We start from the raw sequence: 70683 nt of genomic DNA on the forward strand, positions 1-70683 counted from the left end.
ATCACTCCTCTTTCTAGTGAGAGTCAGTTGATTCTTACAGTCTCTTTTATCCTTTGCTTCTCTGATGATGGCAAAGATATCAGTTAACATCAAAGCAACTGATCTTATGATGACTCTAGTCTATTAAAAGTTAGATTATTTTCATGGGAGGCATGACAACTTATATTAGGCTGGATTTGAGCTGGGGCCCTAAAGGCTTGAATCAAGTTGCCAAATTGATATAGTGTCGTGCGTGCATTTCACTGTCTCCACGCTTGGCATTAAGTGCATGCCAGAGGAAAATAAAGCTGTATTACCTTCCATACCTCTTTCTCCTGACTGCTGTAGAATTACAAGGAACTGGAATTACTAAGAAGAGTTTACTACGGTGGGGTGCAACACGAGATTCGAAAGGAAGTATGGCCGTTCTTGTTAGGTCACTATAAATTCGGCATGGCCAAAAAGGAAATGGAGCAGGTAAGAACCGCTTTCTGGGGAGCTGAGTTCCATCTGCAGAACAGGTTTTGTTTTCTGAATAGCAAGTGTTAGTCTTTATTATTGTTTAATATTCCTAAGGGGAAAATGCTACTGGAAACGAGTGACACATGTTAGTAGAGGGATTATGATACCATGTTATCATGTCTGAAAATCACTAAAAGGGAGTTCTTTATTGAAGGCAGGAAGCCTGTGACATGCGCTTGCCCTGAGCAAGTCCCGTTTTCACAGATTTGTCACTTACAAAATAGAGAGACATTGACATTTGGATAGTAATTTGAGTCATGGTCTGTTAGCTGAGTTATACTTCAAAATGCTCTTTGAAATAACTCCTTTGTCTCTGTGATACCACATCTGCATGTGTGGACTTCTACTGGAGCTGTGAACAGCCCAGAAGTACCTTCTGAAGTGCACTTGGAGTTTCTGTCTAGAGGCTAAAAATACCCAGAGGAAGGTTCAGTTTGTAAGTTCATTATGCTTTTGCTAGACTTAAATAAGATGTGCCTATGTAAAACACAGGGTGCAATTTCAAGTGAGACATTATTCCTCTTAATATATCCCATGCTGCTGCTAACATTGATCAGTGAATAATTGCCTGGGTTATGTCACAGCCTTACTTCGCAGTCTGAAACTTGGCATTAAGTATATAGTTTCCATTAATGAAACCACAGTTTGCCCATCTCTTATACTATCTCCCTTTGCTAATCTCTTTATAGCAATACCAACTTTTGACTTCGCTGAGTGCTTTCATTTGTTGTGATTACCAGGCAAGGGCTTGATAATAAACCAGGCTGGAAACAAACAGATAGAGCCAAGCAAAATGGCAGAGGGTTGTTCCTTCCCTCAGCTCCGCTTCCTGAACAGAAACTGGAGGTGCCCTAAGCCAGAGTGCTGAGAAGAACAAAATGCTTCAAACTGGGTCGCAATCCAGATTTTTCACCCTGAATCCAGTCATCTTTGTAGGCATTTATATTTAGTTTTTCCACTAGAGTGTGTACATCGAGAATGTTCTGCTGAGCACTGCTGAGGCAAATTCCTGCCCTCCCATGACATCAGCATCAGAAGAAGACGAAGAACCTCACAAGCCACCAAGGGCAGTAAGTCCTGGCTGCCTTATCTCCCGAAGGCCAGGCAAACTGCCCCTGAAGAGAAGCAAATCCTGATATCCAGCCAGGCTGGCACATTGCCGTGTCCTGCTGGAAAGTACGTCTGTTCTACAAGGGACTTGTTCAATCATCCCTTTTTCGCATACAGCACAAGTTTAAGAGAGAAGCAGCAAGTGGACTGGGTCCTTAACTCCTATTGTCTTTGTGAAAAAGGGAGGGTCCTTCCAAACGCTTCCATGAGTTTGGTGCAGAGCTTCAGCAGCAGAGACCTGGCTAAATTGCAGCACTTCTGCATGCACTGTGAATTTATTACATTTGCATTTAGTGCTCCATTCATTATTCTCTTTTCTTTTTGCCCTCAAATTTTCAAGAAATACAGGATATTGGAGGTTTCTTGCATAGACCGCATTTTGCTGTCTCTGTTCTCCACAGGTATACAAACCATCAGATTTATGATCCATGTATAGAAATAGAAGGTATGTCTGGAACTGAAAAAAGCACCCAGATACTTAGTTTTTAAGAGTGGTAGATCTGGAGCCACATCTCTTGGATTCCAGCCCCAGCTTCAAAGGGCATGTGCTTGTATACAGCTAGAACATAAGAGATTTGGCAAGAAGAGATAAATACTTGAGTCCATTTGTATGATAGGAATTACAGTAAATTCATAAAGATACGTTGCACAGTATGCAGACTCCTATGGGAACTTTTTTTTTCCCTGAGTTTGTACCGTACTGACACAGGGGTGCTCCAAACCTTATCTGGAATTCTAATGAGCTACTCAACACCAGTAGTAAATAACAGTAGTAACTGACTCCTCAAAGAAACGTGCTGTTGGGGTTAAAAGCTTCCCATTGAATGCAGGAGTCTATTAAATCAATGACATGAAAACAGCCGTAACATTTGCACGTATAGGAAACTTATCCTGTCCCTAACTGAAGTCATTGCGGGTGATTTATCATCTTTGCCTTCTGATGGTATTTTTGCAGTCATCCATCAGTATCGGGGGCACTCCCAAACATGGCTGTCCTCCAGCCTCCCTCTAACTGTTGTATTTTATGATTTATGACTCGACAGCTACCTCGAGTGACAAACAGCCTGCAGCTCTTAGCATGACTGCTCTGGTCGCAGCTCCAGCCAGCAGAGTCCAGAGCCTGCAGCCAACTCACAATTGCGGTTTCTCTTCAGCGCTTGACAAGTGACAGAGTAGTAAAATTATTACATGTCCCTTAATAGCCCAGGGCGGGTGTCTGCGTCTGTCTGTCACCAGAGGCAGCCAGCAGTGCAAAATTCTGGTTTATTCCTACAGCCATGCCCAGTGCAGCCACAGGACTGGGCTCTGTGAGCTGGGATTTCTGCTGCCCGGGAGGCTCTTCCAGCATCCAGCTCTGCACAGGCTGCTGGCTATAAACCTGTCACCTGGAATTCATTGCAAGGGCTATGTTAGAATTGGACTAGAGAAGGAATTGGGAAGGAGGTGTAATGGAATTAGGAACAATCCCATTAGAGGCAGCAGTTGCTCCAGCAGATTGTATCTGACTTCACGTGAAAGCCAGTGACATCTTTTGTTCTTCCCTGAACAGTGTCAAAGTGCTGTTGATAGTGTATAGACATGCTTAGATGAATCTTTTCTGGCCTCTACAGTGATAGTTTATTCCCTGCAGTAAATACACAATATCTCACTGCTCCAGTTGCAGTGATGTGTGCTCTGGCAAGAGGGCTTCAGGAGCCGTCAGGCTTTCGGTTTGAGACATTACACTTGCTTTAGACCTCCCCCTCCTGACTTCTGCTCATTTTAATGCTCTCTTTCAAGGAGGACGATTGTTTCAGGATCTGTCTGTCTGTCTGCAGGTGGATGAAGACATTGCTCTCCGGTACCAGAAGGTCATGGCCGAATGGAAAGCCTGCGAGGTCATTGTAAAGCAGCGTGAGAAGGAATCACATTCTGCCACGCTGGCAAAGTTCTCGTCGGGCAGCAGCATTGACAGCCACGTCCAGCGACTGATCCACAGGGACTCCACCATCAGCAACGATGTAGGTACTCCCGGCAGCATGGGATGCCTGGCATCTGCAGAGGGACAGCCCATTTGAAGCTGTGGTGCCTCAATAGTAGAGCTAAGAGTGGGGCTGTGTTAGAGTAGCTTGTAGCTGTTCTTGAGCAGGAACTGCCTAAGGGGCTTTAAGTTTCACCTACTTAGAGAAGATCCTTTTCTCCATAGAGGAATAGCTTTCTAGATCTTTTACTTGTGGGTCCTTTATTCAAATACAGCATAGAGCAAAAGATCGCTACTATTAAAACATATTTTGGATTCTGTCATGTCCCTGATTGACGGGCTGGGTGTGATTTTATTTTGGGAGAGGGGATATTTGTCAGTCTAAGGTAAGATGCGAAGCAGTAGGAAGGCAGACTGAATTAACCCCTCTGTAACTTGAATAGCCAAGAAAGGGGTTTCTTTTCACATTGTTGGACAGGAGAGATGGCAGTTGTGTGCCCAAAGTGTCTCTGGGCATCTGTTACTTATGCAGGCTTCTAAGAGTTAGCTAACTGATTTCCATAAGAGAAGAGAGAATAAAACTTAAAATAGTTCAACAAGGAGGCTTTTAGCAAGAGAAGAGGTAAAGGGGCTGCATGATGAAAGAATCTGAAGGCCAGTCTTGACTTCAAACAGCAGTAGCTGAACTGGATTGTTGGAGGCCTGAGGTACGTTGGTCTCTGGTCATTGCAATATATCTTTGATGTTTTTAGTGTTGGTGTTGTAGGCAGGGAAGCTTCACTGCTTTCCAAGGCATTGCTAATTGAAGATTATGAAAAAGGGAGACATCGTCATAGGAGACAGATATGAGATCATAAACTGCTATTATTTTTAGACTTGCAGTCTCAGTATAAAGACTGAGTGAGGAGCTCTCAACTATTTGCTTGCAGGGAAGCTCTATTAATCAGTGATGATGTTCACTGAAGTAACGTATCCCTGTCTTGTGGCTGGAGGTTTGTTTGCTACCTGAACGTTTCTTGCTTCTCTGTTCTCCCTTGCTTTACCTGACTCTTCTCTCCTCTGCCCACCCCCAGGTCTTCATATCCGTAGATGAAACGGACTCAGCAGAGCGGGACCCCAAAGGTCAGGACAACCCCCCTTTCACGGTGGTGTCTGCAGACGTGCCAGCAGCCATCGCTGCCGTGGAGCCACAGTCCGTGGAGTTTGACTCCCCTGACTCCGGGCTGCCGTCCTCGAGGAACTACTCTGTGGCCTCGGGCATCCTGTCCAGTATCGATGACGGACAGAGCGTCTCCTTCGAGGATGGGGCTGAGGAAGAAGCCAGCGCTGACTCGGAAAGGACTGATCCAGACACGCCACGTCTGCAGAAAGCCAAGTCAGTCGTGCTGCAGTCTCAGGATTCCATGTCAGAGGAGCAGCTGTGTTCCCAGGGGGATTATTTAATGGATGTTGCCTCTGTCTGCGCTGCGTCCTACACAGTAGGTCACAACATAAGTATTGTCATCTCTCTGCACAGCGTTGCTTCTCTAGCAAAGACTTGTTCTTTTTCAGGTAGAATTTAATAAGACAATCCCTAACTAGAACCACAGGTGCTGGGATGGTAACTGAGGATTTCTGCATCCAAATCTTTTCACCTGGATTTTGAGCTGGATTGGAAATAAGACAGCAAGAAAAAATTTGGGTCTCTTTCAGTGGAAGGGCAAGGAAAAGAATGTGGTACAGTTCTAGCAGCTAAAAATTTCCGGGGCTTGGGGGGAGGTGTGGGATGTGGACGACACACCACTTGTAAGATTTCAGTGTCATTTAATTCAAGCTAAAACACACATTTAATGAAACTGAACCACAGCCTAAACCTAGATTCAGGGCTCCACCATCTCTCTCAGTGTTGCTGTCAACAGATCAGTAGCTCAGTTTTTGCCTCTCTCTCTGCTCAAGTTGTTCAACTAGAAATAACCCTTTGGAAGTAGGACAGGCTTGGAACGTTTACCAGTGAAAGTGTATGCATTTCACCTGGGATTTTTGACAGTAATCGAGTATTTCAATGCTCTCATATGCCCAAAGTATAACTCTACTACTTCTGGTTTGTTGATTCTCAGAGAAAATCTGCACCAAGTCCTGGGAATGCTCTAAACTCAGCAGATCTAACTAAAACTTTTCTCTTCTAGATAGAGTTATTGGACACTGTTGCCTTAAATTTGCACAGAATTGATAAAGATGTCCAGAGATGTGATCGGAATTACTGGTATTTTACTGCCGATAACCTGGAAAAACTCCGAAATGTCATGTGCAGGTAATACGGCTTGTAAACTGAACTACTTCTCACGTTTCTGTCATAATCCATAAACTACAATATTGTGAAAATAGTAGTCTGTATAAAAAAATATCACTAATGAACTTAAAAAAACTTGTAAGAAGGAGTCACAGGTAGGTTAGAGAGCGTGGGTATGACAGGCCATCCAAGTTTGGAACACAGGCTTGAGAAGATTCTGTTTCCACCTCAAGAAACTGACCCTACCAGCCCCTTTCAACTATTCTCCACGTGTACTATTAGCTTTGGTTTCCCTCTCACAGGGATATTGTATCTGTGCTTCAAGGGCGTGCTGTAAAGATGACAGGAATTGTGAGGGGCCCAGATAGAGAGTTGAGGGACATCTACTAAGTAGGCAGAAAGACTATGTCTTCAAACCAAACCAGCATCTTTGGCCACAGAGACCAGCTGGAATCGACAGAGAGCTTTTGCTTTTAGGAACGCAAATTGCCATGAAGGCTATTAAACTAAACACACTTAAAAGCAGAAAGTGTCATAGTCTTTAACACTCAAAAAAGATCCCAAGATTCCACTTGGGGGGGGGGGGGAAGCAAAAAAAAAAAAGGCAAAAAAAACTCCAGGTACCTTTGAAAAATCTGTGCTTTTTTCCATAGACTACTATGCTTTGGGGAGCTGTTTTGGGTAGCTTTTACCCTTTCACGACACATGAAGAGCCTACAGCAAGAGTCCTATTACAAGAGAGATCTCTGTCTCACACACTGCTCTGTCCCCATCGTGGATTTTTCATAGGGCCTTTAGGAATTACCCTGTAAAAAAACCAGCAGAAATACTCATCTTTTTATACCAGTGTGTTGGAAGATTTGAATTGTTTTAGTTCTCTGCACTTCTAGCTTTACCTTTTACAGCACTCTAGAATAAGACAATTAAAAGCTGCCAAAAGGGCTTGTGTTTTAGGTGCAAGACAGATTTTTGAGGCCACCATGCAGCAAGAGGATTTTTAATCCTATTATCTCTTGTGTGTTCTTCTTTCTGCAGTTATGTGTGGGAGCACCTAGAAGTTGGTTATGTTCAAGGCATGTGTGACCTCCTGGCTCCTTTGATGGTTATACTTGACAATGGTAGGAAGGGTTTTCTTTTGGAACACGGTGGTATCTTTAGGGAGGTCTTTCTTTAGAAATGCTGTTTGAGAAGTTGTTTGCGTTAAGCAGGGCGAGCTCACCAGGAAAGCCAAACCTGCAGCTCGATTCGTATTTTCTCTATGTGTGGCTGTTGTTGAAATGGCTGCCATTAGTATCTCAGGGATTCCTTGTTCACTCACCGACTTTGACATCAAATTTCACTAAATTTTCAAAGCAGCTGTGTTCCAGCAGTTGCTGAACCTGAAACTCAACTGCAAGCTGGGTTCTTTTGAAACATAACTAGTAAAAACGGGCCAGAGTCAGGGACTGTCTGTCCTGTGTTTCACCTAAATACTGGTGATGGGGTTAGGGAACAACAAAGGGGAAAGCCCTGTTTTTCCCTCGTCCTGCAGTGGTTATTTTGGTTGAAGGAAGTCACACAAATAGCAGCATTGAGCGTTCTGCATTATGTCTGCAGATCAACTGGCCTACAGCTGCTTCACCCACCTGATGAAGAGGATGAGCCAGAACTTCCCCAACGGAGGTGCTATGGACACACACTTTGCCAACATGCGGTCCCTGATCCAAGTGAGTCTTTTTTTAATCTTCTTTGAAAGCAGATGAGGCTGTGGCAGAGGCTCGGAACAGGCTTGATGCCATGGTGAAGGGCAGGACTCCAGTGGCTGGGGTTCCTAGTCATCTGGTGCTTCAGAGCCAGGGAGGATAAGAATTGTTCTATGCAGCCCCAAACCGATTTCCTGCTTCTCAGGGGACAGCATTTGCTGTGACAATGAAGAGTGTGTATTAGAGCAGGTCAGTTCCTCTCAACTTGACAAACAAAACAAACCCCCCTCCAACTTCTGCTGCACAGTGTAACGACTCCCATTTATGGCTCCCTCCAGATCCAACTGAAATCCAGGAGATACAGCGGTAAGATCCAGTCTTCACTGCTTTTTTGGAAGAGAAAACACTGATATTTGTGGCACAAACTTAATTTCTTACAGGTTTAAATAGACCGTAGCTGTATTTGTATTCCCATAGGACACTTGCTGAAGGGTTTTATGGGGGATAGATTTAAGGCCTAGACATTGCACTCCAGAAAGCAGCAGGTACCTGAGCAAGATTAGCGTAAAGAAGGGCGAAGACTATCAGAATAAGCTGTTATTTGGTTTCATAGGTGGCATATTAAAAAGTAATGAAAATAGAGGTCAGTTAAAAAAGATGGCCAGCATTTCCGAACACATGGCTGCAGCGTTTCTGCTGAGCAGCAAGACTGCCGGAGGATGCCACCCTGCTCTTCCACCAGCCCTTGGGACGGCATCCGTGAGGAATGACTACAGAGGTCCTTACGCATTTAAGACATCTATCAGACGTTGGGCAAGTGGTTGGTCAGTTCAGTTCCGGAGATGTTGCAGAGTGGAACTGTGCCACTGCCCATCAGAACTATGAAACTGCGATGGAAGAGTCTCCCTTGGTTCTTTTCCCCCAGTAAATGGATTTCAGTCTTTGCACCCCAGCTCCTGTGTTACAGCCTAAGAGTAGAGTTGGGTGGGAAGACGAAAATTTGCCACTTGGTGAAAATCAGTAGGGTCTGTAACTCGCTGCTGGGGTCTTTAAAATCACAGTTGAAGGTGGACTGTTGTCACCTCGTACCTGCACAGCAGTAACTCTGCACCTCATCGGTCGGTGCCAGGGCACCCACGTCACAGCCGGTACCAGGCTGTCTCTGTGCTCAGCAGCTGCCCGGACTGACCATGGGATGGGGCGATAAAGGGCAGCATGGAATTCTTACCCAGACTCCAGCACCTTTGATCTTGGCTACTGTCAGACAAGATACTGACAGCTGATGTTTTGCATTTTAGATTCTAGACTCAGAGCTTTTTGAATTGATGCACCAGAACGGAGATTACACTCACTTTTACTTCTGCTATCGCTGGTTCCTGCTTGACTTCAAAAGAGGTAATAATGTTTTATGCCTATAGCTTAGAGTTGTGCAAGTGCCTGTTTGCTCAAGAAGGTGATCCCAAGTTGATCACGCTGCTTTGTAAGCTTTGCTGCCTCCTTTCTAATCCATTTGGTAACGAGGAGCAGCTCAGCAATAGCTCAAGAGCTGTTGTACTTTGCTGAGTGAGGTACTTTGTACGCTGTGGGAGCACTCCAGGATCCCTGCGCATCCCACCCACCCCCACTCTAACAGAAGCAGTTGCTGATATCGAGACCCATCTTGCTATCGAGGAAGTCAGTAGCTCCTTTGAGTTACAGATTGATCTGCAAGAGTGAGAAGAAGACATCCCTCTCAAACACGCCAAAGCACAAAGGTGATAGGGGGAGATGATACACATCCATCAGCTATTTATTATGAGCAGCCACCTGACAGTGAGGGGGGAGGAACTGTGACTCTTAGCAGTAAACCCCCTCCTTCATGGAGAGTTGCCTTTAACCCCAGTTCTGTTGCCACATTTGCACAAGTGGCAGGGGTTGGCTGGGGGGAGAAGCAGAGGAGAAGTCATCAAGTACTAGTAGTGTCTGTGTAAGGCCTGTAAGACGTTAGTTAGAGAGGGGGAAACCGTCAATTTGAATAATCAGATGCTCTTGTAATGTTTATTCCCATTCAGAATTGTTGTACGAGGATGTATTTACAGTGTGGGAAGTTATTTGGGCAGCAAAGCACATCTCTTCAGAACATTTTGTCCTTTTCATTGCCTTAGCACTTGTGGAAGTTTATCGAGAGATTATCCGTGATAACAACATGGACTTCACTGATATCATCAAGTTTTTTAATGGTAAGAGACTTATTTTAATAGAGCCATTTTGATAAAAAGCAAGTAATAAGAGTTTGCTGCATCACCTGTACCTCAGACTGTCTGCACTTGTGTTCTTGCTGTCGTGACAAGCCCCTGGTCATTTTAGGCTCTGAACCCCTTACTTTTCACGTAAATGAAGAGCCCAGATTTGCACTCACTTCCTGAAGAGCTGACTTGTCACACACAAACAAGAGTGTTTTAAGAGCTCCATGGACGATAGAGGACAGTGGCTTTTTCACTGTCAGTGGTAATTTTGACCACAAAGCAAGTTCCACATTTTCTCTTTAAAAAGATTTGCCACGGTGACTCTTTGCCCTGGGTTTAATGGGAAGTGCTAAAATGTTGCTTAATCTTTTGTGAAAGTCTCTCACAGGTTTTAAAGTTGCCAGAGTAATTTTTGCTTATAGGGCTCGACCCTGCCGAGGCTGAACCATGTAAGCAACTGTTCATGCAAAACATCCCAAAACCCTTCCATGGTTGATTGCTCACCGAAGTGGTCTGTAGATGCTGCCGGAGCAGAATGTATTCTGCCAAAGCAAGGCTGGTCTCCTCCTGGCTGCAGAACGCAGGTCAGGGTGCTGCCTGCAGAATGCTCCCTGGTGGGATAGTTTAAGAAGTTTGGAAACAATTTTGTGTAATCACAGTAATTTAACTAAGTTACCAATGCTGTGGCTTTCAGCCCTCTGTTGCAGAAGCCCCAAATTTGGTTTTGTTTTTGCCTCAGCCATTCTTATTCCAAACCTGTACCTTAATGCTTCCCTCAAAAAAAAATCCACCAAAAAAAATCCACCACCACCCTAAAATAAAAACCCAAACAACCAAACAAAAAACCTCAGCACTTGCCTAAGCTGAATGAAATGTTCGTTGTGGAACTGAGGATTCGGACTGACAGCAGAAGGATTAGATCTTGATGCCAGGACCTGCAGCACTAAGGGATTCACCCACTTATTCCACCTTTAATTCTACAAACCTGACCCCCTGCAGAGCTTTTGGATTGCTGCTCCCATTACACACATTAATAATGCTAATGCTACACTAATATCAATGCGAGGGCAGAAAGTTCCTGCTGCTGACAGTGAAGGATGTTTGTCTGTGTCTTTTAGAAATGGCAGAGCATCACAATGCGGAGGAAATTCTGCGGATAGCAAGAGACCTTGTCTACAAAGTGCAGACACTGATTGAAAATAAGTGATAACGAGCAGACTGTTGTTGTGGGCCTTGTCGTGAGCTGTCGGCTGGAGCATTCCTTGCACTGTAACTTCAAAATGGTGTTTTAATTGCATCTTCCATGTAATGTACTAAATATCAAAGAGATTTGTAACAGACTTTTAAAACCAGGACTTTTCCTTCACCAGATAAGGTTTGTGTTTGATAGTCCTTGTTACACTCACTTTGTATTTCTAGACAAGATCTTTTTGCATTCTCTTACTTCCCTCTCTAGAAGACCGTCTATCGACATACTTGAGATATTAAAAAGGGGGAATTTGACATACAAGAACATTTGTATTTTGACTTACCGCACCTTTAAAGCCTGGATGCAGGTTGTGGGCTCTGCCAGAGCCTTCCATGGAGGTGAGGCTGGATCCGAAACTCACTCCAGCATTGCAGCATCAACCGGTTCCTTGGAGGAGCGCCTTGGACTCACGTCTGTGTCCTGAGTGTGGAAGAGAATGCGTCTGAGCGCCTGTTGCTAAAACACTGGCATTTGTATTTAGCAGCAATTAAAGTAAATAAGGTTACCAGCTGGGAGAATGGCCTTAAACTAAAGAACATGGTTAATAGGAGCAGTGAAGATCTGGCTTCATCCCATCAGTCGGCCTTTGCTGACTCGCTCACGCTGTGGAGTCTCACGGCCCGCACACACCACAGACTTGCCTGCCTTTTACTTTGCAGACTTACCCTGCAGACCTTCCCAGATGACAAGATCCTCCTCGTGTGGTTCAGGTTAACCAGTTTAGCACAGAGGAACAGCTTCCCTGCGCATGCTGGCAGCTCCCACGCTCTTTGCATCCGTGCAGTGCCACAAAGTTCAGCTCCCACCCTCCAGAGCAGACACAGCAGAGCTTCGCCGCCTCCCCGTTACTGCTCGCCTCCCCGCCAGCTCCCGCGCTGCAGAGCCCTCCGGGAGGACTTTCCTTGGGATCCAGCACTAACTGGGCACTCCTCTGCTGAAGCAGTGCCAGCACTCCCCCGGGTGAAGCAGGTGAAGTGGTCGCAGGGGGTCCGATGCTTTGTGCTGGTTTGCAGAGCCGTCCCTACGCCCCGTGGAAGTTCTCTGCCATTTTTCCCGCTTGGCCGCGCGCTTTCAGTAGCAGCATCTGTTCCCCCAATCCTGCAGAGAGAGCAGAGGTGATGCGATGGAGGGTCAGCCGGGCTCCTGCAGCTCCGCTGCTGTCCTGGCACTGCCCCGCGCTGGTGAAGTCACCACGTCTGCCCGTCCCACCCCCCCAGTGAGTGCCTCGATTGTGAGTAAAAGCCTGTCTCTGTCAGGGGCAGGGAGCGGGAGCAGGTCTTTGCTCATGGCTTCGCTGCAGATTTCATGGATGCTCCTGACAGGCGCTCCTAGAAAACCTTGGGGCTTATTTTAAGCACTTCAAGTATTCCAAAGCATTCCATCCTTTGCCGTTAGCATCCTTGCTGCCCGGGGCCCTCACCAGCTGAGTGGCACTTGCACAAGGAAAAGGTAGATTTGGTTCTAGAAGCACCATCTGTGCTTAGATCTTTCTTTGTCATTGCAGTAAACTAAAAAAATGGTAAATGATAGTCCAAAAAGGGAAAAAAAGGCACACCAAGTGCTTCTTATCTCAATAGCCGAGTCCTCCTTTAAACTGTGCTCCAGAAATTTGAGGGGAGGGTAAAATAAACCCAAACCAGAAGTCCCCCGTGGCTGGTGTGGGCAGATGCTGTTGAGCAGGAGCGTGGTGTTCTCCAGGCTCACGAGCACCACGGTCACGAAGCAGAAGTGAGAAGAGAGGAGCCCACTCAGTTCCGAGGAAGGCGCTGGGGAAGGAAACCCCCTTTCTGTGCGTGACACTGCTAAAATAACAGTGGTGGGAGTCGCAGCAGGACAGGGCTCCGCTGCCGCCCCCCTGAGCTGGGGGTGCTGGGGCCGAGGGGGCTGAGAGCATCCGGATTTACAGCTCTGGCCCCGGGGCCAGGGCCGGGCTGCGGGAAGGGCTCAGAGGCGCCTCGGTTGGGGGGGCCTGTTTGCTCACTCAAAAAGCAAAATAGTATTTTTTAAAAAATCGACGAGAACGAGAAAACCCTCCAACCCCCAGAGTCTGCAGAAGTGATGTAAAAAATAAAACTGCACTATTTTTCTTTGGTATGTTGGGAATGTACTATACAATGCTGTTTAAAAAAAAAAATCTACAAAAAAGCAAACCTCTAAGAACTTTGTTGTATTTGTTATAACATTCTGTCTAATTGTATTTTATTAACATTGTGCATTGACTTATTTATTTTTGTTGGGAGCAGACTACTCTCTTTATTGCTCAATTATTTATGTTTAAATGTAACATATGAATAAATACTTATCGTCAAGGCAATCCATGCAGCTCTTTGGCGGTGATTTCTCTCCCCCCAAGGTAATTTCGGAGACGGAACAGGGAGTCCCGAGGACAGGGCTGCCTGGGAAGAGAGTGTGAGATGTAATTAATGCTGCTCTGACGAGCAGGGGCTGTTTTACTGAACGGTATTTGTAAAGTAGGTCATCACCAAACAGACGGCCAGCGTCCCTTGGCTGATTTTAAAGGTAGATTGAAGTCCCAGGCAGCATGTGCCCACGGCCACCCCTCGTCACAGCCTGAGCCCGGTGCCAGCGCAGCCCTGGGGAGGGGGTGGGAGCAGGAACAGGCCCGTGACAAATGTTAAAAAAAAAAAAAAAAAGTTTCATCCTGCAATTTTAGGGCTGATCGTGCCGCAGCCAGGATTACATCATTACATCTAGCCTGGCTTTCCAGGAGAGATCCTCCTCCGTCGCTCCCCGCCCCCCCTTCAAACCTCTCAAAAATCCTCTGGCTGCTTCTCTCCCCCTCCAGCAGAGCTCCCCGTCTCACCCCACGCCTGCTCTGCTGCTGGTGGTTTTTGCACCGATGGCTTTGCCAGGTTTTTAGGGTGGAAAGCTCTGCCTGGGGGGTAACGGAGCGTTTCCCCGTTCCACTGACTGTAAAACCACCCAATAAATGGCTCTCTGTAGGGGGGGTGCATGCAGCCCCCCCCTCAGCCACTGCTGCTGCCCGTTACAGCTGTTAATCGTGTATTTACCCTTATAAAAGGGGATAACCCCTTTATGAAGCGTATCCAGTGACTCGTGGCCTTAAATCGTCTCCCAGCACCACGGTGTCCTCTGCCTTTGTCTTGCTTGAGTGGTGGGACCGGGGGTGGCGGGCGCTACGGATGGGACTGCACGCGCACGTCCTTTGCTATAGGACCCTCTGTCTTACTACACCACACACAGACACACAGAGACACACACACAGAGACACACACAGAGACACCCCCTCAGCATTCTCTGCAAATTCTCAGAAACTTCTAAAGCAGCTCTCTAGGCAGTTATTCCCCCAAAGCTGCAGAGCCCCCACAGAAACAGGCGTTTATTTCAGCAAGATGCAGCATCCCAATGACGTTTCATCGCCGTGAAAGTCTCTCTGCTGCCCACCGCCCGGAGAAAACCCAACCCAACCCAATCTCCCCCGTTTCCTGCCCCTTTCCCGTGACCCGGAGCCAGCGCCGGCCGCCCGGCTGCTTTCTCTGCCTTCTCCACAAACACAGCAGCTTTGGCCCGTGCAGTTCAGCGCCACTTGTACAGTATCCTATCAATTAGCCCAAGATCTGCTTTCCATGCTCGGAAGCTCACCTAGAAATGCTTTTCTGTTTCCCAAATAATAAAAAAAACCAACCCAAAAAGCCAACCCCGCAGCCGCACGCGAGCAGCGCAGGGTTTGGAAGGACACGCTTCACCCCCCCACCCCCCGAGGTTTCCCAAACCCCCACCCCTGTGGGGCCAGCTCCTGCCTGACGTTTTTCCTCACCCTCCGGGCTGGGCATTCGCTCCCGGGGCAGCATCACTCCAGCATCCCCGGACATCCACCCTGGACCCGGCCACCCATCGCTGCGGGGCCTGGGCCAGGGGACACCCTGTGCTGGCAGCCCGGGGGGTGGGGGTGGGGGTGGGGAACGGGTGCTTCCCCCCAACCTCTGGGTGCATGAAGGAGTTTCCCCCACCCCCCCTCCCCAGAAACAGGTCAAACGAGCCGCTGAGCAGGCTGACATTTTGGGGGTGGCGGGACAGTCAAGGGCGTCAGGGTGATTTCTGCCTGACGAAGCTCTGAACTCCGACTGCCCCCCCCCCCCCCCCCCCCGGGACGAGGGCCTGAGCTGGCTCCCAGGAGCAGCCCGGCCCGAGCAAATCAGCAGAAACACACGGGGAAATGCTGAACCCCCCCAGCCAAAGCCAAGCACATTCGTAGGAAACATTTCCCTGACACATTTTTTTTCTTTTTTGATGCTTCTGGACACCAGCGAACCAGCCGCCAGCCCTGCAGGGCCCGGGTGTTTCCCTTCCAACAGGCTGGAACACACACCCTCTGGGTGCTATTTTTTTTTTTGGGGGGTGGGATATTTTTCCCCCTGTGCTCGGGCCAACATTTGCTGCAGTTCAGATACTTTTAACACCTTCACCAAACCCGCCCCCGGGAACAATTAATGGGGTTTTCTGCTCCTGTCGAGACCCAGGTTCTGCCACTTTGCGACTAAAAGCTCCTCGCCGAGCCCCAGCGTTAACCTGGGCACTGGGGGAAGCCAGACACCCCCGGATCCCCCCCTCTCCCGGCGGCCGCTGAGCCCCCCCGAGCCCCTCTGACCCCCTCTGCGGCCGGGGACCCGCACCCTGCGGCCGGCGGGGACCAGCCGCCCCCCCATCCTCCCCCCTCGCCCCCCCCGCCGGCTCCCAGCGCCGCGGAGCGGACCCGACCGGCCCCGGGCAGCCCCGCTCCAAAGCCCTTCCCAGCCCCGGGCCGGTCTCCGCGGGCCGCCCCAGCCCCCTCCCCCGGGAGACCCCCGGGAGCCCCCCCCCCCGGCCCCGCACAGACGTCCTGCTGCCACCGAGCCTGCCCGAGAGGTTGGACGCGCCCGCGCTCCGCCTCACCGGGCCCCGCGTCCCGGCGGCGACGAGCGGGGAAACGCCGGGGCTGCGGCGGCGCCTGCGGGAGGGAGCGGCGTCAGGGGAAGGAGGTGCCGCCAGAACCGGGCCCCCAAACCCCCGCCCCGGGCACACCCGCCCCCGAGGACGGACGGACGGACGGACGCCCCGACGCGGGTCCCGCTGCGGCTCCTCACCTGCGGGCCGGGACCCCCGGCGGAGGCGGCCGCGGTTCGGGGGGCTCCGCGGGTGGGGTGGGGGGGGGCGGCCGAATCCTGGGCACCGTTTCCCAAGTTGTCCCAAATTCTGGGGATTGGAGCAAAGTCTTCGCTTTTCCCCGACGTGGCATCACCGGATCCGGGCTGGGGCAGGGACAGCCCCGCTCATCAGTGACACACACCTGGGGGTGATGATCAATGGCACACCCCCGGGGGGGATCAGAGACACACCTGGGGGCAGCCGTGGCCGGGCGTGGGGAGAAAGCCTTGCTCTTCTCACTGGGAGATGACCCGTGAAGTGAAGCAGCTGCAGGCAAAGCACAAGGAGGAAAAGGCAGAGCCCCGTTTCAGATTTCAGTGCATGTTTATTTCAGTTTTATATTTATTTCAGGCAAGTGCTTATTACATGGATATTATTCATGTTGGATACCTAATTTCTGGAGCATGAAGAGCCGCTATAGTACAGCTGAATAGTAAAAATACAATATGTACAAAATTAGTTGTTTTTTTCACATAGCAGATGTATCCAAACACATAAAAATCTTTACAGTCTAGGTTTTTCAATATTTAGTATTTCAATAAATTGGTAACACAGTGACACGTCCTCACTGTAAACAGACTGCATTTGCCCAGCGTGAGTGCGTGCCGAGGCGGGGGCTTTCCTGTGATGTGCGGGGGGGGGGGGGGGCAAAGGGGTCTCCAGGGCTTTGACTGGGGCCTTGGCACCGATTCTGCGCTTACAATCAGTATTTTCATTGACACATTCCTAATGCAAAGAGCGCAGGGAGGGGAAAGGCAAATGCTTTTAGCCGGGAGGGGGTGGGTACGGGGGGTGCGAGACGCGGGGGGGGACCCTGGCAGCGGGGATGGGAGGTCCCCGCTCCCACCACGGCCCCTCGCCCAGCAATGCCCAGGCTGGCGCTCGACCAGATGCAAATAAACGGTTGCGATTACGCCTCGATTTCCCACTGTCAGGAAACACTCTTTTGGCTCGGATCGTTAAGGCAAATCCGTAAGGCATTCGTACCAGGATTTCTCCTCTGGAGTGGGGGGGGGGGGGCTCGGGATGGGACTGGAGTGTTTCCCTGGGACCGGAGCAGACAGAGCCCAACCTCCACCCCCCGGGAGCCATGGGGGGCCCTGTGTCCCACCACCACCGCTCCTCACACTCAGACGCATTTTCACAGCACAAAGAAGGGTGTGAATTAAAGGGCCCGATCCTGACGGCGAGCAGAGCCGTGGAATCCCACCGAGGGAGGAAAGGGCACCCCACGGTCGGCAAGAATATAAATCCCCAGCACAGAAGAGCACCCACCCCCGCGCTGGCCCTGCAGAGCGGGGACTAAACCTTCGTGTTGGCTGCACCCCGTTACCCCGCTCCGGACGGGAGGGATCCCGGCGACTCGGCGTGGAAAGAGCCAAACACAGCGTTGGCCGGGGCTGGAGCCGCCCCACGCTGAGCTCCCGCCAGCATTTCCATGATTCAAATTCTGGATTTTTATTTTTAAGCTCTACAGAACAGGAAGAGAACGATGCCGTGACTGACCCTACCCACAACCTATTCCCCTTAACGCCAAACATCTGTCCCTAACAACCCACGTTTGACTAAGGAAGAAAATAATCTAAAAATAGTGACATAACCAATTTTGAACTGTTCAAAATGCTAGCAAGGGAGGGAAAACAGGCCAGAAGTTTGAGAGTTTTCTTTTCCTCATTCCAATATATTTTAGAATTAAAATAAGACTGAAATGAACAACTCAAGACAAAACACAGATGCGGAGTCTAAGAGGAGCCTCACCTGGGAGGGGCTCAGCTTCTGCCCCCCCAATGCCACCCCTGGCAGCCGGGCCCCTGTGGCTAATTAAGCTTAATCAAGTGCCTAAAGGTCAAGGGGCCGAGCCAGCGTGTGCTCAGGTGAGCGGGGCCAAGGGGGGGCCCCCTGCAGGGGACACTTCCATACACATCACAGAAAGCAACGGGGCCAAAAAGCACCGACCGCATCCTCACACCGGGCAAATGCCGTCTCCTCCCCCCGCCCCCCCCCGCCCACCCAGCCCACGGCCATTCGCACACCTTATTTTTTTTTTTTTTTTTTTTTTTTTTTTTTAAATGCAAAATATTCACTCAGGATGCAAACCAGTCTGAAGGAGACACAGGCTACGTACAAAACTCGGAGACACGATAAAGTCTTGCATTGAATGTCTATACGGATACAGAGGCGTGCATACAGACAACCACACCGACACCGACACGAGCAGCAATACTCTCACCTCCACCTACACCACTCAAAGGCATTTTACGCTTGTTTTTGTTTGTTTTTTTTTTTTTTTTTGTTTCTTTTAGTCTTTTGTTACAGAAGGCCACTTTTAATTAAAAGGAAAAGAGACAAGCAGTCCAACAGCAGCAGGCGGTGGCCCGGCCGGTCGCTGGCCCGCACGGCAATACGCCGGATGCCAATTAGTTGGTGGTGTGATTCCTACCCGGGTAAATTGCGTAAGATTTTAAAGAGCCCCCGCGGGAGGGACACTGCCCCGTCACCTCTCTCTGCCCAAGGAAACTGGCCCTGACGCTGCCGGGGGGTGCTCCCAGATGAGCCCTCCCTGCCTGGGACACCCGGCGTCAGGGATGGACACGCACCCCGGGCAGGAGGAGAGGTCCAACAGCAGCAGTTGGGGTTCAGCCCCGTTTTCCCGGGAGGTGGGTCACGGGCTGGTCCCCCGTGCCCCCGGCAGAGCCCGGTCCTGCAGAGCTGTGCTGGCACCCCGGGACCAGCCCGCGAGCCACCGATCCCAGCAATGCCATGGGAACACCCCCCCTGACGGCCACCATCCTGCTCCCCTCTGACTGAGGAACAGTCCGGGAGGGGTGAAGGGGGTGCCCCCCCCTCGCCAGCAGCCCCCGCTCATCCCAGCTGACCCCCCCCACTGCTCAGCCCCCCCTCATGGCACCGCTGCTGCGCACAGTCCACAGCCAAAGCACGCAATTCCTTCTCTGCAGGTCACCAACACACAAGAAAAAATGCACAGGAAAGGTTTTTGGTCAAAACCCAGCTCTCGACCCCCTGCGAATTGTTTGGTGCCGGGGCTGGAACACGCTGCGCCTCCATCCCCTCTCGCTTCACAAACCAAACCCCAGCAGAACAGTGGGCTGAAGGCAATGGTCTTAGACTCAAATAAAACAGATTTGTGTTGCAGAATGAAGCAGTTTGTGTGACATTTTCAGCTCTGGGAGCTGGGGGGGGGGCACGTGAGGCACCGCAGGGCCCCTGCTCTGCCGGCAGCATCCTCAAGTCTCTCCTCAGTCTTTCCTGAGATCAGCGGGGTTTGGCCTGAGAAAGGTCTGAGCCAAGACCCGGGGACGTGGCCCTCGGCTGCTGGAGGTGCCGGAGCCCCAGGGAAAGCTGCTGCGAGAGCCTGGCTGTCACCGGGTCTGGGCACGAGCCACCGCGTCCCCAGCAGCCCCCACCACTGAGACCAGATACTCCCCAGAACCCCGAGGGTTCTCCAGCCAAGGCCATCCCTCACCCCGCACTGGGACAGGAGCGTAACACAGCCCAGGAATTGGGAATTCAAAAATTTCTACCACTTGTCCACCTGATACCATGCAAAAGATGGTGATAATTACTTTTGGTAATTGGTCTGCTTTTTTTAAACTCTTCCCTTGACCTCCCCACCTGTTTTGATCGGTTTCAAAAATCCTGAGCGATCAGGGGATGAGCAAAGCACAGCGGTGGCTCCAGCCAGGGCCAGCACCAGGCAGCAAGAGGCAGCCACCGGAGGAGTTGGGAGCAGAGCCCGGCACACGCCGTGTTTCGGGAGAGGGAAGGACACGGAGGCACCACCGACACACACCGACACACACGGGCTCGGGGACGCCCAACCCGCTGCCTCGCAGACCCCGCTGCGGAGAACCTGGGAAATTGGGTCATTTCCCTTCCTGAACTACAGGGTTTGGCTAAGCTTCATTGGTGAGGTCAGGAATACATTCCCCTCTCTAAAGTGTCAGCTCTAACAACTCTTTTTGGGGTAATTTTAAAGTAGCAGTTTGGGTTTGTTCCTCTCTGCCCGCGCTTGGCAGGTGAGAAGGAATTGGCCCCAAGCACGACAGCGAAGGTGCCCGGCCACCAGCCCGCTCCTCCCGGCAGCCGGCCCGGCTCGGGGCAGCCGCGGGGCTCCCTGGGGCAGGCTGGGCCCCCAGGAGCAAACCCCTCGTCTGTGGGGCCAGCGCAGCCCCGGGCGAGCTGTGAAACGAGAGCGTTTTTGGGTGTCCCTGCAGCCGTCCGAGGGGTTTTGCTCCCACAGACCGGCCAGTGGCCACTTCCAACACACACGACTGCCCTGGCTGAAGTTTTAAGCACAGAACAAGCTTTTGAGCATGTTTTTGCTGTGGGTTGCATGACATGAACCGTGGGGAGCACGAGCTGGGGGGTCGGGAAGCACCGCGGGTGACGGACCCAGAGCCCGCCCTCAGTGGGAGCATCTCCACTGACCTACGGGCTGCGAGCCGGGCTTGGCGGGACAGAAAAGTCTTCTCAAAACTACTACGTAGAAAACCCATTTGCTATTTTTTTCTGTGGTATGGTTACCAGTAACTAATATTATTCAACAACAGAAGAGATTTCTTGTAAACTTCATATTTATTGATTATTTTTTTTTGGGACAAATTAGATCTTCTGAATCCCAAAGTGTACATATATATATATATTTATATATAGCTTTCTCCATAGGGAAAACACATATATCAAAGGAGGAGAGACATTTCTAAAGTGCCCCTTGTTATACAGTACTGAAAATAATTTCTAAGAGCATTAGCATAAATCCGAAGTTTCTGAGCAGGAATGAGGGACGTGGGGAAAGAAGGGCTGTGGTTTGCTCTTTTCCCCACGAAACAGAAAGAAGTTTGCCGACTTTAAAAAAACAAACAGGAAAACCCCAAAGAAACGTTTCTGGCAGCCTCGGAACAGGCAGATGAGAACGGGGAGGACCCAAGACATCCGGACCGGCCGAGCGGGACAAGCTGTTCCTCGGGTGGGGGGTGACAGCGGTGAAGGGGTCGGGTGTGCGGGCGCCGCACCGGGGAGAAAAAAAACGGCAAAGATGGGGGATGCAAGTGGGGCAGTGACACTGTTGCCCTTAAACCACAGGGGAGTGAAAGATGAGGTCAGCAGCATCACCCCTCCCGGCGGGAAAGGCCATCAAACATTCCAGCAGAAAGCTCAGGAAATCAGGAACTCCCCATCCCGAACACGCTCCCACTGTGGGGAATGCCAGCAGCTGGATGCCTGGGGCTCTGCGGGTACCGGTCTCCATGGCTCCTTCACTGAGCTCTCCTACTCTCCACTAGAAATGAGGCTTCCCGCCTCGATTTTATGACTTTAGGAGTTGGAACAGTAAAGAAAGGCAGAAAGAAGCTTCCTCCCTCTCCTAACACAGCTAGAGAAGGCAAAGCCACGCGGTGTCTCCCTAGAAGGGAGATGACCCTGTTGCTAATACTCAGTTTTCAAGAATTCCTGACGAGGAGCAACTGTCCCGATACCTAACGCTGTTCTCCAGAACACTGGGACACAAAACAGCGTTCCTGGGGAAGCCCCACAGGTACAAGGAGACGATGGAGCCCTGGAGACTCTGAGCATGCGGTAACGGGGCATGAGAAGTGAGAACAAATGATGTGCATAAATGTGGTTTAAGGACAAGGAATCCTGAAAGATCTGTCCATTCTGCTGCAGGAACTGTGAGAGCAACGTGGGCAAGAGCTCCCTGCACTCAAGGATGTAAGGAAAAAAAAAAGAAAAAAGAAAGAAGTGTTAACTACGGAGCAACCCAGGGCTTTATAAAGATTGAATGCGATTCTCAGCCACGTCTGCTCAGAAGGCACAATCACGCTCGGTCTCTCTCGGCAGCGGTTACTGCTGCCTCCAGCAGAGTCTCAACTGCAGCACGGACGGTGCGGAACTGGCCAGTTTTCCTAACCAAACCTCTGCCACCGCTCAGAGCCGCCCACAGCCGGGCAACCCTCCCGCTGGAGTCCACAGGCATTTGGGGCAGATTGTTCTCCTGTGGAAGAACTCGACCCGAAGCACCAGACGTCACCAGCCTGGCGACGGTGTGAGTGCTTGGTCCCACCTCACCTCCTCCTCCAAGCAGGGGTCACCCCCAGGCGTAACCCATGGGATGCCAGCAGGGACCGTCCTCCCATCCTGCCCCCAGGGAAACCTCCGCTGGCTACAGCGGGAACTTCGCCTGAACTAAGGACTGAGGAGTCTTGGTTTTTAAAGAAGAGAGGAAGACGCAAAAGAGATCGTTAACAGCCGTACTACACACAAAACGGTGCAAGGACCAGAACACTCAGTCAGCAATGAAACATGTCCTGCGCAGCCTCCCAGCCAGGGGGGCGAGTACCTGCCGAGCCAAACCGTGTCCCTCCTCTCTGACCCCGCGGGAGTTTGCACTGACTTCAGGGAGACCTGCCCGAACCGCCGCCGAGGATGACGGGGAGGGATGAGGGCTTGTTCTTTGGTGCACGTCTCACTGTCGCCTGTAAGACACCAGTTACACACTGATCTCCTGGAGCACACCCTCACCCTACACAAGACGAGACGGTTTTTCTCCCCCAAAGGGAAAAAAAAAAAAAAAAAAAAAAGATGTCAAAACTGCCCTTTGGAAGATACCGCATGCACATCTCCCGTCTGCAATCCACTGACTCCCGCTCTCCAACGCGGGCAGCTCAGGAACAAACTAACACAGAAAAGCAACCCATGCAGCAAATCTCCTGAATTTCTGTTGGTCGCCTTGTCCCCGGCCCCGCTCTGTCCGCCCGGACAAACACACCACAAGTTGCCAGCACAAAACACCTTCCCCTGCAGAACAGAACCGAACCCGAGAAACCTGGGGGCTGGGGACGGGCAGGAGGGACCCCGAGAGGGGCAGTGCCATGCACAGGGATCTGCAGAATCAGTTATTGCATCAGCAAAACCAAGCCAAAATAAACCCCCCAAAAAACCATCCAAACAGAACATTGTCCACCATTAAAATAACAAAAAACATTTTTTTTTTGACATAGCTATAAAAATCAAGTCATTTATAAAACTGCAACAAATGAAGTCTGGTTGTGTATTCTTTTTCCTTTTATTAGACAGGACAGAGAATTTCCTTAAAATGCCATAACAAGTCACAGTGATTTTAGATGGTTTTTTGAAATGTAATATATTGACGGGAAATACCTTTAACATGGTTTAACTTTTTTTTTTTTTCTTGTACCCTGGTCCACCAAACCATCTATCTGAAAGTTTCTTGTTTAGAGAGGACACTCTGTCTTCTTCCTCCAAAAATGAATTTTGTCTAATAATCCTGCAAAATAATCAACCTTACAAAAGGCCTTCTTCAAATGTTATATTTATATATATATGTATATACATATATATACACACACATACACACATATATATAAATATAGACTTCTATGATTTTTTTTCCCATTCTACGCAATGTCTCAATAAAGAGATCAGCAATTTTTATTCTACAAAGAAGCAACACATAAAAGGGGAAAATTAAAAGTCTTAAGAACATCATATCCATATTTCACTGATTACACATAAAAGGAAAAAAAATCACCATGAACAACTGTCTTTGAAGTTTCTTTTCTTGGATTAGCAAAATTCAAGTGCGGAGAGGCCCCGTCTCTGGCTGCCGGCGGGGGGTGGGTGACCGGGTGGCTGAGGACAGCCCGGCCCCACATCCCACCGCTCGGCCTTTCCCGCACCTCCCTCCCGCCGAGCCGGACCTGGTTGGAATGTATGGAGTTTAGGAAAGGTTCCCGACAACGACCTCGCCCTCGGGCGATCCCCTCTAGGCCAGCTTCAGCGTGCTCACTGGGAAGGAGGGCATGGTTACCATAGTCACCGGGTTTAGGACCGTCTGCCCGACTAACTGCGGGTGATGGACAACTTGGGTTCCTACAGCGGGCTTGGCCATCACCGCCTGCTGGCCAAGGTTTGTGGTTCCATTCACTTGCTGGTGCGAGATGGTGTGGGCGATGTGGCTCACCACGGGCTGGCTGACGGCCACGGGCTGAGGGTAGATGGGCAGCTGCTGGCCCAGGTGGGCCATGTGGTTGATGGTGGCAGGGTGCACAGTGATGTGGCCGATGGGCTGAGCAGCAGTGGTCAGTTGCACGGGGCTGGACGTGGAAGGTGCAATGTGAGCGATGTGCTTGGTCTGTGGACCCTGAATGACGTGGTTGACAGTCTGAATGACCGAAGCGTGGGTAGTGGCGGTGTGGGCAATAACAGTCGATTGCACTGTGGAAGCCGCCACGATGTGAGTCTGTGCGGGGACGATGGCGGGCGGCTGGACCAGTGCTTGTGTCTGGATGGGAGGCTGGGCGTGGGCTGGTTTCTGCTGGATGGAGAGGTGCTGGGGCAGAACCGCCGGGTGGTGGGAAGCAGCGTTGGAAGGGACGGCTTTCAGGAGCTCTGGGTGCTGGCGCTGCGTTAGTTTTGGTAATGAGTTCACTGGCCTGTCATCTTCCATGTCTTCATCCATGTTGTCTTCACCCTCTGGAAAAAACGAAAGGAAGAAACTCCCATAAAAAAAGAAAGCAGAGCACGGATGGGACTGACCGGCCTCCCTAACAGGCAGCACAGGCGGAAGAGACAACAGCAGGAGGAGTCACTGAGCTATGGGTAGATGGCTCGGCTCTGCACAGCACAGCATGGCTCAGCTGGGCTCGGCCCGGCACGGCTCGGCTGGGCTCGGCACAGCAGGGCATGGCAGGCTCCACCGAGCCCCGATGGGGCAGCAAACCCCTCTCTTCCTGGCTTGTGGGCCAAGGACCCGGTGCCAGGCAGGCGAGATGAGCTCAAAGCCCCAGTTCAAGAGGAGGAGAGATCTGGCCAGGCAGGGAAGGGAAGCAAGGCCAGCAGAGGCACACGGAGCACAGCTGGACTGAACTCCCAACAGGCTGAAGAGGGCTCCTTCTGGGAAGAGGAACAGGGTTTCCTTTCCTGTCCAGTTGTTCCACTGATCGATACCACCCCGTCTGCTCCCAGAGCAGGAAGGAAACAGCCAGGGAGAAACACAGCTGCAGGTTTCTCGTCTGGTTCTGGAAAACGGACTCTCGTCCAGCCCAGGAACTAAGAAAGCAGCGCAGGAACATGCTGACCCTGCGGAGATCGAGAAGATGAGCAGGGCACCTTGCACTGCTGGCTCTAAAGGCAGCTGTGCAGTAGAGATTAAAAATCTCTGAAGATACAGAAGCAGCAGGAAAACCAGAGCAGACCCTTCCCTTTTGCAAGCTCTGAGGTCAGTAGTAGCTTGAAGCGATCCCTTTCAGCAGAAGCCACTGGAGAGGTGAGCGGCTGACGCTCCTATTGACAAAGCACTCCTGCTCTCAGCTTCCATCAGCCTACACTCGGTGTCTGCGAGTACAATCAAAGGTGATGAGCCTGATACGAGCCTGATACAAGCCTGAATGAACCAGAAAACTCAGGTTTTCCCTTCCTGGACCCCGCTGTATCATCCGCCTGGAGTGCCAAGAGCAAGCGCTGTCACGATTCGGGCTGTCACTGACTGCTACAGCCTCCTCATCTCTGGAGAGCAAAGCACTGTACATCCACGGACTGCCTACTCCTGCTGCACATCACTAGTAGGGAGAGAAGCATGCACTCTCCTGTCCCACAGAAACTTCTTACTGGGAACAGCACACCAGGTACTCATTAGTATCATTTCATCTTCACTGGGAATCCTTTTCGCACAACAGGAAGGCTCATTAAGTTGTTCAAATGCTCTGGTGGATCCTTCCTGTACCAATTCCTTCCTCTCTACATGGCTGAACGCCCTCCCACATCCACACAAACCCAGCAGGATGCTCAGGCACCACTCAGTTCTAACGTGCAGGGACACGGTTGTACCAGAGGAACACAAAGTTTTGAGATCAGGGAGCTCCATGTGAGGTACCAGCCCACTGAATGTGCAAACCCGCACTCTGTGGCTACCTCAGGTCGATGCACGATTTTCAATTTACTTTACACAAGCGGCAGTGTGTTATTAGGCAACATCAACGATTACAAACCACTTGAAAACCTTTTACTTTATACTAAACGCAAAGAAACTGTGATGGTGCTAACTGAAGATCCTCCCCACCTCTATGTAAGTGTGTCAGTGACGTGCAGTGTTACAAGAGAAAAATGATGGGTACCTGATGCTGTGGAGGTAGATGCCTGGTCATCCTCTGGCTGAACTGTCTGTCGAATGATTCTGTCAATCTCCAAGATGTCCATCCACTGGCTCAACTCATTCTTCAGCTCTGCCAGTCGCTGCTGGGTAGCAATCTTCTCTCTCGCCAGCCGCTCCATCTCATGTTCGTATTCTTTTTCCTTCCTCTTTAAAGTCTAAAGACAGAGGGAAGAAAAAGGAATATAAGGAGGACAAAGACAAGTATAATCTACACTAACCTGGTCGCTCCCATGTCCATAGCTCGGGTTTTTTATTACAAGTTATGCTGGTGTAAAATGTGTTCAGAAACAGTTACACCTTTCAAATTCAAGCAGAAAGGGAAAGGACAAGAGCTGGCCACGAAAATCTGAAGCATTACTTTGGCTTCTGCCTTCTGAAGGAAAACTGATGAGCTTCCAAACTGAAATGCTTAACCATGTCAGCTGTGAGTCCCTCCATCTCCAGGGGTAAGTTCAAAGCCTAGAACTCTCCTATGGTGTTTTCACTACATCCATCTATTCCCAAACATCCCTGGGGAAAGGAAGCAGCTACAGACAGTGCTCCTGCACAGCAACTGCCTGCTGGTCCACGGCTTGAGAAAGATGGAAAATCTCCCCCAGCCTCACACAGACAGAAACCCTGTGCAGAAAACTCTGCTCTTATGCGGGAAGATAAAGCCATAGATATATTGAAGTATTTCAAAGACAAAGCGTGTAGGAAGAGATAGGATCTTTTACTATACCAACCGATAGTAGTTGGGGAAGAAAGACAAGCTGCAGACACACAAGCCCCAATAGGTCTACACAAAACCACGGTGCATTTCCAGATCCAGCACCTAAATCCTGGAGAGAGAGGGAACTTTTACATGGTCAGAAGAAAAGAAAAAGCCCAAGTACTAATTAGTTTTGGAGCAACACACAGCACACCAAGAGCTCCTGACCTAGCAAAGGTGGCTCAGAGCAGCAACACCCGCATCAGTGGGAAATCCTCAGGTCAAATGCGAAGGAACAGTGTATGTCCTGCTCTTCTGCCAAAGCCCACTCAGCCCTGGAGTTCTGATACATTCATCAGTAGGGGATGGAGGAGATGCTGCATCAGTCAGCACAGCACATAAAAGTGCCAAACACTACCCAGCGCTATTAATGGGAAATATAAACCACATAGATCTGATGGGGATCAATTACTGAGCAGTGCAGCAGAGAAACGACAGCTGATTTTCATAGAAGGTACTGGTTTATGAGATTTTAAGGCAGTAGTGCAGCACCGAACAGTACCAGGAGAGAAAACCTGTCCCCCAGCCTGGGTCAGCACGTACTATAAGCATAAGAGAGACAAAATAAGTGAAATCTGCAAAACCATGTATAGCCTATTTTCTAAAGTTAAGTTTCACCACTGGGAATCTAAATCACATACAGGGTTCTGAAAACACCAGCTCCACAGACCTCCACCGAGCCGGCACGGACACTCTTCCTCACCCACTGCCGGCAGACACTGAATTTAAAAGCAAATCTCACACTTCGCAGAGCAGCCGAGGATCAGACTCATGATCTCCTGAACACGTGCTCTTTAGTTCCCTCTCAGGTTCTCCAGGACAACTGCAATCAGAACCTGACCTCATGCGTTTCAATGGTTCTGCTGCTCTTTTATCTCAAAAGTTAGCCAGGAATAACTTTAAATCCTGTTCAGCCAGGCCTTTAATTCAGCCTAAGGCAACACAATGACGAGGGTAGCTCCTGTCTTCTTAGAGAAAGAAAAATGGAATAAAAAAAAAGGTACCTTTGTCCTGATAACAACAAAAAAAGGAAGTATTTTTAAAATAGCTGAACAACGTGTATTAGGAGGGCACAATCATTCCAGACGTGTAAAGGGAGACAACTCCTCTCCACTAGGCTTGTGCTTTGCCTATTCCAGCACTGACTTTGCAGCCAGACTTCAAATGTTGTTGTTAAAACCCTCTGCCCTCCTGCCTTCTGTATCTGCTGCAACTTCGGGTTGGGAGGTGCTACGAGAGAATGAAAATCTGTGTGATCTCAAAGTTTACCTGACTTTGAATTATCTGAATGTGGAACAATTACAGAAAAAAAAACCCAAAAGCAGTTGAGTTTCCTTCTGATCGGCAGCGATGCGTTTCATGAGTTCCACACCTAACCCAGGCTCCTGCTGTCATGGGCTTAGTCCCTGGCAAGGACAGGAATCTACTACAAAGCCTACACTGACCCCAGGGAGCTGGGGGGCAGACCCTGCGCCCCCCCTCCTTCCTCCTGGTTCTCTGTTCCGCACTCACAGCCAAAGCCGGCGAGACTTGATCTGAGCACAGCCCACGTGTACCGAAGGCGGCAGCGTGATTTCCCCCAGCTCAACAGACGCACAACTCCCCCCCCGAGACTGCTCTTTTCCAAGTAACAACCTCAGCACAGACTCTCCTCCTTCCGCCTGTGCAGCGATGACTGCAGGATTTCTTTTTTTAACGCTAAGGAATTGGAAGCCCGGGTTGCCCAGGCAACTTTTACTCCGTAGTGTAAGGGAACTACGGCAAGAATCGCAACCGATTTATTTTTCACTTCTATGCACTTGCAAAAATTCCACAAGAGCATCACTTCAAAGAGCCAGTGAGTCCTGACCCTGATGTGGGGGGAGCTGAGCTACCGCAAGAAGAAACCATGGATTTCCCCTCATTTTCAGCTGAATCTACCCATGGCTTTTGGCAGCTGGGAGGTTTTGCAAATGAGCTGCTGGCTCTGGTGAAAACGAGCTGATCATTTCACTCCAAACATTTACAGTTCTCGGAGTTTAACTCCTAACCCATGTGAAATGGGGAGCTGAGGCCAAATCAAGTGCACAGTGATCATTCCTGCAGGGATCGATATCCCTGCAAGAACAATTCTGAATGCCAAAGTTGTATTTAAAAGGTGCTTTAACCACACGGCCACACACTTCAGCATGTGTGTAATATAAAGTACAAGAGTGGTCACGGGGAAAACACGTCTGATTCTGCAGCTGTGAACGAGTCCTTCCGCTGGGGAAGGCAGAGGGGCAGGGGCCGGGGACACAGCTCCAACGGACCCTCTCCAGCGCAGGTGGGATCGGTGACAGGGAGCAAGGGCAGTGGTGAAGAGTCCCTTCACCTTCTATTTAAACAGCAGAGACCACATTAAAATCTCTATGTGGGTTTGCTTTTGCTCCCCGCGAGTATCTGATTTTCCTCCTTTACACGTAGCTGTCAGCTTCAAAGCAGCCTTTACCCACGTGGATTGTTAAAGCCGGACCAGCACAGCCGCAGTGACGGCAAACACCCGATGCAATGCCAGCTGTAACCTTCCGCTCCTTTGTGCCTGTTCTTCTCGCTGTTTCTTTGGTTCTTGTGTGCACCCCACTTGCCGTTATTTGGTAAACAAACAGATACAAACTACTGTTGTTGCTGCGCAGCAACAGTTATTTGTCAGTGTGAGGAATTTTCCATTTTATAGCCGGCTGTAATTAAATTGCTTCTTCTTATGTCAAGGTTGAAAATAATGCCCCCGATGCTTTCTCTGCGCTTACCTCAAGGATAATGCTGGTCCTGTAGTTGGCATTAGCGAGGTTTAAAAGGTCTTATTCAAAAGCTCCCCTTACAAACATTGTATTAACAATTTCAAAACACACTTTCTATTACGAGCTTTTCCAAAAGCGTATTTCAGCTGTTACGTTCTATTACACGGCGTTCACTGATTAAAAATTCCTCATCAATGAGTAATCATGAAAGTGACTTGCAATTTTGAACCAGATTCTTTAACTCTTTGCTCCTGGGACAGCAGCTGCTGCAGCAAACCAGGAGCTGCCGGGCCAGGGAGGTCCCCGAGCACCAATCCCACCAGCGGGACCTCCACGCCATTCCCACCCTGGCTTTCCGCTGCCGTATGGAGTTTTGATTCCTACATATAATAGGGAAAAAAGCTAGATCCTAAGAAAAAGATCTTATCCTTGTAGGGACTGCCGTGCTGCAGCGTGTCTACAGCATCACTGCTCCACCAGCCTGTCTCCATGAATGTTGGAACCAGACACATCAGCAGACAGAAGGGTGCTGAGGAACCTGCAGCCCCCAAACAGCCCAAGGCCCAGGACTCTGTTGGCAGAGGTGCCCTGCTCTCCTGCAGCACTTTGGAGTTGTGCACTAGTCACATCAATTTGGACACTCCTACTTCCAACCTTGCTAAATTTTCTAAGAAGTTCTTCAGGTGTGACGAACAGTTTGTTTCAAGCCCAGAATCTAGAGAAATCGCTTGCCTCAACCCAACCCGACCTGCTGCGACGAAGAGCCCACGAAAGCAGGAACCCTGAGAGTCGGGTCCCCCAAGGTGTCGGGCTGGTGTCCCCAGCGAGTGTGGGCACCAGCAGCGGCTGCTGGCACTAGCAAAGGTGATGGCACCCACCACAGCATGGCTGCAAAGGACCCGTTCCTGCACCCGGGACCTGCTGGACCCGAGCTCCTGCCGATGCCACCAGGCCCCTCGCTCAGCAGAAAGCAGCACCGGGAAGAATCCGGCCACCAGCAGAGGTGACAGTGGTCCTCTCCTTCTGCTTGTGTGAAACCCCGGCTGGTTGCCAGGGGAACCAAAGCCATGGTTTCCATGGTAACTGCTTCATTCAGCCAGCTCTTGGAGATGAAATCCCGCAGTGGTGCCGGATGCGCCTGCCTGGTACCACCGATGGGGAAATACAGGTCACGGCACAACAGTACCCCCGCAGTGGCTGACAGCACTGCCGCACAGCTCCCCACAAGTGCCGCCCCACTGCCATCACCACGCACTGCTACACCCGGACAAAAGTACCACCGCAGTGTCTCCATCGGGTCTCCTGAGCCCTGGCTCAGTACAGGGTCATGGTCTTGCTTTCCCCAGGTACAGTGAGACCTTGAGGGGCTGGACCCAAAGTTGGGAGGTGTTAATGGGGAGCACTGAGTGCTGGGGGACGCGTGGGCAGGGTCCTGCAGCCACCGTCCTCAGAGCATCCAGAGACATGGCAGCGTGTCTCGAGGGAGGAGAGGAGCAGAACTAGGACTTCAGGCTGCCACTGCTTGCACAGCGATTTCAGCCTCCTAAGCTCCCAAAGCTCCCACCTCGTACGAGCAGCAACACCAAAATAAAACTTGCGAAGTGAAAAAGAGACCATCCCACGCCACTCATGGGTCTCATCACCAGCAGCAAGCAGCAGGTCGACCCAACCCAGGCACAGCGGCCACCCTGCACGTCCTTCGAAGGAGAGGAGGAGACCTACAGTGCAGGGTCTGCCCACGGGTCTCTGGGACCCGATGGGTCTCTTGCCAGCAGCCTCCTCACCTGGCTCCCGCTGCGAGGGAAGAGAGGAGGATCCACACAGAAATACTTCACAGCACAGGAAATCTGCCTGGAGCAGAGAAATCATGGGAAAATGGGAACACACATTGTTATTTACATTTATTACTTGCACATTGGTAGGACTTAAGACTCCTGATAAAAAAAAAAAATAAAAGACATTGGGCTGTAATCTCTGGAAGAAAACCACAGCTGAACCAGGGCCATCTGCACTGGCCTTGCAGTCCAAGAGGACCCGGCGTCCTGGAGCACCGCGCTCTGGACAAGTACAGACAGTTCTAGGGTAGAAGGGACGAAGAATCCAAATCAGGACAAAGAATACATTCAAAAAAAAAAAAAAAAAGCAGCAAATGAGTGGAACACACAGCACAAGCCAACCAGGGAAAGGCACAGCTGTGCCCAGGTCCCATCACCAAACCCCTGCTGCTGCCTTCTACCAGTTTAGCAGATCTGTTTTATTCCTTGATATGATTTTTACGGTTAAGGGAAATCCAATGTTGAAAAAAAAAAGTATTATTTGCAATGACTAAGTGTTAAGTTTGGCTGTCTGTTTTCCTTTTTTTTTTTTTTTTTAATAATCTCTGTCATTCAGGAAATAAGTGAGATATTTTCAATGATGCCAAGGGGTTCTGGATGCCCAAAATACCCCAAAAGACTGTAGTGTTTGTTACTCGGAGAATTGGGAACCGTATCTCTGGTACAACTGTAACAATTTTCTGCAAGCAAAAATAAAGCGTGCTGCATTTCAATGAGCAATTATTGTTAACGACACGAGTGCTGGGTGTGGGACCCTGGCAAGCCCTTCCCAAGCCCACGAGGTGACGCACAGAGAGCAGCTCCGGAGGGACACAAGCCGTTTCTCCTCTGAGCTGCAGCCGGAGCTCTCACTGCGAGAGATGAGGAGGGGATTAATATGGAGACATGTTATCTCTACACAGACTTGCTGCAGCATTCTTGTGTTTTTCTTGGAGGCCTCTCACAGCAGCCACTGTGGGAGACAATGCAAAGTTTTGGACAGGTCCTGGGTCCGGCGCCCCCTTTGTTCATATTTCTACAAATCTGGCTCAGGCAAGGGGCAGATGATGGTGGTCCCAACAACCATGAGCTCCAACAGAACCACCCTCCCCAGCAGAAGAGGACCTCCCCCCGGCAAACACGCCACGGCAGCGGGTCTGGGAGGTCCTGGTGACTCGCAGAAGGATGCCACCACCCCTCTGCCCTGTTTCTCCATCCCTGTAAGGAGGTCAGTGCCGGTTACTCACATCCTGACGGCTCCACCTATGGCCCACGGAGCAGATCTGGGTCTGGGTCACCAGAGGATTTCTCTCCACCTTCCTCCCTCGTTGTTACGGCCAGGGCAGCCGTGGGAGGATGTAAAACCCCATTGCTAAATACAAACCGACTCCGTGCACCTGAGTGACAATCTTTGCTCAGGGGCTGCAGGCACCAGCTGGCAGTGAGCTGCGGTGCCCACCGTGCCCGCACAGCACCAGCACTCAGACCCCCTGCCACCGCCCACGAAGGTGGTCCCACGGCTGAAGCCCCTCTGCACGGTACAGCATGTCCCGCTGGGATGAGACACTGCTTTAGGGCAGGTACAGTCCCATGAAATGCGTAAATATGAAGTGACAGGAAGGTGCCAGCTGCTGGGGACAATGAGCTCTGAATCACGACAAACACTACTCCAAGAGAGCAGAATACAGCAAGGATCGAGCAGCTTTCTGCAAACCCACTCAACCTGCGCAACACTAACATCACTGCAGAACGTTTGCGGAATGAAATCAATCTTCTTTTAGAGATACTTTCCTCTCAAAGATCTCAGCCCTTTGGGAGGAGGAGCAAAATAAAAGTTATTCTTTCTAATGCCGCAGGAAACTGCAGAGTCACCCTCGGGGAGCTAGTTCCTGTTCTCCTGAAATACAAACAGAGCGAATGATCAGGTCCCTGCCCAACAGATGGCACCCAACTCACACCTACTTTGCACAGGTCACCCGCCATCCACCTTCCTCTTTCAACCAGAGCCGTAACTCTGGAAGACATGATTTTCCCTTAGTGCTGTCTCAAGATGATCCGAGCAGCTTCGTTATGCAGATCAAGATGTATCTCAGCACGACAGCACCAACAGTCCCTGCTTGACACCCTCATAATCAGACTGTATTTTCTCCCATGGGTGCTATACTGGCTGTCCCTGAATGAACAGTCGGTCACCAAGAGGGATTTAAGACAACAGTAGGAATTACACAGTGAAAGGGGTGGCCTAAACGTAAACTTGGTATAGTATTTTAACTCATAATGACACAAAAGCTAAGTAAGACAGCTAAAAGAAAAAGAAACTGGAAAAGAAGAAAATCCATTTTTTCTGGTTTATGTGACGCAGGTGTCACCAGCCTGCGCGGAAGCGGCTCCACCAGGTCCCCCGGCTTCCCCCGGCCCGTGGGTCTTGCCCCAGGGAGAGGGAAGAGGGAGAAGTCCCAGCCACACAGAAAAGCGTTCAGGTGAAACCACAGCGATGGGCAGGGCCAGTCCAAGGCACAGGCAGGATCAGAGCCACTATTAATTTTTGATAAATAACAACAGAGACAGGGAGTCTTGTAAAATCTTACTCATATTTCCACGTCCTCCAAAGCGTGTTCTATCAGCATTTCTATCACATCAGAGTAACACCGACACGACAACAGGAGATGAAGCTGATACCGGCTTCCTGCTGCTGTACGACAGTTTCAAAATCCCCCTCATTTATAAATTTTTAGTTTACAATGTCTAGCGAGGCTGCCACCGGCATCTGCCACTGCACAGCGCTGGGTAACGTGGGCTGAACTCTGCTGCTCTGCAGCTCACACAGTGATTATTGTTTCTTGCAATTGTTTGTTTGCAATTTTAATAGGTCAGTAACGCCTTCACTGTAATTTTAAAGAGTAACAACACGCACCTTTGCTACTGCTACCGAGAACAGGAATCCAAACTACCCTCGTAACTTGTGCCACGGGGCCTGTCAGGCTCTCAGGGAAGAGCAAAAACACCAAACCAAAGAGTTTTGACGTCAGCAGGGTTCTGCCTGCCCTTTCCACACTCCGTGTGTGAGTCACAAGTGAGACACTGTTTAAAAAAAAATAAATAAAAAATCGCCATCCCTTTTGGCAAAGGTTAAGAAACAGCTTCCGCGCACTCAACAGGGTTCAAATACTGGGCATTTTTAAGCAGTTTATTGCATGACAAGTTTTGTGGCCTCTGCTGCCAATAAAAGCCACCGGCTGCTCTCCGGATGGAGCCCCCCCTCCACCGGGGAGGGACGGCAGAGAGTTTGGGTTCAGGCAGCAACCCGGGAGCTGCATCAGTTCCGCTGGATGTGCCAGCTCGAGCACTGAACTCTCCGATTTGAGATGGGAATCCCACGTTTCTTCCACTCAACGACCCTGCAAGTCACCAAAGGGAAACAACGTCAGCGGTCCCGGGCTGCTGGAAGCCATGGATGCACGAAGCAGCAGGACTGCGGCTGGCCCCGACTGGCACCCTGAGAGCCAAGGGGCTGGGAGCTCCCTCAGCACCCCCCAGTGTTTCGGGCTGAGCACCCCATCTCCTGTACGGATGCAGCCTGATGTCGTGCCTCTGAAGCGAAAATCAATTCTTCAGTGATTCCGTTAAGGGCAGGAACCAGACCCTGCTCGTGCTGTGCGTGAAGAGCTCCCACTGACTCCAGTTCCAGACCAGCCCGACATCCTGACTCTTACCCAGTTCGTGTTTTTAAGCAGGTTCCAACCTGCTTTACTTCACTAAACACTATTTTTTAAAGGCCTTATTTCTCTCTTTCTGAAATCTACAGATGACATCATGCTGCAGGACCACAGCCTTTATTATTGCTGGAAGCCTTTATTATTGGCGATGAAATTCAGGCTAATTAGCCAAGATGGAATCAATTGATCAGGTCAGGTAAACAACATGCAGAAGCCCTGCTTGGCATGTGAGTGCTGTTCACATGGAGGGGACACCGAACGCACAAATGGACCCAGTTCTTCCCAGGCAAGTTTTACAGAAGACAGGTATATTCACCCCGTAGCTGGCACAGAATAAAGAAATTCCAGTTACAGCTACACTCTTCAAGATGGGGAACTTAATTGGATTCAGCACACTTTGCCTTATGCATTTTGATCAATAACCCAGTCACTGCAGTGCCTGGATGTAAGTGAGCTCTATTCTTTATACAAGACCAAGCGCCAACGTCGGATGAGTGGGGTCTCTGTGGTACAGGATCTCCCTCCACCGGGAACCGGTGTGTCTGTGGTGTCCTCCTGTACCTGTGACACTGAGACCCTAATGTCAGTCTTACCACGGGACTTTAAACATCCACCAGTCTTGTTCTGGTCCTCTACACTAGACAGGGATGAATTAGTGTGTTTGGGCTCTGATGAAATGACCAGTGAATAAAACCAAACCAAAAGAAGAAGAGGTGCTGTGGTTATTAACAGGAAAATCTAACAAATGTGAAAACAGTACCTGGTCTGTTCACAAGATCAGCTTAAAAAGGACAGCACAAACGAGTTTTTACATGCACTGTTTGGGCATTCTTGGACAGGACTTTGCACATATTCTGCCCTTGAGGGAGTCAATTCTGTTGTTCACTGTTGGCATAAATGGGAAACTGCACCATTTTTAGGTGCACAGTGTGTCACAGAGTGAAAAGCCAGAAGAGACCAGGTGAGGATAAACAATTTAAACATCTCACATACACCACTGGCATTACCGATGAGCACAGGTATGTCAGTGCATGATGGATTTCTGCTCCTGGCTGGAGGTCAGGAATCAGCTCTGTAATTTATTGTCTGTCTGACACAGCATCCCATGCTCTCAGCTTAGCAGGTGACCAGACAGCGTGTGACACAGACACACGGATGGGAGAGGTGGCTGAACAGCGTGTGACACGGACACATGGACAGGAGGGGTGGCAGAGGAGGCCACACTGAAAACAGTGGTGACACTGGAGGGAGCAGGCACAAGGGAAAGCAAAATAACCAACGTGCTAACGGTGAAAAACTGAACCAGTGTCCTGTATCCAAGTACGACTGGTGTTGACACGTCCTCTGCTGCAGGATTGTGGGGTTTGTTTATGAAGGGACAGAGCCCATTCTCCCGCCCAGGATAATCACTGCTCCTCAATGCCCACTTCACACCCGCACCCATCGTCTGAGTTCGCTGAACTACTATTTTTCTTTCCATCTGACAATGATCTGAGACCTATGAACTTCTTTCCCTGCTTTAACTTCAGTCTGAAGCAGGAAAATAACATTGATCTGGGCAGTGGTGACCCAGCAGCAGGTCAGCTGAGGCCACAGAATGGCCACGTGAAGCCAGTCCAGCTGAGGAAGCCCGTGCTTGTGACCAGAGGAGGAAATTAGGCACACTTCCCTCCAAACGAACAATGCAGTCATTTACTTGGAAATCGAAAGAGATGTCAATTGCCCTGGGTCCAGTACACCACGATTTTTTTTTTATTTTTTTTCAGCATGAACATTTTTTTTAGCTCCTGGGAAAGGCATCAGACCACAGAAACCGTGAGGTGGACACTAGTGCAGGGGGCCGGGAGGGAGCCGCAGCCCGGCACCTGCCCACCATGAACACAGAGACTGTTTTACTTTGGTAAAATACTTCTCTGGATAACTGCCTGCAGTTCAAGTGAGAGCAAGAGGCCTGCAGCCTGCCACGCAAGCAGTCTCGTGACTTTTCAAGGGCTTTGCCACTCATTTATAGATTTCTCTAAGCGCATACAACCAGAAAAATCAAAAGACTGGTTTGCCACAAGAATTTACCTGGGTGTCTCCTGGGAAGGCTACAGACACGGCCCAAGAGGCAAGTGTCCAGCCAGTGTCAGTCACTGGCCTTGCTCCAGTGCCTGTCAGGTCAGCGGGACGGGGGGTACAACCCCAGCCCCAGCTCCTGGCGCCAAAAGAGATTCTACCCTTCCTGAGGCAATACACAATCCAGAATACGACCAATTTGTCCTAAGTTCATCACAGTGATTTTCTACCTACAACGCTACAAGCAGCAGGGAGGACTGGGAAAGGACTTCTATGAATTTGTAAGCGAAGTCCGCTTCTTAAAGAGAGCAAATACTCCTCCGTAGGACTAAGGCCCAAACCTATCATCACAGATCACCCCCCAAAACACATCTGAGCAGCACGCGCGGTGGGTCGGGTCACAGCGGTGCTGCGCCTTGCAAACTTCAAAGGGTTTTACTCTTTGCCTCTCGCACGCCTGGGGAAGCTCAGCTTTGACTAAGATTTTGTAAGCACGTTGTTATTTACTCAGCATTTGACTCTGGTTGTAGTGGGGAAACTGGCAGCGTGATTGGAAATCTGGAGGCCGTGGCTGCGCTGCTCACGAGCTGTCTCGTTGTGGCTGTTCCCATGTCACCTGGAGAGGGGACCGCCTGGATGTCATCTTACACTGAACATGCAACAGAAAATAACCCCTGGAACAGGACGATGTTCAGGTACCACAGTAACAGGCACGGTTTGAGAACACAGAAGAGTCGTGCTTAAGGGCTCCAATTAGCTTCCAACTAAGATGATTACAACATTTCCTAGGGGACGAGGAGTCCTTCAAAGAGAAGCAGATCAGAACACCCAACTGCACCAATGTTCTGGTGACAAACCATCCGATGTCCCCCACGGGACTCCAGTCCCTGGCCACCAGCACCTTCTCTGGTGTGATTCCCTCCGACACCACGGGTCTCCAGAGAGGTGACAGGCTTGTTCTCCTGCTCTCTGCCAGGGGACACTGCTCTGGTGACCGGTCCCGGCCTCGCTCAGCTGAGGAGATGGGGCTCTGCTCTCTAAAAGCAAACAGCATCTTTTTCCCACTGTGGTTTTTTTTCCATCTCACTTCATGCATCTTCGAAACTTTCCGGAGGCCTCCAGCATTTTCACTCCTGTTTTGCAGGGAGGACAGGGAAGAACGAAGGGCGAGGTGGCCCACGGAACAAGTGGGCTTTGTCACAGGCTCTGCCGCTCGGGACCAGAGCCCACCCCGCTCCCTGGCCACAGGGACGACTCCCTCAGCCGAGAGCCACAGCACAACAGCCTACACCGCCTAGGACTGAATCACCAGTTAAAAGGATTATTAACTTCCAGCTGCGCTCAGCCTAATTTCCTTTGTGCAACAGTGTGCTTAATTGCAGAGATTCTAATTTACTGTTGCAGAGCACAAGCCCAACTTTTAAGGATAAATTAAAATGACAGCTCCATGGGAAGTTCGGAATTTAACTTTCTGACTTATCTGATTTGATGCAGATACAAATATTTAAATCCAGCCAAGGAAACAAACAGCCTGTTTCAAAGAAGTTCCAGCTGGAACGGGGAGAAAGGATTTTGCAGGAAGAGAGGCTGCAGCAATTAGTGCACCGTCATACTCCTCGCAGGCACCGATCGTCAGCAAAGCAGAGCTTCGGGGCCCGCACGCTGCACTCCTCCTCTGCAAGACTCGTTCGGAATTGGTTTTCTGGTGTATTTTTCCCCCTTAGTGAAAAACTACTTTGCTATACTAAGAAGTTTTACTTTTAAATCTCCTTTGTACAATTCCCATCTTGTCTTTGCAAGGGAGAGAGGGAACCAGCCTGCCCAGCGAAACACACCGAGTCTGCTGCATCATTTGCTGCCAAAAAGGCAATGTTTTTTCCGTTTTTTCTTGCTCCTGTCTGCAGATGAGGCTGGGATCCCCCTCACCCTGCCCAAGCTGGTAAGAGGTGTCCCAGCCCATCCCCAGTCCCACCAGTGCTCCCCATAACCCCTGGGGAGAGGCAAGCATCACCTGCAGGCAGTTCATCCCATCCCCACACTGACAGATGGTATTTTTGCTGAGGCAGAGCGAAGCTAAAATCATAGAATCATAGAATCATCTAGGTTGGAAGGGACCTTCAAGATCATCGAGTCCAACCATCAACCTAACTGACAAAAAAAACCCATCGCTAAACCATGTCCCCCAGCACCATGTCAACACGTCTTTTGCACACCTCCAGGGACGGTGCCTCAACCACCCTGGGCAGCCCATTCCAATGCTTGATAACCCTTTCAGTGTCAAAATTCTTCCTAATATCCAACCTGAACCTCCCCTGGCACAACTTGAAGCCGTTTCCTCTTGTCCTGTTGCCTGTTCCTTGGGAGAAGAGACTGACCCCCCCTGGATACACCCTCCTTTCAGGGAGTTGTAGAGAGCGAGAAGGTCTCCCCTCAGCCTCCTTTTCTCCAGGCTGAACACCCCCAGCTCCCTCAGCCGCTCCTCACAAGACTTGTGCTCCAAACTGAATCAAACTGAATTGAAAAAAAATAGAAATTTAAATTTTGAACTCTGACAATTCAAATCAGATTTCTAATAATCTGTTTTTTTTTTTTCAGGCAAGTAAACGGAGCACTTCAACTTTTAGTGCAGCCGCGTCCCGTGACTCAGGCACAGACACACGGCGAAGGCGCTGCCAAGGAAAACGCTCCACGTTGGGGACACTCCCCGCCGGCAGGGCCTCCAGCAGCCGCCACGATGCTCCCGCCGAGGAGGAGGAGGAGGAGGAGGAGGAGGGAGATGTTGAGGCACCGGATTGCGGCTTGTGCCAGCCGGGGGGTGACACCAGCCCGCGGGGCAGCCAGCCAGCCACGCTGCTGATGCCGGGCAGCCGGCCCGCTCGCTGGCCATCCCATCACCCAGGGGCTGGCGCTCGCCATGTGCTCACTGCACACGTGGAGGGGACGCTGGCATCGCTGGCACCGGAGCTCCCGGCCGGCGGGGAGGGCAGGCAGCCAGGCCCGAGGTCGCCGTGACCTTGGCCGCCATGGCGGGTGAGGGCCCGGCCGCAGGCTGGCTCACCGACCCGCCTCCTCCCCTCTGCCAGCGCCAGCAGATGGACGGACAGACGGATGCAGCAGTGCACGGGCTAGCCAGCCTCGCTAGCGCTATAGCTAGCGCTATGGCTATGGCCACCCTCGGGCCCTCACGGGTGTCGGGGCAGACGCCGGGCAGGGGAGCTGGCACTGCGGCCATGGCCCCGGGCCTGCACAGGGGCCTGGCTCCTGCGTGCACCTCCCGCACCCACCGGTGCCCCCCTGACCCCGCCTGCCCACCCCAAAACCAGCTCCGTTACCCTGAAGGCCACCCGGGAGTGGGAAGCTGGAGAGACACCTGGAGAGGAGAAATGTTGGGACAGAAGAGCTCCGTTTCTCTGCGCTGGGCTCTCCCTGCGCTCCCCAAAGGGCTCGCGGGCGCTGGGCAGTTTCTGGGGCGCTGGCACCGGCACCGCACCCCCCAGACGAGTCCCCGCAGCGGTTCCTCCTGCCGTGGACGCAGGGAGCACAGCAGGTCACCCAGAGCCGTGCAGATACAGTGACACACAGCATGAGGGTCCCGCGATGCAAATACTGCAACATTAACTGTCAACTTCTGCATTTCCCCTGGACTGAACGACTGAATACGCTGCAGTTACACCACCCCGAGACCCCCGCCAGCCCCAGGCCGTGGGCACACAGACCGGCACAGCACACCAGAGCAGCCAGGTCCACAGACCCGATCCCAGCCATTCCAACTGGATCCAGGCTGGGAAAAGCAATGAGGCGGCGGCACCGAAATGGACCCCAAACGGCAGAAACTTAAAGGAAACAAAATGCAGTTCTGAATCTGTGAATACCTTCCGGACCATCACAAAAGCAGTTCACACTTCATCATAGGACGTGACGAGAATTTAATTGCTAGCAATTTACGGAGATGTTGGTACACACACCTGTAGGCAGCACAAAGCTGCACTGCGTCTAAGCCTCAAAGCGTTTCACAACAGATCTAGAGAAGAAGAAGAATCACCCACCCCCACCGACAGCCTCAGAGAGAATTTTCAGCTGTCTTCCAAAAGCACAGGATAGAAATGCTGCTGGAGAGCGGGGTCTGCTCACGGACAGGTCTGCACCCACATCGATATTCACCGAGCGTCCGCTTCCTTCCTGACGCCCTGACCCCAGGCTCGGCTCCCGAAGGCGAGAGCAGGGGATGAGGTGGCTCCGTCTCTCCCACTGCTCATCCCTACCGACACCAGCCTGCCCGAAATCAAACGGACGGCTCCGAGCTTTTCTAACACCCACCAGGCTGCAATACAACCACAGCTCCAGAAATGACCTTTATAAGCAACACAGACTCTTCCCTTCTGTTTGCTGTCCTCCAGTAGCCAGGTACCATTAGAGTTTGCCCCAACCAAAGGCTCTGCAAAGAGAAGTCATGGGTGAAGACTAATGAGAAGGCCCGAACTGGTTTAGTTATGGAAGGTGATGAGTAATTACTGACTCTCCAAAACAAAGTAGATGCAAGTAGTCAATGCCCAGTACTTCTGAACATAGAAATGAAATGGTATTTGAGAGAGACAGAGGAAAATGGGAAGAAAGCGAGGGAAAAAGAGGACGCTTTGCTGTGGAAAAGCCCATTGTTACCAGTTCTCAGCACCCTTTATTCCAGCCAAAGTGTTTGAACACTACTGGCTGTCTTCATTTGCACTACAAATTTAGCAACTCTTCCATTTTCCAGATGAATTTTAATTGCATTACATGCTATTGATTTCACAGCCACAGAGGACATCTCTAAGAACCTCTTTTGCGCTACCATTAACCGCTTTTACAAATATTAAATATGTAGAACATGCTGGATAAGAACAAATCAATGCACGAAGTTGACAAAACTGCTGACAGCGTCAATTATGGGATAAACAACAATAAGCAAACACTAACAATTCACCCAACCTGCAAACACCACAACTGAATTTTATCTTTACTTTCTCCCAGACACATTCTCAGTACCCCACTCACCTACAGCTCCATGCTGCAACCCCCAATGCCAGCCTTTCCCTGCCTCCAAGCAAAGGACTTACATCTCCATCTCATCAAAAATTTGAGACATTCAAGACCTTGGTGGTAGTCAGTCTGTTTCGGTTAAGCAAACACAAAGCCTCACAAAAACACACAGATTAAAATTCACCTTAATCCAAAAAGGAGCAGCTTAAGTTTATATGGCCCCCTTTATAAGATCATCTGAATTATCTCTTCAGGAAGGTGAAAGTCACTTCAACTGCATCACCATCACTGGTACGGATGACTTGGGGTTAACTAGGAACTTCTAGGATAAGGAGATTGCATGAAGCAAGTATTCCCAGAGGATCTGGGAAATCTGGAGTTTACAAAAGACTGCATGGGGGGGGGGGAAAGGAGGAGATGGGGGTTCTCCTCTCCCCTTTTTCCTTTGTGCTACAGGAAGCAGATAAGTAACTTGGTTAAAGCAAGGACAGCACTCTTATTTCAGCAGATGAAGTGCTATACAATGACAGCCACCGGAACGCCACACGTACCTGGATGTATCGCAAGGCACTCCTTAGGACGCTGAGGTTTGAGGTCTTCTTGTCATCTACGTTGGGGATGTTGCGCTTTAACGTCTCAAAGCACTCTTTCAAATGTGCACGCCTAAAGAAAGCACAGGGGGTTTGTCAGCTGGCGGGAGTGCACACCAGAAATCAATTTAGCAGAGGGCAAGACCTTAATTTGGGCCCTAACCCAGCAAAGCACTCGCACACGTGCATAGCAGTCCCGGAACTACCTGTGTGCTTACGGCTAGCTCAGGCCAGCAGAGAGACCACGGGGCTGGGGCTTTTAACGGCTGGATTCTAGCCCTCAGTTTGCTCAGAAACCCTTGTGCAATCTTAAATGAAACATCTCATCTCCCTGTACTGTAGTTTCCACTTTTACCGTGTTTCCAATTTAGCCAGTTAGGCTTGTAAGAGCTTGGGATCAGGAACTGGTCTTTATTCTGCATTCACACTGTACGCTGGCCCCTGGCCTTGGCAAGTTTATTAAATCAAAAGAGAAATTCCACCGTTATGCACGTGGGGATTTACTTTGCGGGATCAGGGCTCTGCAGGGTTATTGTAATGTAATTATGCAGGTAAGTAAAACATAGAAGGAAGCAAGAGATGCAGAATTGAGCTATAAGAAAGCAAAGCAGTATTTTAAGACTCATTAAAAGTCACTAAGAATTTTGGTCAGGTTATTTGTTAAAAAACAAACAAACAAAAACCCACCAAAGCCAAACAAATATTAACAGCTTATAGGAAAAAAAAAATTAAAAAAAGAAGGGGAATTACAATAAAAAAAATCAAACCCCTGGCTTTCTACGCACCTGTTCTTCTCCAATTTATTATGTACTTCCCTGGTCCCAACCCTGTAACCCAAACAGAACAAAGATAAACTCAGTGTCAGGTTTAAAACTACTGCCATTCAACCTGTACTCTCAGCAGTGTGTGTCTAGGACAGAGAGGTGAATATTAAATAGCAATAGAGGTGCTCAGATATCGCTGATTTAATGCGAGTTGCATATATATTTCTCCCTATACTGTATCAAGATAAACCCCACACTTCCCATGCATATTAGACGGGATGAGCATCACGCAGGTACTGCACGCGAGATCCACGGAGGCAGGAGTATAACGGGTGTTTATACAGAGGCACGGCTGCTATCAACGGGGAAAGACACAAAGTATGAATCGTACGTATTTATACAGTACTAGAGAGCCCGGATTCTGACCCATTTCTGATCTACGCCTACACTCCAGCGGGGTAAGATTTATGCAGCGTCAAACTGAAGTGTACGAGACCTGGCAGACGTACTTCAAACCACTTTAGTTTTCCACCGTGCCTGAAATAACACAGTTGAGCATCAATACGGAACGAAGTAACCCAGGAATCCTCCAGCCACCGCTAAAGCAAGAACCAGGGTGAGCTTCTGGTTTGCAGGGTTCTGGGCTGTCCCCACCCTCCGGATCACAGGAACACTTTGAGGAAAGGCCAAACAAATTCATGTTATCTTAGTTTTCCGCTACTGCGGTGATAAAGCGCATTAGTAGACACGTGGAGATTTCAAATATCTTCCGTACGCTATGCAAAGTAATTATTTGCCTTTGGCTGAAAATACACTGACATTGAGGTGAGCGTTTCAGGAAGTATGTCAATATTTAATAAATATTCAGGTGCTTAAAAAAAAAAAAAAAATATTTGACAGCCTTTCCCACAAAACATTTACAAGCTGAAAAAACCATCTTTTCTGTGCTTGTGACTCCAGGAGTGATCCTGGGGAGGCGAGGAGCAGGCACCTTGGGGTACCCCAGCAAAACACAGTTCAGGAAACCTTTGCAACTCGCCCCACATCAGACAGGTCGTCTTCTGCTGCACCTATGCCATGAACCCTACAAATCCTGCACAGAAATCGCAGACTATGGGCACAGGCAGACTTGGCACAGGGTGACAGCCCGTCCAGCTCCCCGGGAGCGAAGCGTGGCTGACAGCAAAGGAGCCCAGCCACCCCCTGCCCGGCAGAACCCCCCGGCACCCCCTGCCAGTGGGAACCCCTCCACATCCATCCCAACCCACACAACGTCAGTCACTGCTCCGCTTGATTAAAGCACAAATAGACTTAGCGTTTCTGCAGCTTTGCATTTTATAGACAAGCTCAAAAGATCACAATCTATCGTAGAGGAATTATATTGGCATTTTACAAAGGCCATTATCTTTACAAATTCTTATCTACATTACTTTTGCTGTTTCTTTCTACACATTTTGGGATCTCCACATCCCAAAAGGCACTAGGAACCCTTGTTTTGTCCACTAGGAACCTTATTTTGTCCACTGTATCTTACATCACTTCCTGCTCCCACAAGATGACACAGAAACTACCCCTCCTTGCACGGGGGCCGTTCACAGGGAGGGTCGGTACCAATTCACAGCCCCGTGCTTGTGCTCCGCTCACAGCTGGGCCACAGTTGGGTTATCACAGCTCAGAGCAAACGCCGTGAGGACCAGAGGACCCGGAGAAAAGAGAGTGAACTGCCACGTCCTGACCTTCTGATAAATTCGAAACACTGAGCTCCATCCAGGAGGGTGCAAAAGGCAAGGCCAGATTTTGACCTGGCCAAAATGTTTCTCCCGAGCAGGTCCCTGCCCCGGAGAGGATGCATTTTGTCTGTCACTGCCGGCGCTGGTTTAGACTGGGTGAACTGGAGCGACTGGGAGAGCCTCCCGCTCTGCTGGGTCTGTCTCAGCAGGGCAGCCTGAGCCGTACGGGGTGGGACAAGGCTGCTGGTGCTACAGTGCACAGCGAGGGGGGGTCCAGCCAGCATTTTGCTGGCAACATCTCCCCTGAACCCCAACCAGACCCCCTGGTGCCCCAAGACCGGGTGTACCTGTGCCTTATTGCACTGGACAGGCAGGACACACGGCGCGATGAGAACAGCATTCTAAACACTGCTGCAAAGAGCTATCTGCCCGCTGCAGGCAGCGGGGAGAACGGTCAGAGGTCCAGACAGCGTGGCCAGGAGGAAAAACTGAACAGATCCAGGTCGTTTATCCCGCAGGAAGGAAGACTGAGGGGCCAAAGGAAACAGGTAAAAAACTGCTGCAAAGAAGGGAACGATTTGTTCTCCCAGCCCACAAGAAATACCACCAGACTACGTATTAGGATACCGTGGTCTGGAAACAACCGTCTGAGGAGAAGACAGAGTCTCCACCAGCCAAAGTCCTTAAGAACAAGTTAGACAAACACTAACCTGGAGCAACATCAGAGTCACAAGTCCTGTCCGAGGGTGGGGGCAGATTAATCAGCCTTCAGTCCCTTCTGGCTGCAGGAGTTCTGAACAAGCAGGAGGCCCTTAGCACTCACAGCACTAGGGAATCAGAACAGCAGCTAAGGTGATCTCTGTCCTGGGAAATAAAACCTCCCCGGTCACATCCCAGTTTTCAGGACAGTTCCTGCAGGCAGCATTGCTGCACGACCTCCCTGACCAGTACAAGCAGAGATCTTTTGCCAAACACACCACCAGATGCCACCTGAGTTCAGACAGGCGGTGCTGGGACTTGCTTCCTAAGACAGTTCTGGCTTAGAAAAAGAAATCCTGGTACAGAATCCTACAGTGTGTGGTCAGGGGGGGAAACAAAAAACCATCAAGCTAAGAAACCCTGCCATCAAAAACCCAGACATCCAAACATCCACGGATCTTGGTATTTCTGGTCTGACAACTCTTTGCAAAAGCAGTAGCTGCTCCAGGTCGATGCAGCTTTCGGGACGGTTTTTGCCTGGTCCCTCCACGCACGAGGTGCACTCACCCTCCAGGTCTCTTCTTCTGCTCGTTTGGTTTCGTGTCCTCTGCTGGAGCCAGCTTCAGGGCCCCCAGCGGCGGGGGCGCTCCCGGGTGCTGCAGGGGCTGGGGCTGGAGGGGCTGCTGGACCACATGGTGCTGGGAGATGGCCAGGACCGGCGCCGCGTAATGCTGGAGCTGCTTGGGGCTGCCCGAGGGCGGGGTGGCAGCTTTCCCGTCCGGCAGGAGCGGGCCCGGTGGCCTCTGGATGACGGGTGCGACTGAAGACGCTTCCTTAGTAACAGCGGGAGTGCTTACGAGGGGCTGGTGGCGTTGCACGAGCGGCGGGGACAGGGTGGTCTGGGCGGCTTGCTGGGGGGGGCTGGTGACAACAGGGATGGGAATGACGGAAATGGGGGCTGCCAGGGGCAGGGGCGGTGGGGGGGCGGGGGCCGGGGGGGAGATGGGCACCAGCAGTTCGCTCCGGGGCTCCTCTGGGGCGATGGCACTGTTGGCCCGCGGCGCGCTGGTCTTGCCGGCTTTCTTCTGCTCCTGCTCCCTCTCCAGACGGAGCTTCTCGTGCTTCTCATTCTCCTCTGGAAGAGAAACACCAACAGTGATTAATGGCGCTTCCCTGACCTTCCCCAACCCCGGCCTCTAACCAGGCTGTGACTGACTGCCCGATTTTCCCAGGGGGAAACAGAGGCCGTGGGGGTCCTGCAGCCCAGCCCACGGGACACCCCGAGCCCATGGCAGGACCTGTGCCCCTGGAGATCCGTCCCGTGTCCCAGCCATGCCGCACCTTCCACGCGTTGCCCTTTCACTCCACACAAACATAAACACAAACCCCGTGCTGCCCCGCATTCAGCCCTTGAGACCCAGCCGAGGCAAATCCCAGCTTGTCCCTGCCATCGTCCGGGGACGCCACGATCACAGCAGCAGATGAAAAGCAAGACACCACCCGACCAACCTCCTTCTCCATCGCAGCTCCACGTGGACAGAAATGGCCCAACCCAGTCACATCCCGCTCCCAAGGTCCAAACCCACGGATCGCAAGGCCCTTCTGCCAAGGGCAAACACCACTGAGCTGAAGAAGATTAATGGACCTTTGAGAGCCGCGGCAGGGCCTGGCCGGGAGCCTGTGCCCGCTCTCGGAGCGATGTGGCGTAGGTACCCGCAGGGATGGACTCAGCACCCCGAGCGATGCCCACCTCTACCTCACCTTCCCAAAGCCCCCCCTGCTTATGTCCGCACGGAAACACATCCCTGTGCTCTGCTGTATTGCAGAAAAAAACCCCGAACCACAATAAATCATTTTCAGTTCTTCCTTTTCTGTTTTTAAATTGTCAAAGAGCTATTGGGCACTTCACCGAGGAGCCCGCCTGGCCCAGGGAGGTAAGGACAAGCCCACAGAACAGCCTCGACCAGCAGCATCCCAGGGAAAAACGGGACATTTCAGGTTCATCTCCTGAACTAGAGCCTGTGTGCGGGAGACAGGGAAACCTCGCGAACGTCCCCCTCTCCCAGTTCTCCCAGCACTGCCCAGGACATCCACCGGCCCAGAGATAAATGGCAGGGCAGGCTCCTTAGGTTAAAATACCCTGCATTTTATACTATCATGTGTAAATTTTAGCTAAATGGACTTTACACTGAATCAAACCCATCAGGGCACTTCTTTACTGCTGTGGATTTTATTCAAGCTCTTAAACTCAGCGTTGGTGTGCACATGTTCTATGTGTTTTTAGAACACGAGAGAAAGTAAATGAAATCTGTGTGGCCCAACTAGTAAAATAAACCTCATTAAATGCGATCCAGGTCTCCGGCTTTAATTGTGTGAACATAGCACAAATGAAATTTATTTATACACGTCCTGTGGCGCCAGTGGCCCTGGCACCTAGACATCTCACAGCCTTCACCAAGTACCTCCAAATCTGCTGCCCACGAAGCTCAGGGGATCCCGCTCCCCACAGCCTCCAAGGAGCTGCCACCAACAGCACGCTTGGAGCTGTGGCTTCTTCACTGTAATATACGAATATTTGGAAAATAAATGCTTACTTCATCAAGCAAGGGATCAGAGAAATGACCACACAGTCTGGTATTGTGTCTTCTACAGCGGCCAGTATCAGGTAATTGAGAGGAAGCTCTAAGAAACAACCCCAAAGAGACTTGGACTCTTCAGGAGAAGCTTTGGCTTGACCTAAACGATGAAATCAGGGTGTGTATTTAGGAAATTTGATCAAAAGGCACGTATAGTGCAACCTGGAATTACCAGTTTACACTAAAGGCCCTTGTTATCTTCAGGAAGCAGCTGTATTAATTACAACACGTGGAACAAGGGGGAAGTCCCCCCGGTGAGGCACCAGCCGTGGAGCTGCCCAGTCCCCACACACCACCCGAGGGGCAGTCACTGCCCGGGTACCTTCTCGCCCAGCCTGTGACCGTGAGGGGTGTTGTGCAAAAGCAAGAGAGAGCAATAAAGGGAACAACACTTCCATTCCCGATTCGGAATGGCCTTTGGTACACGTGACCGCACAGCGTCACCGTCCCCGATTCACAGGTGACGTGGATTCCTGCAGGTCCCTTCACCTCGGCATCTCTACAGCACACATCCTGTTTCCTCCAACCACCACTAGAGCCCTTTGGCCCAGCCATGCTCGCTGGTGGCCCCAACATCCCCATCTGGACACACACCAGACCCACACGGAGCGTCCGAGCCCCCTGGGTGGGGGAGGCCGGCGAGGAGAGCCCCAAGAGACACCCAGCGTGAGCTCCAGGGGAGGCACCGAACCCGCTGCCTGGGGGGCAAGGAGGGGAACCCTAAACCTCACAAACCTCCACAGCCCTCGTTCAGCTCAGCTCCAGCAACAGCCAGACACACACACACCGTGTGAGACCAGGAACAGGGTCAAGCACCCACCTGCAGGAGCAGAAAGCAACACCCGGACGGAGCTCAAGCTCCAGGGCTGCTTCTCCAGGCTCCGACCTGTGGCACCGGGTGAAATCCAGCGACCTGCAAGGATTTCACATCCAAGGAGTACTTTTCCCATGGCTGCCCGAGACTCAAATCCAAAATTACAATTCAACTCCTTGTAGCACCAAGTAGGAGGGTGAGTGAGCTGGAGATCTGACTCCAAAACAGGAGGTTGGTTAAACAGAAGCTCAGAGCCGGAGTGCAGTATTTTTCTACATTTTCTCAAAATATTTCAGGGTAATTATCAACATTTCCTTAAAGGAAGAAGGAAAGCAGGGCAGAGTGGCAAAAACCCCAGCAGGAATCCCCTCGTGTAAACAACTCAAACCTCAGCTACCCATGATTTCAGACGGGTTCAGCTGAACGACATTAATAACTAATAAATAAAAGCCCTTTGTCTGCAGTTCTTTTGCTCCACTTTGCCACTTGGTGTGCGGCCAGAGCCAACGTGACAGCCTGGCACAGGACGCACGAGGAAATTCAGCCCCGGTGACCCGCTGACTAATCGTGTTTCCTATGTGCGTGCCGGGCCACGCGGCCAGCACCGGGGCGGCCCAGGTAGCCGGCTGCTGGGAGAGACGACAGAGCTCCCTGCCAGCCGCAGGACTGGGCAGCGGCAGAGGTGGCAATTCACTGAATTTCACTGAATTTTTAGAGTTGGAAGGGACCATAGAGATCATCTAGTCCCACTCCCCTGCTGAAGCAGGATTGCCCAGAGCATGTCAGAGCATGTTACTCAGGACTGCATCCAGGCGGGTCTTGAAAATCTCCCGAGAAGGGGACTCCACAACCTCCCTGGGCAGCCTGTTCCAGGGCTCTGGCACCCTCACCGTGAAGGAGTTTTTTCTCATATTTGAGTGGAACCTCCTATGTTCCAGCTTGTGCCCCTTGCCCCTCGTCCTCTCCCTGGCAACCACTGAAAAGAGTCTGGGACTCCTGGCATCCCATTCATGGGAGCTCCTGGCACTGCTCGGGCTCCCACGGGGGCAGCAGAACCTGCCCACGCTGACTCGGCTCCCGCGCTGGCTCCTGGCCGAGCAGAGGATGGAGAAAGGAGAGACCACAGCCGAGGTCCATGCTGACAGCCACGCTCTCCCGGGCACGCAGGGGAGCCGGCAGTGACATTCCTACGAGGGGTAATTTTCATTCATGGGGGAAGGCGAGAGCAGGAAAGGGAGGTTACAAGCGTGCGCCACCGATCAGAAATATTGATGTCAACGTCTCTGGGAAGCAGGTGCAGCCCCGGGGCTGCTGACAAGCTGCCAACCAGGCCTTCCGTGCTGCAAATCTTCAGCTCCCGTGAGCTAAAGAGTTTATTTCAAGGATATTTTTTTTTTTTTTTTTTGCCAAAATCTGACACCAGTGAGCCACTGTCTGACTGGCCCACAGGCAAAACGGAACCACACTCTGGAACCCTCTTGCAGGTGAGGGGACAGACGGGTCTCCGAGCCACCTCATCCCAACACACCCGGCTTCAGGCCATTGAACCATGAAGATCTGTCTCCTGCTCACGTTGTACTCGCACCTCGCAAACAAACTAAAGACACGCTTTAAAAAAGCCCCCTACAGCCTTTGGTTTTCCATACGGAATAAGTTCACCCACTTCCCTTCACAGACAGAGATAAAAACAATGAATGGCAACTGGCGTGCCATGGGCTTAGCCACACGCGTGGCTCGTCCCCTGCGCAGAGTCTGCTCATCACAGGAGCTCCTGCAAGCCCGGCATGGAGAAACCTCAAGGAGAAAGCTCAAGGGCTCTTCCTTGGGCCCAGAGACACAGCTGGACCGGCAGGTGCACACCAAAATATGTGTCATCTCCACTCAATTCTCGACACTCATCCACGGGACTGAGAGAATCAAGGGAGGGAACCAGCCCCACGAACCCTCGAGGGGTTTGAACCACAACGCAGGCAGGAAGGGACAAGGATGCTCACCCTGCCCACACCCTGCCGTGGGGACCAGGGACCTCAGCGTCCCGGCCAGGCCACCGAGATGGCACGCCGTAAGGGACGACAGCAACGCCAGCAGCGACAGGAGGGAACAGCAGATCTTGTCACAGGAGGAGGCAGGAACAGGGTCAGAGCTCCCGACCCGCCGACGGCGGCTATTTTCGGGCCCCGACAGTCCAGAAATAAACACTGCCGGCCACTCTCAGCTTTGTTATCTAATAATCTGCAGGGTTTAAATTTATCTCCTCCTTTTTGCCTGCCCTGGAAATGCCACCCATCAGTAGCAGTGAGCACGGCCAGCGAGGGCAGGACACTCCGGGCCAGCAACGTCGGGGGCCAGCACCCAGGCTCCCGCGGAGCCGAGCTGCGGGAGCACTGCAGGACCGTGCCGCCGTCAAGGCATTTCAATGTCCTTTTTAAGGCTCCCGTTCTGTACCAGGGACACTATTTATCAACAGCACGTGCCTTTGCATAACCAAACACCTTACCTCTACGTACGCCTAGAGGTCCCTCCCCAGCGCTGAGGGAGAACACGACTCAACTCTGTGAACGCTTACGCACTGCCCGTTCTGTGCTGTCATTTTCTGAACAGTTTGAAGTGTTTCTCTGAATCATTCAATGCTTCTGGGAGCCTACACTGCACACCACGAGCCGCTGCAGACCTGGAGAAGCGTGCCCTGGGTTTCACTCGCACCGGTCCTACAGCAGCATCACCCGCAGGAGTCACTCCTGGATTGTCCCAGGAAAGGGCCGGGGACAGAAAGAGTCTCCAGGTTTCTCCCATTCCCGAGGCTGGCCCTCGGGGAGGGAATGGCTGTATCGAGAGGGAGGGCAGGCTGGAGCCTGAAGGTTGGTTTCTGTTTCTGCAGGTCCCAGACTCCGGATGGGAGAACTAGGAAAGGGGAGATAAGAAGAGAGTCAGCAGTTACTGGAGACCAGGAACGCTCAGCCCGAGCCAGGCTAACTCTGAGTCATGGCCGAGGCTGCTGACACAAGAGCAAACAGCCGCTGGCACCTCCAGGAGCCGAAAAACAACCCAGAGGACCAAGACCCCTTTGGAATTGTGGCCGCTTTCTCTGAGCCCCTCTGAATTCTGGTTGACACCAGCACAACACAGGCTCGGCTCTTCCCTCCTATCTCTGCTCAACCCACTCCCTTTGGTGTCCATCCCTCCACACCGCTGCTTCCCCATCAGTACCGGGGAGCCCTGAGCCCCAGCACCTCTCCCCAAGCCCCCGGCCGTGCCCGGGGAGACCACGGCACCCGACGGCTCCTCGCTGGCTGCTGCTCTTCCTGGTGCTGCCTTCGGATCCCAGCTGCTTCCAAGAGTCCCCTTTCCCCTCCTATTAACACAGACCAGGGCACAATCATTCTGTTTTTCTTTAAGAAAGACCACATCGCATTTGAAAAGCGTGCTATTCACAAAGGATACTGAAATGCTTCCCGATTACAAGGCATAAGCTGGCGACGCGCTCCAGGGCAGCGAGAGCTCCCCCAGCCCCCTGGGATTGGAGTGTCGGGGTCTCGAGACCCCAGCTCCCACCTGAGCCGCCCTCCCGGCGCTGCCACACCACACACTCTTCATACCTCGGCTGCAGACGATGTCACCGTCCACTACAAATGACAAAAATCCTTGAATCTCCATTTTCTCAGCCAGAGGATGATGACACATTGGTGTCATATCTGCAAAAGCAGAGGAAAATCAGCCTTCACATAAACCCTCCCTCCTTAGAGCCAACCAGTACAGACCATTTGTGATCTTGGCACGACGGGCCTATCTGTAACTCATAGAAATCAAAGTGACTTCAGTGTCCAAACCCGAAATAAATTAAGAGAAATGACAAGATACGCTCTTGCCTGATAAAATCTAGGAAGCAGACATGCTTTATTCCCACTGCATGGAGCCAGATGGCTTGGGAGGACGTGAGTGTTTCCCTTCACCACAACCATCGCGGCTCCTGGAACGCAGACAGGAAGGTTGGAAAGACCCTCAAGAAATCTTGTAGAGCATCTCACAAGCCCCAAAGAAGAATCAATCACAACTAAATAATACTTGTCAGACGCTTCTCAAAGCAACAACTTCTCAAATCTCTAGGGATAATTTACATTGTGTTTTAATTTGCTATTCCAGTGCTTAACTGAAACCCTGAATCACCTCCAGATAGTCGATTCAGCTGCATTTTAGTTACAACAAACTCTTAGTGGACAGAAGAGAGAAATAAAGGCCAGGGTTTAGCAGTACTACAAAGGAAAAGAAAACAGATCAAGGCTGCTAAAAGAGTGCAACCACCATGGACAGCCTTAAATACACACAGACCACCCCAGCGCCCTCCAGCCCTGACGGGGCCCAGCACCGGAGCTCGGCAGCCCGGACTGATGTAAAACTCTGGTTGTACCTTCCTGCAGAATTCAGGATAAAGTGCAGAAAAGCACTGGCTCTGACAGGCAGAGGGGCTACCAACAGCCCACGGCTGGCTACTGACTGCTCCGTGGTCCGAGGAGCTTCACCGGGGCAGGCACCGCAGGGCTGTTTCCGTACGAGACGGTGTCTCAACGCTTTTCCATCAGGCACCGGCATTTTTAAGAAACAGGGAGAGAAAGGAATGTGTTCCGATAAGCTGTTATTCGCAAGTTGAAGAGTTTCTGTGTCACAGATCAGGGCGAAAAGCGGCACCAATGACCGGCAGGATCCGACCCACAGCCCCAACACACACCGGGAAACCGCCGTCTCCCCTTCTCCTTGGAAAAGGACAGTGAACACGAGCTGACTTAATAAATCATGTTATAAACAAACTGTCTGCTCTTAAAACAAACCAAAAAGCCCAGACACTTGATGTGCCCACAGAAGAGACCCCAAAACCCCTCGCAGCAGGGCCCGGACCCCCGGGGACACAAGCGTCCTGCAGATGGGTCAGACACAGGGCTTGTGTTTTACACACGCCAGAAACTGAGGCAGAGACAGGTTAAATGACTTCACATAACAGCCTGAGTCATGGCGAAACCGGATCTGTGGGTTAATTAGCAGCCTGTTAGGTAAGCCTATTTGCTCCACACCGGTTCACGTAACGTTCCTCGATCCCCCGGAGGAGAACAAGACCCACTGCTGCACCTTCCTCCCAGGGCTGGGGGGGGTGTTCTCACAGGCTGCTCACACCCGTCAGGTCCCTTCTCAAGAGAATGAATGGAAAGGTGCAGGTTACCCTTCAGAATCCCATCTCCCTACTCGAAAGAGAAAAGGAGATAAGAATTCATGGGTATGCGCCCATCACAGCACATGGAATGCACACAGGGGTGGAAGCTTTCCTCGATCACCCGAACTGCACCAGGGCCGTGATCCCTGGCACCTCTGAACTCACAGACGCCGCTCTCAGTCACAGAAAGGCTCGTCCCAAAGTTAACGTCTAACAGAGCCGGCGTGATGGTACCCCGAGGAGGGCAGGTTCTCGGAGCAGCCCAGATCCTCCTCCAGCCCCCGTCACAGCGTCACCCCAAGTCCATCCACCTGCACGACAAACCCCTCGAACCTACAGCATCATCTGCTGGTGGTCCAGGGACACACTAAACGCCTGTTCCTCACCAAAAACACCTGGTATGGTCTTTGTTGGCTGAGGTTACTGCAAACGGACGAGAGCTCAGTCCACATCGCGCCCAAAACCACGGCACGTCCTCACTAGCACCATCCCACCACTCGGCCACTGCAATTTTAATAAGAGAGAACAAAGCTAATCAAAACCAGAGTGACAGACCTGTTTGAAGGCTTCAAGCTGTCAGCGGGGAGCGGGAGATTCTCCAGAGGGAGAGACCTGCTCTGCCCGACCGTCAGACAGCACCCAGACCATCGACTGCTCTACCTGAGGTTCTGCCGAGCCCCTCACACCCTCTCTCACCGTAACGCGACCGCGCTGATGCGAGGGGTGACTGAACCAGGGAGCATTTCCTGCTGCAGTGGGAAAAAACGGTGCCTTCTGAGCCACACAAATACTCAGAGGTCAGTCTGGAGACTCCCCGAGCAAGGACGCGCTTCTAACGAGCTGAACGGGAATATGAAGGAAACGGAATCAAGAATGCAACCAAAATTCCGTGTGGTGGAAATCGCATTCAGTTTTGTCAGGTTTCGGGAAGTTCAGTGTTTTATACACAAAATTCAACCAACCCCCCACAGCACAGAGAAAGGCATCGGGGGGGTCAGAACAGCAGATTCCCACCTCCCGCGCTGCTTGTCAGCAGGAGCTTTAACTTCTCCCGAAGAAGCGCAGGTGGAAGAGCTGCAGGGAGGGACGAGGGACACGCACCCAGGGATGCTCGGGTCCCGCGTTCATCCAGCCAGGGCCTGAAAGCCCTACGGGGTTCCTGGAGATTTGTCTCAGCATCCCGAGACCTGCTGAGGGACACCAGAGGAGACCACACTGAGCACAGCACCGAGCCGCTGCTGAGACACGGATGCTGGGCCTGAGCTGCTCCTCTTCCTCGCCCATCAGCTGAGGTGGTGGCCCTGCAGCCAAAGGGGATCTCTCTGGTCACCACACATCTTGTCATCAATCCCGCACAATTAAGACATGTGCCAAAGCGGCGGTTAGATGAGGTGGGAAGGGACCAGGGCTACGCTGACTGCTTGGTGGCCACCCTTCCTGGCAACGGGCAAAGAAATGAAAGGCCACGAACGCAACTGAGCGGCACCAAGCCAAGCAGAGAGCAGGAGCGGAGCGGGTCATAGACGAGTATCTATGGGAAAAACCCTAAGAAAACAAGTATTAGTTACTTGCAATTATAAACAAATTTTGTTTTCTTAGATCATGAAACATTCTTAGATTAACCTAAATTCGCGGAACCACCCATCACCCACCCTCTAATTCAAGTGAAATGTCTCTGGAGTTTGCCAGTAACAGGAAAAGGGTCTCACAGGTTTGTGCCTGTGTAACACACGCATTTGCACGCGCGTGAGCCACTTGTTCACAGAAAAAAGGGTTTTCAGCAGCAACACCATGAAGCATGAAAGAGCAGATGTGGACGAGACACGAGCACTGCAAAATCCTGACTCCCAAAACAACTGGAAACACTGAAGTGTGTGGCCAACACGGTGCACGTCCAGGGTGTGTCTGTTTCCCTCTGCATTCCCACGGTGCCAATATTGTGATAAGAAAACGCATAACATCACCTATCCCCCTCACCTCCCCCTAATCTGTTGTTTTTTCTCCCAAAAAATTAACGAGATCCAAATAACATCATCACTAGTGTCATCATTTACACAACGCTTGCCACCCTGCCGGAGCAGGGCTCTGCCCAGCGCAGGAGCACGAGCCAAACGAGGGGGGTTTCGTTTCCGTTACCCCTCTCGGCACAGACCCTCCCGGGCCTTTGGGAGGAACCATTCCCGAGCCGCACAAACCCAGCAAAGCACCCAACAAACCCCAGGAGATCCAACCGGATCCAATTGGGATGTGCAACGAGCACATGAGGAAAAGAGCCGCCAAAAAATACTATGTTAAGTGAGTAAATGGCAGCGATGGAGTCGTTAGGTAGTTGTTTAATTAACAAGCGTACAACTCCCTCTAACTCAGTCTGTTCCTTGCCTTTCATCTGCTCCCAGTTTACTCGGGAGGCAACAACCAGCCCCTTGGGCCACGTCCTCCAAACTCCAGCCAGTGTTTTAGCGAGTTCCGAGCTCTGCGTTTGTAACGAGGGGCACAACCTGCTCTTCCCCCCCCCCCCCCGAGGTCCCCGCCGTGTCCGTCCCGCCGTGCTCTGCTCTGCCACCCTGTCACTCTTACGGGGACATCTCACCGGATGCACTTTGGCTCAGCTTTTTTTCAGCAATGTGAAAGTATGTTCTCTGAAATATTAGCACATATATTATATGTAATGTTCAAAAGGCCTTTGGGTGAACACCTTGTAACCACCGCTCGAAGCACGCTGCAGGCAGTGCCCGGTCAGCCGGGGACACCAGAGGTGACAGGCTGGTGGCAGGGCAGGCTCCACACGAAAAGCAGTGTCCCAACAGCTCCCCGGAGCAATAAACGGCCCCCCAGAGCGCTGAAGGCAGAGAACAAGACCGCTCTGGCTACTAATTGAGGAAAGCGAAGCCTACACGGTCTGACCTTCCCCTGGTGGGAGAGGCTGGAGGAGCAGCAGCCCCGTGCGGTACCTGCCGGAGAACAGAGCCGACCTGAGCAAAGGCACCGCTCTCGGCCGGGAAACGGGACGTTCCGGGGCTCTTGCGTGGGGTCTGAGAGTGCCTGGACGCCAGGCGTGCGCTCCGGGAAACCCGCTCCTCGATGGATACAGCACGACATGAGGCCGCAGCCAAGATCTGCTTTATTTGCAGACCCACGACACGCGGGACGTGCCACACGGGGTGACACGCGGGCACCCCGGACACCACCGCCCTCCCGGCGCCTCGGGGGTCCCCGGTGCCACACGCGGCACCACGTTATGCGGAAAGAGGAGGAAGACGTTGGGGCGGGGGTCAATCTCGCAGCTCTGCAGACCCCACTCTGCTCCCTGAAGGGCCTCATCTCCTTCCAGGTCTGTCCCCGGGAGCTCTGTGTCCCTGCCAGAGACTCCTCCGCTCCGGCTCTCCCCCGACACCTTCCCCTCACCCCAAGTTCAAGCGAGGGGCTCCTCCCTCTCACGCCACACTCACGCCATCCCGAAGCGGCCGCGCTTGCACCCAGGCTGCTGCTCCGCCAGCCCGTCCCGTTCCGCCCCGCCACGTCCGTCCCAGCGGGAGAGCGGCGAGGGTGGCTCTCATGCAGGACACGCAGCCCCCGGGCACCGCCGGGACCCCGCTGCTCCTCTCGCCCCGGCCGGTGCCACTGGAGCGGGCTCTGGAACGGAGCAGCATCTCCACACATCCCTGGGTGCTGCTCCCCATTCCTGGACAGACCCCCCCACTTCTTATTTTTGGGTCCATTTCCTGGCCCGCGCCCCACGGGGAAATGATTTCTGCCCTCAGGGGTCACCCCGCGCGATGTCCCGGGTCACCCCCTCCCTCGGGCCCTGCAGCCCCCACCTCTGCCTCTGTGTCCTCACTTGTTGCATCCCTTTGCCGCCCCACGGCCTCGTAACGCGGGGCAGCTGGATAACGATAATTAAAATCCTTCCCGGCAGCAGCAGGGGTCACGAACCCCCCGCGTACAGCCCGTCTCCAGCCCCCCGCCTCTGCTGCGCCCCGCGCTCACGCACCGGGCTGGGGGGACACGGCCACCGGCCAGACAGGGGAGGGAACTGTCACGGGCTGAGGGGGGGGGGGACCGGGGCTCTGCCACCCGCCCCGAGGGGGCCGCGGTGCCGGGCGAGGGGGCGAGGAGCCCCGCGGTCCCTAAACCCCCGGGTTTGTTCCCTTCCCGGGAAGGCTCCGGCCCCGGCGCGTCCCCGGGCCCTCCCGCCTCAGCGCACCTCGGCCATGACTCATCACCGAGACAATGGGGCCGCCGCCGCCACACAAAGAGCCGCCCCCCCGGCTCCCGCCGCAGGTACCCGCGCTGTCAGCGCGCCCGGGCTGCAGCACGGCCCGATGCGGCGGCGGCGGCGCGGAGGCGGGGGGGGAGGGCGCGGGGGGGCAGCGCACGGGGGCCGGCCCCCGCCACCCGCCACAGCCGGCGGGACCGCCGGGCCCCGCCACCCGCTGCCCCCGGAGCGGGGCCGGGCGGGGGGAGCCGCTCCCGGGGCGGCCCCGGCGGGGCGGGGCGGGGCGGGGGGGGGAGGCGGTGCTCCCCGCCGGGGCGGCCGCCGCCGGGCGCGCACGTGGTGGCGGGCGGTGCCTGGCGCGTCACGCGGCGCGGCCCCGCCCCCGCCCCGCCCCACCGCGCGGGGACACGCAGCGCGCGGCGCCGCGCCCGCGGGCGGGGCGGGGGCGGCCGGGCACCCCCCCCAACACCCACCCCGCGTTACCGGGTACGGGGGACCCTCGGGACCGGGCACGATCGCGGCGGGGAGATCCCGCCGGGGCGGGGCCGCGCTCCCCCCCCCCCACCACCACCACCACCTCCGCGCCCTGTCACTTCCCCCCGCGCCGGCGGCCACCCGCTTCCCCCCGCGGCAGCGCCCCGTGTCCCGCTCCCCCTCCCTCCGCCGTCCCGGTCTGTCAGGCGGCGGCGGCGCCGCCGGTGTCCCGTCCCGTCCCGTCCCCCCCCCCCCCGCCCTTACCACGTGCGGTCTGCTGCGCCTGCCACTCCAAGAACCGCGCCGCCTCCAGCAGCGTCTCGATGCTCATGGCGCGGACCCCGGCCACCGCCTTCTATCCTCCTCCTCTTCCTCCTCGCCGGTAGCGGCGGGAGGGGGGGGGGGGGGATGGTGCCCGTAAGGCGCCGCGCCGCCCGGCGGCTCGCCCCCGACGGCGGCGGCAGCAGCAGCAGCGGCAGCGCTGGCGACAAGATGGCGGGCGGCAACAGAAACACAACAGGCGGGCGCTGGCGCGGCCCCGCTACTACGCGGCGGGCGGCGGCAAGACGCGGAGCGGATTTTTGGGCGCCGCCCGGACGGGATGGGGCGGGAGGGGACGGGGAGGGGGGGCCTGGGCCGCGGCCGCCCTCCGCGCAGTCGGCGGGGCTGTCGGGACGCCCCCGGAGGGGGCGTCCCGACAGCCCCGCCGGCTGCGCGGAGGGCGGCCGCGGCCTTTGGGTTCGCCCCGTCCAGGCGCCGCTGGGATCCGGCCGCCGGGTTTTCCGCCCCGCCCTCCCCCCGCAGTGCGCTCGCGGCCCATGACAAGATGTCACCGCGGCGCCGGCCAATGGGAGCGGAGGACAACAAGGCATGGAGCACCTCCACATGGGCGCCCCGCGCCGCCGCCGCCCGCCTTAAAGGGGCCGCGCCGCGCCCCACCCGAGCCGGGGTTCGAAGCGAGGGGGTGGGGTGGTGGTGGTTTGGGGGAGTGGGTGGGGTTTGACGGAAATTCTCTCTTTCTTTCTTTCTTTTTTTTTTTATATGTTTGAAAGGAAGTTGAGGGGGGTTGCGCAACTGTCCCGGAGGAGGGATGGGTGTTGGTGGCGGCACGTGGGTGACGTGTCTGTCGTCTGTCCCCGCGGGTGGATTTCCCCAAAATACCCTGAAGTCAAGAAAAATAAAACGAATGTTTTAAGCGCGCACCCCGTTACGGACGTGGCTGGCCAGCGTGACGTCCAGGCTCCATCCGAAATGCTGCAGCGGCCACAAACACGAGTGTCGGGCACCACCAGGCTGGGACCCGGGGACAATTTTTCCCGCAGCAGATCTTTTTTTCCCACATTCTGTCCTCTGCGCCGCTTTAGGAGGACCTTCTCCAAGCGGTCCTGGGTCACAGGATCTATGGGGTGCGCACAACGAGGGGCTCCGGTGTGTCACCTCCCCTACATCACCTTGGCCATGGGCCACTCGGACAGGATGAGCCGAGCCTTCTCAAGGAGGGAGCCTTAGAATCATGGAATCGTAGAGCTGTCCGGGTTGGAAGGGACCTTTAAGATCATCCGGTCCAACCACCAACCTAAATCCGATAAAAAAACCCAACAAGCCCTCACTAAACCAGCCTCGTGACAAGTGTCCCCAGAACCTCCCCACGTGCGGCGCCTGCTCTTCTGGGAGCAGCTCGCAGCGGAGCTGGAAGTGCTGCCTGTGGTTAACGTTAGCCAGCGTTTTCCTTTGAAAGGCCCTTTTTTCAGTAGCCTGCAAAATTAAATTAAACTTTAATTATCTACACCGAAATTTTTCCATGCTCGGGATCTGCCTCTGGTTGACTTTGTTTTTTGGGCTGGGAGAAGATCCTGATGTAAAGGAAATAGAAAGTGACTAGAAAAAGCAACACTGCTGATGGGAGGAATGGGATTGGACAAAAAAAAAAAAAAAAAAGATTTTCATGTGAGAATTTACATTCTACTTAAAAAAATTAAGGAATTGACAGACCAGAAACTACGCTGAGGAGTGGCCACTGCAGGTGGCAAAACCAGGCCCTGGTGAGCTGGGCTGTACTGGTTTGTGGCGCTTGGGGCTGGCTTCTAAACGTGCCCCCCTGCCAGGCCGGTCGGGACGGTGTCTCCTCCTCGCCCCGCGCGTGGCTGGTGGCCCCACGTGCTGCACCCTCCTGGGGTCTCCCTCTGCTGATGGAAGCAGTCATTTCCTCCTGGGCTTTGCCATGAGCTCATCTCTGGCTTATCTGAATACCTCATGACATTAATGAGTGTAATTAGTGTATCGTCGTCGCTGGCGAGTGAAGACGGAGGTAAGGTGGGTCTGCGAGAGCCCGGCGGGGGTCACTCGCCCGGCACCGTGGGGCAGTTGTCGCTAATGGAGGGACGGGCTTTCTTTTTCACGGAACTTCCCAGCTGCTCTTCAGCCATCCCTCCTCTTCCTACAACCTGCCCGGACCCGCTCCTCGCCGCTTCGGCAATAAATGGGAGAGTTTTAACAACACGAGTGCCCTCCGTCACCCGGCCCCGATCCCACGCACCGAGCTCGGCGGGAGGCCTGTATAAAAATAGTATGATTACTGATATAAGTCACACGATGCATACAGCCTTAAGGAGCTCAGCAAAAGCTACTCCAGGGCAAACTTAATCTGACATTTCCCAAGTCCTTCGCTTTGTAACCTGGACACATTTAGGTGTATTTTGCATGGGTTGTGTATGTTTGTGTATGCAAGTGCCACAAACTCCTGGGTTTTAGCAGGTGAGATAAAAAAACCCAAGATAACAAAACCGAACCGTGAGAGGAACTTACTGACAATTCAACAGCTGGTGGTCTGAAGGAGTATACTCACAGCACAGCTCTTAAAAGAAATGTTTTCAGGTGCCTCTGAACAGTTTACTCCTGTGCTGGATTAACCGCGTTAGCAGGAGGCAGAACTTTCCTTCTGCCTGTCTGGTAGCGTCTTTTGCAAGACTTTAATCTCCAAGGAGAGTTGTTTGTTCTCAGACCTTGAGCTCCATGGGCTCTCGGCTGCTACGCCAGCTCCTGACTTTGGCAGCTGAGAGTATAAATCAGTGCCATTAAACATTCATATCGGAGCGATGTTTCCTGATTAAATTCATTTATTGCGAATTTTTGGACCCAACCGATGCCGCAGCTTGGGAACACATCCAAAACCCATCAACTGTGCATTCATCTACCTCTGGGGGATTAGACTAAGAAAGGTTTTCGCTGAATCATTTGACCCTGTTACCAGCAGCAAACCAGAACACTCAGATTATTTGGATCAACTTTGCGAACATTTGGGGAGAGGTTTTAAAACTTTGCGTGCGTGCTAAAACTCCAAAGAGGTTCGATTTCTACCCCGTTACGCCCCACACCTGTGAAGAGACAACCCCAAGCAGATGTCGGGGGCTGAGGACACCAAGGAGCAGAGCGGCTCCATCTGGAGGTCCCCGTGGCCTCCTGGACTCTGCTCGGGCTTACGCTGCTCTCCCTTATCTGGGAGGCTCCTGACGGCAGCCCACGGGCAGGAATGGCTCGCAGGGGGTGGCCACCGCTGGCCCAGGACAAGCCCAGGGCTCCTGTGGTGCTGGTGGCACTGCTGCCTCCCCGGGGATGGCTCTGGTGGCACCCTGGCTGGTGGCACTGCTGCCTCCCCAGGACGGCTCTGGGGCACTTCTTGAGGCACCCGCATCCTGCAGGAGGGCTCCAGCTTCCATCAGTGGGTCGGAAACTTTCCCTCAAATCCTTTGACCAGTGTTTGTTTCGTCTTCTCCAAAGACTAGATGTAACTTACTAGAATTTAAAGTTTTTGTTTCCTTAAACAAGCATGTATAGCTTCCGAGCTGTGTCTTCTGACCTGCTTTGAGGGAACGCTGAGGGCATTTTAACTTCTGATTTGTTTATTATTTCCTGTTTAGTGAGTCCTTTCAGCAATATCAGATGATATTAGATGGCACAGATACGAGTCTCTACTACAGTCTGGCTGTAGTAAGTTTAAATAAAGTGGAGATAAGCACGAATGAAATTGTCCCTATACACGAGTGGTGAATTTGGATAATATCTTAAACACAAAGCTGAGTTGTGAAAAAAATGTTTAAGTATTATGAATAGCACAACAAATGCAAAGCTTTCCTGTACCCAGCAACATGCATTTCTTTATTTTCAGGGTTGTCGATGGCGTTATGTAAAGTTTGAATGGGTTTGGATTTATGTAGATATAATTACGGTCGTGATATTCATACACTGATAGCGCAGGGAAAACAAGCAGAGGTTACAGGTCCCCTTTCCTTATATCCACCCTTTCCCCCCGACAAGATTTCAAAGATGAAAAATTGCCATTTTGAGGATGACACCGTCTTACAATGCCGCAAGGGTCCCCCAATACCCTAAAGGTCATATTCTCTACTAGGGATATGGTGGATGTTTTAAAAAAAAAAAGCAACTTCAGCTGTGCAGGTCTGGAAGCAGGAGTGCAGCACGGCTGGAGGCTCCACAGTCTCCTTCCTCTCATTCTGCCTGTTTCCTTCCCGCCTGCGCAGCCACAGCTTCTCCTCACCCAAACCCACCCTCAGAGTGTTTCTGTCAGGTGCCCGTCGGTGGGTTCAGTTTTCTGGCCACGTCTATCACTAAGACCTTCCCCCCCCAGTTCAGAAGTTACTCACAGTCGTTTCCTGGCGGGGTTGGGGGGCGCAGGAGGTGGTTGAGGCCGGCGAGGAGCAGCTGCCGGGTGTTTGCGCCGTCGGCACGAGGATGGTCGTTATAACTCATGATGCAGCCCCGGAGATGCCACGTCTCCTTCCCAACCGACGCTCTCGGCCCCGGCCCCGACAGGACAGTCCCCCCGTGTGGCAGTGCCCGCTGCGCACACATCAGTCACCTGCTCTCCTAGTGCTTTTCTCATCAGGAAGGAGCTTTTATGGAATGTCGCTTCCTGGTTGTGCCTGCTGGTAGAAGAAATAATCCCTAAACGGGAGCTTTTTGAGAGCAAGATAAACAGTTACATCCCAGCCAAAATTATTTATATTTAATTTGAAATATAGTTGGTTTTAGAGCACCTTGGGTAATGTGAGTGCATTAAATGTCTTTTAGAACCCCAGTGAAATTAGTTTCTAAAGTTAAATGATTTTCACTATTCATACTATTTGTAAATGTTCAAATAAAAATTGGATTAACAACTTGGGTAATTGGTTTTGTGCCACGCTCTCTCACACTGCCGTCAGGCTGGGACATTAGACAAAGCGATGTGGCTCTTCCCAGATCCCACAGAACCCTGGGAGCCAGGGAACCCCCCCCCCCCCCGGCGAGGCGGTGGCCGTGGGGGGCTGAGATCTGCTTTCTGTGCCCCACATCGTAAACTCTCATCATGGCCTCCCCGGCTCAGCCTCCAGCGCACGTGAATTACGTGAATTTGCCTTGTTCTGCTCTTCCCCTGCTCTGGATAAACAACTTCTCACTTCGGGCCTGTGAATAATCCTCCTGGAGTCACTGGGAATACTTGACTGCCTAAAGTTTTACCGTCTGCTTAAACACTTTGTTGCTCAGGGCCCAAATTAAGACTGAACGTAAATGATTTGATGAGTGTTTATTCTCCTTTTTCAGGCTTCACACTGAATAGGAAATTACACCAACTGTACTCATATGAAAGAGGGAGTTTATCTCAATATTTTCATTTGGAAATTCAAGTATTGAATGTAGAAAAACCCACAAGGGTGAAAATAATTAGTGCTCTTTCCTGACTGAACCATTCTGACTTTGTAATCCTTTTATTTATGGTTTTAATGATGAATAAATTCTTATTTTAAATATTTAATCACGAAGAGCAGTTAGACAGGACTTACGTGATGAATGAGTCTCGTGCAGATCTGCAGATACGGCTGAAAGCTTCCCTGTTCCTCCCCGCAGCAGTGCCCAACATCCACCCTCGGGCATCCACCCTCGGGCAGCACCGGGAAGCGCCGGCTCCGGATTCACAAGGTCTCGGATGCTCTCCAGATTCCTCCTGGTTTTACCCAGTGATCTCCACAGGGGTGCAGTAACTTTGGCGTGACCTAAGGACAGCTCGTATTGTGCTAAGGTGTATCTTCCGAAAAATACCCAGTTGTCACCTGGAAACACCATGAGCAGGAGAAGTCAGCACTTCCCCTTGTCCCAGTGGCTGTGACACCCTCCAGGAAAAAGTGGTGCTTAGTTTTTCCTTCGAAGCAGCCCAGATTCACCTTCCAGCCGCTCGGCCCCATTACAGCTTTCTCTGCTGTCGCAAGGGACTGATGGTGTACAAGTACCTTGTGTTTCCTCCCAGAACACTACTTACATTTTGTAATGCAATTGTCCTTCAATGCTTTCGGTGAGCCAAACAGACCGAGTTGCTTTAAGTTTCTGATATTAATTTATTTAATATTATAAGATTTATTAATATTAACCCCCCAGAAGCATTAGAGGTAACTTTTCTTCACCCTCCATTTTTCACTCACTCTTGTGGACACCAAAGCTCTGTACAGTACATTAGTGTCAATCACAGCGACACAATACGTATTAGTAAAGTCTCTATTATTGGTAAATCAGCCTTAGATATGCCGGGAACCACCCGCAGGGCCTGGGGCCACAGGGCAGTGCCATCACCATCACGGTGCATTTCTTCCTGGCTACATTCACCTCAGCACCATCCGTAGTATTTCCACAGTACACGGCACACTTTGCTAGACAAGTGCCCAAGAGAGACCGGTTCTGCTCAGCTGAACCCAAGAGCCTTTCTGGCATTCAGAAATACTTACTGGGCTCCCCGTCATCACACCCAGTGCTGGCTCTTGGGGGCACTCAGCTTTTTGGGGCACGCTGCTAAGTCCTGCAGTCGTTACTTGTGCAACCCGCGCGCTGGTTCAGCTCTGGATTTGAACCTCGACGTGGTCTGTGCTGCAGCACGAGGCAGTTCATATCAGCTTCGCCGATTTCTAAGCAGGGAGAAACCTGACCTGCTGCTCTTCGGACCGAACAAGGAAATGCCGTGCAGCAGCGACAGACCGCAATCGGCTGCAGAACGTGCTTCTGGAATTGTTGATAAATAGTTGGGGGAGAAGGTCCAGCCAAAGTCCATAGACTACGTGCTAAGGTCTCCTGGGCTGGGGGAGCAATAGCTGACAAAGGAATGAACACTGAACGTGTCTTCCCAACCTGCTGCAGCCTATTGTTTGTGATAAAACCCCTACTCGGAAGGATAGCATTTAATCTATGAAATACACAGAGAAATCCAAGTGTTCTCCACTGGAATGGGATTGGCCTCTACATTGCTTTGAGTCACCTCTTCACTGTTAAAATTGTGCCAAATAAAAGAATTCTGGAGAAGAAAGCTGCAGAGCGATTTTGACACACCAAACCCAACCTCATTCTCCTGCACAAGGGAACCTCAAAACCTACAGAAAAGGTTTAACATACACTCTTCTAAACCCCTGGCTCCCCCAGGTTCACCTGGTGCAAAAGGTGCTTCTGTGGCACGACTGCAAAGATGGGGGCAAAAAAAGGAAGACCCAGGGAGCTACAGGCCAGTCAGTCCCACCTCTGTGCCTGGCAAGATCATGGAGCAGATCCTCCTGGAAACTTTGAGAAGGCATATGGGAAATAAGGAGGTGGTTGGTGACAGCCAACATGGCTTCACCAAGGGCAAATCCCGTCTGACACATCTGGTGGCCCTCTACAATGGCGTTACAGGGTTGGTGGATAAGGGAAGAGCAACTGACATCTGTCCCACACGACATCCTGTGGTCTCTAAATTGGAGAGACAGGGATCTGATGGATGGACCACTCAGTGGATCAGGAACTTGCTGGATGGCCACACTCACAGAGTTGTGGTCAACGGCTTGATGTCCAAGTGGCGACCACTGGGGCCAGCACTATTTAACATCTTTGTTGATGACATGCACAGGGGGATCAAGGGCACCCTCAGCAAGTTTGCTGGTGACACCAAGCTGTGTGGAGCGGTCGACACTCTGGAGCGAAAGGACGGCATCCAGAGGGACCTGGACAGGCTGGAGAGGTGGGACGGTGCCAACCTCATGAAGTTCAACCAGGCCAAGTGCAAGGTCCTGCACCTGGGTCCGGGCAAGCCCAAGCCCAAATCCAGGCTGGGCTTGTATGGAAGAACGGACTGAGAGCAGCCCTGGGGAGAAGGACTGGGGGGTGATGGTGGGTGAGAAGCTCCACAGACCCCGGCAACGTGTGCTGGCAGCCCAGAAAGCCCCCGCACCCCGGGCTGCATCCCCAGCAGCGTGACCAGCAGGGCCAGGGGGGATTCTGCCCCTCTGCTCCGCTCTGGGGAGACCCCCTCCTCCCGGTGGGTGCCCCGGGGGGGTCTCTCTCTCCAGCCCGTGGCTGGGGGCCCGCAGTGCCCGCAGCCGCCGGCAGAGGGACCCCCCGCCCACGCCGCCGCTCCCGGCACCGCGCTCCCCCCGGGACCCGCCGGGCCCCCCCCGAACGGCGGGGGGGGGATAAGGGCAGCGATCCCACTGCACAGCCCGGTGTGCTCAAACCCCCGCGCTTGTCTTCGCAGAGCTTTCTAGAAACAGGCTTTATTAAACCTGTAGCATTGCTAGTAGGCAACGATTAGCTCGAAATCTAATGATAAAGAGAAATTAACATAATAAGATAAAGGTTTTCTGTTATTTTCCGTTTCAAAGCCATCATAATGTCAGCACTTGTTGTGTGCTAATATTATTTGAATTCTGCAAACGTTTCCAGGCTGAGCAGCCAATCGGGTAGTGGTTTACGACACTGCACTTACCTCTCTGCAGGGATACAGGGAGAGCAGTTTCTGTCTGAGACTGCAAAATTCACATGTAGCATTTAGGAGACCTCTTTACATCACATTAGTCCTTGTCTTTAATGCAAACCCACTGAAAGCTGTATAAATATAAAGTATGTAAGCATATATATATAAGTACATAAGTATAAAGAATTATATCTATAAAACCAAATCAACCAAAAGAGGACGCGCTGGTGAAACAGCCAAGTAAGAAGCAAGGATGCGAGAGTTTGGGAGAGTGAACCTCATCTGCTGGGGCGACGGAGAGGGGTGTGCAGTGTGAACCAGGTCTGGATACCTCCCTGAAGCGCGGAGGTGCCAGCACCCAGCGCCGGTGCTGCCGTGGGGAGGACACCCCCGTTTTCCCCACATTCCGAGGATGCTGACCCCTGCTCCGGTCCTTCCCGCAGAGCCCCGGCCGTGCCTCGGCCCAGCCTCCCTGCCTGGGAGGATGTTTATAAAGCCAAGGGCAGGCGTGATCAGGGCAGGATGCAAAGCACCATAAGCAGCCACCTACATCCAGCACCGAAGAGTCGCCGTCAATAACCCCACTGTAAATGTCACCCCCAGACACGGTGTCAATAACTTATTGTGTAAGGACAATGCACCCTCTTGGTAAAGGCCGGTGCAAGGAGCAGTTTGCCAGCCCGCATTGTGTGACCACAACTACTGAGGGGTTCCACCGATAGGGTCAGTCATTTGATGGATGGGAGCTGGGGTATTTAGGGGAGATTAAGACGGTGTTGCTGAATAGCGGCGCTGGGACTCATTCAGGGCAGCGTTTCTCAGACATCAGGCTCCTCTCTGGGGAGGCTGTGACCTCCGAGGGACGCAGAAAGTGGCCTAGAGAAAACGGGAGGAAAAATATTTGCTGCTCCCTGCAAGTTCATTTAAATTGAGGACTCAGCAAAAGAACACTTAATAGATGTTTCTTGCTTTTGATGATATAACCGACGCTGACCCAGCACAAGAGGATAATCAACACATTCCGCCCTGGTTGCTACAGTCAGTAAAGATGCAGAATATTCAAAATAAAATGAAGTTGTTAGAGAAATTACAGAATCACAGAATCTTCATGGGACCTTTGAGATCATCGAGTCGAACCACACACGAAACCTATCTTACATACCTATCATGCACGTGCTTTAAACTAGGCTTGAAGGGGGAGTGGCACAATATCAGGGTTGCCTGGGAAAGCTGCGGGACGATATATCAAGGTTAGAGGGATGAGGTGCCAGTGAGGGACCCCAGCCTCTTGCCGGGACGTGCTGGCTCCAGTGCAACACATCTGAGGTCTTACGGAGATGAACCAGGGGCTCCTGAGGTGATGGGAGCCAAGAGGGTAACACCACAGAAATACCCCAAAGGAATTAAGGGGTGTTCCTGTAAGGAGGACCTGTTGGAGCGGGGACAGAGGAGGCCACAGAGATGCTGAGAGGCTGGAGCCCCTCTGCTGTGAGGCCAGGCTGAGAGAGTTGGGGGGGTTCAGCCTGGAGAGACCCTATTGTGGCCTTTCTGTACTTAAAGAGGGCTTATAAGAAAGACGGGGACAAACCTTTTAGCAGGGCCTGTTGTGATAGGACAAGGGGTGATGGATTTAAACTAAAAGAGGGAAGATTTAGACTAGATCTGGGGAAGAACTTCTTTGCTGTGAGGGTGGTGAGAGCCTGGCCCAGGTTGCCCAGAGAAGCTGTGGCTGCCCCATCCCTGGAGGGGTTCAAGGCCAGGTTGGAGGGGGCTTGGAGCAGCCTGGTCTGGTGGGAGGTGTCCCTGCCCAGGGCAGGGGGGGGAACTGGGTGGGCTTTAAAGGTCCCTTCAGAACAAACCATTCTGTGATTCTATCATCAGTGTCTGTACATGACTTAAACCCGCACAGGAGTCTATCAAGCTCTTCAGAGACAAAGTCTCTGCACAATGACACTGCAAACACCCGGTTAAATAACTTACATGTCAGCATGCTGGTTTACTTTTAAATGTATTCTACAATACACGTGTGGAAAGAGGTTTTGAATGGCACAAGCCAATTCAATTTGACAAAAGCTCTGAAAAAGGGCTTTATTTAGATTTATGATCAACATCTGCACGGTTCATAAAAATACAACTTTCCCTTCCTGTCTGTATGTACTCATGCTTGTATTGAACATTTCTAGATTGTAATATATAGCCATATTAAAATGGAATGAGAGCAAAAGCAGGTTTTAACAAACAGCAGCTCTAAAAATCATGCTTTGTGCTTGCAGTAGGATGACACTATTGGACACTGTGAAATAAAACCTAAATAACATAACATAATGTTAGAAA

At 52.1% G+C, this 70683-nt stretch overlaps 2 protein-coding genes across 3 annotated transcripts in view; one reads left to right on the top strand and one right to left on the bottom strand.

The window, feature by feature from the left end:
• Positions 1–10954, top strand: part of SGSM2 (small G protein signaling modulator 2) — a 54948-nt gene extending 43994 nt beyond the window's left edge. For both annotated transcript variants that reach the window (XM_074160503.1, XM_074160504.1), the window contains 9 exons: positions 328–456; positions 3429–3611; positions 4645–5049; positions 5737–5861; positions 6876–6958; positions 7437–7546; positions 8821–8917; positions 9574–9741; positions 10866–10954. In XM_074160503.1, the coding sequence (XP_074016604.1) occupies positions 328–456; positions 3429–3611; positions 4645–5049; positions 5737–5861; positions 6876–6958; positions 7437–7546; positions 8821–8917; positions 9574–9741; positions 10866–10954 (1389 nt within the window). The remainder of the gene's footprint in view (positions 1–327; positions 457–3428; positions 3612–4644; positions 5050–5736; positions 5862–6875; positions 6959–7436; positions 7547–8820; positions 8918–9573; positions 9742–10865) is intronic.
• Positions 10955–23251: 12297 nt separating this feature from the next.
• On the bottom strand, positions 23252–59922 carry MNT (MAX network transcriptional repressor). The gene is made up of 6 exons (XM_074160774.1): positions 59859–59922; positions 46819–47386; positions 43844–43885; positions 43020–43131; positions 26317–26509; positions 23252–24676 (listed from the first exon to the last, which is right to left on the bottom strand). The coding sequence occupies exons 1-6, from the start codon at positions 59920–59922 to the stop codon at positions 23967–23969; spliced, it is 1689 nt and encodes a 562-aa protein (XP_074016875.1). The 3' UTR covers positions 23252–23966.
• Between the last annotated feature and the right edge of the window lie 10761 nt (positions 59923–70683).

Source organism: Numenius arquata, chromosome 18 (genome assembly GCF_964106895.1).
Source record: "Numenius arquata chromosome 18, bNumArq3.hap1.1, whole genome shotgun sequence".
NCBI classification, from domain to species: Eukaryota; Metazoa; Chordata; class Aves; order Charadriiformes; family Scolopacidae; genus Numenius; species Numenius arquata.

What these genes read in the sequence shown, in the direction of transcription:
- MNT (XM_074160774.1), bottom strand. Translation starts at nt 59,922, where the DNA reads ATGAGCATCGAGACGCTGCTGGAGGCGGCGCGGTTCTTGGAGTGGCAG. An exon ending in AATAAATTGGAGAAGAACAG is followed by an intron (nt 43,132 to 43,843) that starts GTGCGTAGAAAG and finishes TGCTTTCTTTAG; the next exon opens with GCGTGCACATTTGAAAGAGT. An exon ending in GTGCCTTGCGATACATCCAG is followed by an intron (nt 26,510 to 43,019) that starts GTACGTGTGGCG and finishes CTCTGTCTTTAG; the next exon opens with ACTTTAAAGAGGAAGGAAAA.